Raw genomic sequence first — 60,948 nt, 5'->3', positions numbered from 1 at the left:
TTAGATTTTTTGTCCATTTTTCGTGATGGGATCCCTTGAAAATGGGATTTCCCCTTTAGGCTCAACGGTGATGGCTATATCTTCCCCAATTCTTATCCGATTCTCAAGCGGAGTACCTTAAACGATTTCTAGATCGATTCGCCACCGTTCTGCATCAAAATCCGGAGACAAAATATTTTTTAGATTTTTTGTCCATTTTTCGTGATGGGATCCCTTGAAAATGGGATTTCCCCTATAGGGTCCACGGTGATGGCTATATCTTCCCCAATTCTCATCCGATTCTCAAGCGGAGAACCTTAAACGATTTCTAGATCGATTCGCCACCGTTCTGCATCAAAATCCGAAGACAAAATATTTTTTAGATTTTTTGTCCATTGGATAGGATGCATATTACCCAAGCTATGACTAGTTTCCTGAAATTAATGGTTCCAAATAACCTCGTTGCCTATTAGGTGGCTGAAAGTAATCCTAAACAGAGATTCCCAATTCCAGCTTTCAGAAAGGACTAATCATAAGAATTTATACGTTAAAAAGTTTAATGAATTTGTGTATTTTACAGTATATCTACCACATGGAAGTTTCATAAGTATTTATGGTTCGAGGGAGTAATACTTTAAGTAGAACATTAACTTAAATGCAGCTGGCTGGATTAGGTACACTTTGCAGGGCTTACAGCCAGGAAATGAGAACTTTTTTTGTGTCCCAGTAGGGGAACCTACTCGGCTTTAGGCTTCTGAGTTTCCAGATGAGCCTGAAATAAAGAGGAATTGGTTTTTAACGAAAAATCTTCGAAAATCTAACAAGAAACATACCTTTTCTGCTACTTTGAGAAGTCCATCGAAGCTGCTCTGGCCCGTCTCCATCACCATGCCATGGAAGATCTTGGAATCAGTGGCGGTGAGGAGTTCATAGGGCGAACCAAACTCCACTAGATGTCCGGCATCCATAACCAGCACTCGATCGGAGTCCATGATGGTATTGAGTCGATGGGCAATCGTCAGCACCGTGCAGTCCCGGAATTTGCTCCTTATGGTCGCCTGGATGAGGGCGTCAGTTTGCGGATCTACATTGGCAGTGGCTTCGTCCATGACCAGGACACGGTTCTCCCGGAGGATGGCCCTGGCCAGGCAGACCAGTTGGCGCTGGCCAACACTGAAGTTGGTTCCGCCCTCGCTGATTTTGCTCTGCAGTCCACTGGGAAGCTCGGAGATCACGGGCTTCAGTTTAACCTCCTCCAGAGCCTCCCACAACTTGGCGTCCTGGTACTCCTCGAACGGATCGAGGTTGTAGCGCATGCTGCCCGAGAAGAGCACTGGCTCCTGAGGGATGATGGATATTTTGCTGCGCAGGTCGAAGAGTCCCATCTCGGCCGTGTCCCGATCATCGATGGTGATGGTGCCTTCGTTGTAGGAGAGACGGAAAAGGGCGTTGATCAGTGATGACTTGCCGGCCCCAGTTCGTCCCACAATGCCGATCTTTTCGCGGGGCCTTATCTGGAAGTTGAGGGCCTTGAGAACGTACTTGGACTGCGGGTCCGGGAAGTACCGTAGGCACAGGTCCTCGGCCACGATCTCGCCCTTCTCGGGCCAGCTCGGCGATGGCTTCTTGCCCGGCCTAGACTCGAACTCTCCCTCCGGCTCAATCTCGTCGTACTCCACCACCCGCTCCACGGCTGTCATCGTGTTCTCCAGCTCCGCCGACTGCCGCATTCCCCACTGCACCATGCCAGTCATGCCCATCGCCTGGGTAATGGCCAGGCCCACCTCTCCAGTACTCTGCGGTGGATTGATGAAGTAGTTGAGGATGATGACCACAATGTACAAGGTGCAGAAGCAGTCAAGGTAGTAGCCAAAGGCTCGGTTCGTGGCCAGAAAAGTGTAGTATCCAGAACTATGCAGATCCTGCAGATTGTCGAATTCCGCGATTAGTTCCTTCTGAGCTCCCAGGGCCCGGATGGTGGGCAGGCCACTAATGGTGGTGCTCAGGTGCGAGTATATCGGCGATCTGGCCACCGCCTCCAATCGCTTTACATCCCTGGAGGTCTTCAGGTAGAAATCTCTGATGTAGTAGAAAATTATAGCCAAGGCAAGGGTCAGGATGAAGTAGTACGGATTCGTTATGCAGATGACAGCGACGATGCCACTCAGGGTGAGGAATATCTGCACCACGTCCAGCATAACGGAGGGCAGTAGTTCGTCAATCTGGCCCAGATCCTTGGAAAAGCGATTCAGAATGCGGCCCGAGGGGTTCGTGTTAAAGAAGTACATGGCCGCCCGCGTGATGCCCCGATACATGGCGTTGTGCAGTTGCTTGGAGCTCCGCATCGCCATCTGGTAGAAGAGCATCGTGCGAACAATGGTGAACACCACCACGGCTATGTTGAGGGCAGTGAAGTAATACATGTCCTCCGGATCGGTTTTCATATCCGCCTTGTCCTTATTTTTGTCAACCCTGCAATGAGTAAGAAATCTCTAGTTTTTGGACTGAATCATGGATAAGTCTACTCACCAATAGGCCAAGAAGTAGTCCGCCGCTGAGCTCAGGATCTGAGTGGCCAGGCAGAGAAAAAGGATAAAGAAGAGCATGCACCAGCTGCTACCGGCTGTGAGGTATTCTTTGTATAGTCCTAGGCCAATCTTGCCCTCCACACGGGTCTCCTGCATCTGCAGGGCCGCCTCTTGGGCCATCGACTCTGCCATGGAACTGAGGGAAGTGAAGCTGTTGTTCCGAGTGCTCGGCTTACTGACCCTGCTGTCCCTCCTGCTCAGCGAGGGCACACTCAGACGGTCCACCCCGTCTCCAGGTGGAACCTCCAACTCGTCGAAGGACTCATCCGTTTCATTCGGCGCTGTCAGCAGCTGGGCAAAGTCCAAGCCACTGCGCTTCATCGAGGAGTAGGTGCCCATGGCGCTGATCCGTCCCTTGTCCATGATTACGATGAGATCCGCCTGCTCCAGGAACTGCAGCTGATGCGTGACCAGGATAACGAGCTCACTTCGCAGGTAGCCACGCATGCACTGGTCAAACAAGTGCCGACCCACGTGGGTGTCCACCGCGCTGAGGGGATCATCGAGAAGGTAGATGTCCGCTCGCCGGTACACTGCCCTCGCCAAACTAATCCTGGCCTTCTGCCCGCCGGATAGGGATGCTCCGCGTTCGCCGACAATCGTCTTGTCCCCGTAGGGCAGAAGTTCAAAGTCCCTTTCCAGGGCGCACTTCTTTACAACAGTGCGGTAGCGGTGCTTATCTAACTCCAAACCGAACAGTATATTGTCACGCACTGTGCCTGTAAAGAGCCACGGTTCCTGCGCCGCATACGAGTAGCTACCACAGACCTTTAGGTGCCCACTCTCCGCCGGTAGCTCGCCAAGAATCGCCTGAATCAGACTGGACTTTCCGGCGCCCACAGGCCCGATGACAGCAACTAGCTTCCGACGACCCAGTTGAAGATTAATGTCCTCCAAAGTGGGCTCTACCGAGTGGCTCTCCCATCGAGCCTGGAACTGGCTGAACTCTATCAGGTTGTCCGACAGGCCGTTGCTCTTGGGGCTGTCCCCATTCAAGGCAATATCAGATTTGGGAATAGGACTCGGCGTTATTGACTTATCCCTGACCTGAGTCTCGGGGCGATGCATAAACGTCTCCAAGCGCCGTATGGAGACCATGAGCTCGGCAAACTGAGAGATTCCCTGGGGGAAGAACATCGTAACAGATCGCCGCAAGATATTGTAATAGGCAGTGACAAAGAAGGCCTTCTCGGCATCGAGTATGTTGCCCAACAGGACGAAGGCGATCAGGCTCGAGGACACGAAGATGCGGGACAGGAACATGGCGAAACTTAGGAGTATTCCGCGGATGTAGTTGACTTGCTTGATGCACACCATCTCATTGAAGCGGGTCAGCTCCACCAACTTGCCGAATGGCTTTTCCCAGGCATACATTTTGATGACCTGGATTCCCGAAATGATTTCGTTCATCATGCGGACACGCTCGTCGGTCCTTAGGGCCGTCCTTAGCCGCAGGACACTGGTCCTCTTGCCCAGATAGGACTGGAAGGGAAGAAACAACAGCATAACAGCTATTCCAAACAAGGAAGATACTCCGATCTGAAAAATAATTATGAAAAAATCGTTTAAGTTCTTATCGTTGGTTTTATGGGAGAATAAATTAACATTTTAATATGGGAACCCCCATACTCGAAATAATTTTTAAGGCAATGTATTTATTTAATGGAGCTTTCGTGAGCAGTAATTATCTTTCATTAATGTCCATTGGAATGACATACAAAATTTATATAGTTTTAATCTCATTTCTTTGCAAAAGTTATCTAGTTAGTCACATTGATAGAGCTCACAAGAACCGGTTTCCACATTTGTTTGAAAAGTTTTCCAAACAACGTATCCACCCACTCACCTCAAGGTACATCAGGTATGTGACTAGAATCAGTTCAAGTGGAGCCAACCACAGGTAGTGCACGTTGATTAGGACGGTATCGAAACGTCCAACATCATTGGAGAGGAGATTGACGACCTGGCCCACGGTGGTATCTCCTAAGGCAGTTCTACTTAGTCTTAGAGCTTTCCGATAAATCAGGCTACTGAGAGCTGGAAGTAGATCAAGGTTAGTGGGTTGAAGATTTTCTTAAAGAAGAGTATTTATTTACCGACACGCATTTTCATGCCAAGATGCAGTAGCCCCAGCATATAAGGATGACCTAACATAACACTAAACACCGACCCAGCAATGAGACCAGCTGCATAGAGCTGGGCCTTGGTCAGATCCGGATCCTTGCCAGAAAAGTAGGCCAATAGTCCAAAAAGACATATTGGCTGGGTGATCCTGATAATTAAAAGAAATTAAATAGAGTTTAAATCAATAATTGAGAGTACCTTACTTGGTTAGGAACTCCTGGAGGAATAGAGACAATCCTGTAAATGCCAAGTGCCATCCAAAAACTTTCACCATAGTACGACGCAGGCTGGGGAGCTCATTTTTTCCCGATTGCTCATCCCAAGCTTTGCACAACCGATCACCCAAGGAATCTGAAAAATAGATCCATCATTTAAGCTTCTATCTAATTCTAAAAAAAGAAGTAAAAAAACCTACCCGATTTGTGTTCCCTGAGGGCCCTGTAGAGATCCTTCTGTTCCAGCGTCTTCTTGCGACCCTTGAAGAGTACGGGAAGGGCAAAACTTTAGGTTGTGCGGGCATCATCACGTAGTTTCAGGTAAATCCAGATTTTATAAGAGTTATAAAGAAAACATAACATAATTAGTTGATGGTACTGTGTTATCAGAAGCTGTTGTGACAGCCAAAAAATGAATAGACAACTGAAATGCCTATACTCTTATCAGTGAGAAAAACAGTTGCCAGTTGAATTATAGTATACAATGGGGAGAGTTTCTATAAATTTTACCAATTTCATCATCGTTAGCAATAAAAGTTTATGGTAATCTAAATCAAGAAACTTCCTAATTCCTATATTTAATGTATAGGTATATCTTATCTATAATCTAAAATTATTTGGCATAAGTACCTTCACTTAGGTAGTTCATTCTGATAGCAGGAATTCCCCGTGACCTTAAACAAAGTTCGTTTTTTTAAATGTTTGTCACTGGGTAATCTAATCTCATTGTTTTTAATATGTGTCAATAAATCTAAGAAAGATATTATTTAACAAACCTAAATGGTTACTCCACCTTTGATAGCATTCTGACTCAGTGCTATATCAGCAACTCGTGTATATTACACCTTGCTCGATAAAACTATCCAATATCAAAGTACTTTTGATACAGAACATATTTGATTCACTTAAATGTCTTTTCAGACAATGGAGGCATGACTGGGCCGCTTTTAATTGGTAACCAATTGTATGTATAAAGCTGAAGCTCCGTCCAGCCGGATGGAAAAAAAAGATTTTCACGCTCCGGCCATGTAAATTAAACGATCCATTGAATAAAATAATCAACTTGTCAGTGTTGTCACGCCGGCAACCCCTTTTTGCTTTCCATCACATTAGTGTTCCATTTGGAGAGCACTGAGTAAAAACAGCACCTTAATTGGCCTTCAATGCGGTAATTTGTATTATCAAAGTGCTCTTATCACATATTTTTATCCGGATTTAAATGCTATTTGAACGAATGACGTATTTTAAAAGTATTTCTAGCCTGAATATATAATTAAAATGCATGCTAAAATATTGTATTGTTTACTTCAAAGCAAATATACGGAAGAATATATATTTTTATATATACTCTTTTTTGTTTTGTTATCTGTATCCCATAGTACTCACCAGAAGAAGAGCGATGAGATGGGATTGGAACGCTCCCGTGGATTCTCCGGGAGCTCGTCCGCTTTCATGGACTGCATTCTGAATGGCAGTACGTTGAACTAATTGGAGCTAAATTGGACTATATCTATATAGATGATTGCATTACAGGAGACTTGTTTTATCGCCGGGATCGGCTATGGGCGATCGCGGTTGATTAGCGCCTTTTGACTCGAAGGGGGACACGCGCTCGCCTCTAATATAATTAGTTCGGCATTAGCGGAGAGAAACCAGATGGAAATGCCACTGATTTAGAGTTTTCGGATCAACTTCGATTTCTATTCGCGCCCAAAGGGAGTAAACTTTTCCACTGTCACTGAGCAGGTAATAGCACTTGACTTTTGCCTTGAATCCCCTGGTTCGGGGGATACAAATACGAGATGAAAGATCACTTCACTTCGAAACACTTTGTATTTCTATCTGTTACAACCGAATTTCGTCATCGGCCGCGTTGAGTTGCTTTCAGCTCTATATTCCCCGTCGCGCATCGAACTTATCAGAATCCCCGCATCCACATGGCCGTATAGTATATATAAACTCGATCCGTATGGATCCGTAAGATACAATGGTTGGCCCCGTTCTAATGGTTGGTCGACAGCAGTCGAACTCTCTCACCACCAGTCTAGAGTTACCCGGTTCCGATTCGGAGAGGACTAAATGGCTCGTTCCATCTCTCATTATACTCATAGATCTCTCTCAGTTTGTTGTGCCAGGTTAAGATCGGTCCACTCAGAAAGATGGGATCATTTTTCTTCTATTGAATTCCTGAAAATACCTGGAATTGTAAAGTAAATTATTTCAAATCAAATCAACATTTTAGAAAAATAGAGGTTTTATATATGTAGATCCATTCAAAACCAACATCTTAATTTAAAATTATAAATATATATAACATTTTGAGTGTATTTTATTATTACTCATTCCCGTGTTTTCTCTATTTTGAATGGATTTCGCTCTCTTTTAATCAACTCTCTCATTATATCTCTTTGGTGGTTTTTGGTATCTTGTATCTTGTGGGTTGTGCATTATATCTGGCCTGATAAGAAAGGCTATAGCAACTGTCTGCCCCATTTGCATGACACTTTGCTATTGTAATCAGTAATAAACAACTGGTAATAATGATACGCATTATTATATCATACAAACAAACTCGATATTACTTTGTTTCGTTGACTGGGTTCATAGATTTAAGAATATTAAGAACAATATTTAATTTCATAATAATCGAAGTAACACCTAGATAAAATAAAATATTTAATATTTCATTTAATACATTTTCTTTATTAACGGTCTTGCCTCCATTTTTAAAAACAAATCTGCAAAGCCTAAAAGTAGACAATAGCAAAGTATAGCTTTCGGCTTTGTGAAAGAAAAGAATATATGCCTTAAAGTATGCAACATTGAAACCATTTCTTAGGAAGCCGACTGTTATTCGTTACTTTTTAAAAACTAGCTTTTTTAGTAATATTAAATGTGTTTTTTTGATAATGATAATGATTACTTTATTTTAAACATGGTATAATATAAGAATAACTAATCCATAGTTTCCTTCATTCAAAAACTCCCATAAAGCTTACTTTATCATCATGTTGAAGACTGAGAATCCTAAGAGAGCAACAATTGGAATTGGAAAATAAAGGTATGCATGTGCTTTAACGAGGGGAATGTCAACTGGGGCAAGCATTTGTAGATCGTGGGTAATTTTAATATTGCATTGGATGGAAGGAAGTCCTCGATTAGATTAACATTCACAGCCGGAATTCAAAAGAAATTCATACAAATGTGCAACAAATGGTGATGAAAGCTATTTATAAACTCTGGCCTGGGATTTTGTTGAAATTCCGGTGACATTTTTATTAGCACGGTAGCACTGACCCACAGATGAAAGCTTCAATTTGGACAAGTTCTGCAAGACAGTGCGGACTCTCTAATGCGAACTTTAGGTAACAATCAAGAAAAGACTGTACAATTTCATTTCGAAAATAATTATTAAGATGGTTATTAAAAAAAAGTATTTTCCATCAATCAATTAACTTAGACTGTAGTATGCTGACTGTTTTTAGAAGAGCCATTGCAATTCAGTTGTCGGTACCTTTGAGTCAATTACGGCTGCAGTTAATTGATCACGCCAAGGTGAAAGAGGGGCTGGTGTTGTGGCTATCTGACTATCACGTCTGGCCCATTATACGGGGGTCATAATACGGCAAGGGGCCAATGTGCGGTGGTTATATGGCCGGCATACATAGGACCGTTAATATTCAAAGCAAACTTTTTGGAGAAAAGTTTTCAGAAGTTCGGCGTCAGCAATCCTACACCCTTGGGTACTGTACTTGAGTGGGTTTTGCATCTGGTAAGATGATCTTCAGATCGATGCCACATCATTAAATGTTTCCGCTTATTCTCAGACAAATATAAAAAATGTCAAATAAAAGAAATGTAAAGAGAAGAGAGATGAGAGCGAGTGAGAGATGTTATTTTTAAATGCACTGTAAAAAATAAAGAAGTCTTTATGCTATCAGCTTGCTAAAAATATAATACTATTTTATTGTTAATTTAGTAGATAAAAGTAGTTAGAGATAAAAGTTTTGCGCTAAATTTGTATACATATAATATTTTTCAGTGATGTTAAAACTCTTGCCTGGTAACGCCATGAGCTGTTCTATCGAGAGCAGCCGGCAAAGCTTTTTTTTAAGCTTTTTTTCAATTCGCCGCCTCGCTTTCGTGTAAGAAGAAGAGCCTATAAAAACTCTATAAAAGCGGGCCGGCTACTCATTCGTGAAGCTCGTCTGAACCCTCGTGTAGGCCGCAGATTTTTAATCTCATCTTCAAATAAAAAAATGTCTTTCATCGGCAAGAAGTACAAGCTGGAGAAGTCCGAGAACTTCGATGAGTACATGAAGGAATTGGGTAAGTGTCCTTAAGAATTGCATTTGCAAGTGTGCCTAAAGAAGTTATGAAGAAAGGTGGAAAAGAGAGCCAAAAAACACGCCACCAAATTTAGCCGGCCGGCATTTTATGCACCATTTTGGCACTGTGTGAGTGTGCAGTTCTGTGTGTGTGAGATGAAAATCAATAGAGGAGGCAAAACGGAGAAAAACGTGCTCCAATTCATCCATGGATGTACTTCCTTTTCCAATTTACCGTTACCAGTTAGTGGGGTAAATACATATAATACCGTAAAACCGTAAAAGCTTATCGCTTGGGGCACAATAAACTTAAAATCTAATTAATTGAAGTGTGTACTTTAGCCCCCACTTTTGAGTCACAAATTTTTTTATTACTTAACATAAGTATGTATGCAAGTTTGTTGCTAAAAAAAAAAAGAGGCGTTTGTGGTTGTTTGCTTTCCATGGGATCATCATGAGACAGCTTTTGCGACAGGTGTCTCTTACTTTTGATGTATTTTCGGGGAAAGTTTCCCCAAAATGAACTTTGCTCGCTTTGGGCCATTAACTTTGTTTTGGCGATCTTTGACCTGTACAGTCAGACTACCTTATACCATATAGTAGATATAGAATCTAATACTAGTATAATAATTATTGAGAACCATTTCTGTATTGATTTGTGAAAAATAAATGCCGTCTGGGATCTAGAACCGGAGATGTCGGCGCCGCTTAGAACGACGGATCTTCTTACTAGGCTCGGTTCCCCAGAATTATTCTCATACAAGTACTGTATACAATTGCGGTTTCGGTTTTAATGCTAGACTTGGTCCCTGCCACGTAGATCTCAATTTTCAAACCCAAACAATCAGTACCAGCCGCCCGCTTGTTGGCGGGGGCCTCGTCCGCAGTTATCAGCTATCGGCTGGTACACCGTCGTATATATAAATGCGATAAACTATTTGGTTTATGGCATTGGGAACGATAATTGGGCGGCGATTGCGGATTTTGCACTTTGGGCCCTATCATTGGCAAAAGTTGTTGGAAATTGCAGGCCATAGGCTGGCTAATCTATTCAAGGTTCCCGATTCCGGGACCCATTGAGTGCATATATGTATATAGAAATCGATCTGCGGTACAGTTGCCAGGTTCCCATGAGTGGGAAACTCACAAGTAGAGGCAACGTCAGTTGACACTTGACTCGAGGGTGCTTGACAAAGGCACAAAATTTCCGTGGGGGTCTCTGGCCCCCCATACATAATTGAACATAATTGATTGGCCCACTTGATGACTTGATGGATATACAATGTCCCCAATAAAATGTTCAAAGGGATGCTCATTTTTGGGGATTATTTTATATTATTTAAAATATATATGGAAATATATATTTTTTCCTTGGGAGGGTCCATGTTTATTATTGAGTGCAACACTGCGATAAGATGCTGTTGCCGTCCAGCTTGATTTTTATTCCAGAGGGCTGGACAATTGATAAGCCCCGGACCCGCATTGTTCGTTAACCTTGAGCTCGACTTTTGACGTTCCGGCCCATGTCTGCAGGGAACTTTATTAATTTTAATTAAATATGATACGATTTGCATTGTGGATGCGGCTGGGAGCCGAAGTTTAATGGGCTAATTGAATTATGTGCAGCATTTTCTGATTTATGACTATATGATTTTCATTTCCTTTCCCTTTACAGGCGTCGGCATGATCATGCGCAAGGCTGGCAACAGCGTCAGCCCCACCGTCGAGGTGACCCAGGATGGTGACACCTACACTCTGACCACCACCTCCACCTTCAAGACATCCACGATCAGCTTCAAGCTGGGCGAGGAGTTCGACGAGGAGACCCTGGACGGACGCAAGGTGAAGAGCATCATCACCCTGGAGGGCAACAAGCTGACGCAGGAGCAGAAGGGCGACAAGCCCTCGACCATTGTCCGCGAGTTCACCGACGGCGAGCTGATCACTGTAAGTTTGAAAATCTCTACTTTTGGTATCCTTCCCGATCCTTACACCTTTTCCTCACCTTGCAGACCCTCACCATTGGCAGCGTGAAGAGCGTGCGCACCTACAAGGCCGTCTAAGCGCCCCGGGAGCTGTCCTCGACTGATCTATAACTATAACCATACGACTACTTGCATTGCAACTAACTCAGCCACTATTGTTATTGACTAACAGTAAATTAAACTAAACCCAAAGGAGCAGCACACCTAACATTAATTTATAATCGCACGAGTACACACCCCGATGGTGTATTGTGGAGCGAAATTCCAAATGCATTTTTGAATAAACCAAATCACTGAAGTGCTTTAAAAACTGTGTATCCTTCTTATAAGTTTGACATGGAAGATGCAGTATATAGACATATAGAAAGATATTAATTTATTAGGCTATTCGTTTGTATCCAAAACTGTACAATGGTCCAGGGGGATCTGGGAATAATTGAATAGGAATTATTCTATATTCAGCCAAATTTTGAATCTAAATATATAGATGGCCTTCAAGTGTCAATCTGGAATATGTACCTCAAACTAAAATGCACTCTTTTCTTAGAATCAAATTATATTCGATATATAGAGGCCCATTGGAGAAAATATTTCTAATATTAAATTTCTTAAAATTCCACTGTACTCGAGCTACATTATTCGCCCACTCGTTTCCTGCACTGCAATTGAGAATGACGTGTGCGAGCATAAGCGTGGGGGTCAGTGGGTTGGACTAATCCTACAAGTGGGGGCGGCGGCATCTTTATATAGCGGGGGCTGGCGCAGCCGCACTTTCTAGCGCCACCGAGTTGGCAGCTCTGGCGTTCTTACCTTCCTGCCGGGCTTCAGTTATCATTCAACGTTTACCGGCTGCGTTAGTAATACACATATTATCCGAATATGGCCACAAACTACGTCAATTGGTAAAAAGCAAACCGTTAAGTTGGTCAATTAGGTTTATAAATTAGAAATTGATAGCGTATATATCGACTGGATTTTATAGAGCACTATATAACTGTACTGATAAGCTGGATATGATACCATGTTGTGTCAGAGGGTGTGTGTTAGAGTGTTGGTGTGCTCCAGTTGTGTAATCGCGGTGGAAAAGAGTGCCTACTTTGCGGCGTCCTCCAAATTTTGAAACAAAGTCAAACGTTTTGCTTTCCATGCCCCAGAGCTTTTCCAGCCGAAAGCTTGCGGGTGTGTTGTTGGTGGTCAAACGGGTTTCTGATTAGAGAGTAAGAGTGAAAGAGAAAAGGGATCCCAACTGCGGCGTCAGCAGAAACACGTATCACGCCATAGCCGTTACTTGGGGGCTTGCTCTCTCGGTGCTCTCTCTTGAGTAAGGGGGGATCCAGCTCAATACACTGTAAGAATATTTGGGCAATACTTAAAATAACAGTGGGATTCATAACTTTTCTTTAATTAAAAAAGGTTTATTTTAGTTTTCTTTATAAACTTTTGAAATATTCTTATCTAATCAATAGAGTTAAAATGTTTAGGATTTTTCCCCAGTGTAGTGGGGATGTTTACAAATCGCCGACCGTTGGAACTCTTAGCTTTCGCTCCCCGATTGGAAATTGGAATTTTTTTTAGTTCTCCGATCATTTGTGTTTTGAGGTTCAGCCGATCGCGGTTCCCAGTTCCCAGTCACTGTCTCTCCGCCACCGCTGCAGCTTCTGGCCATTCCACAAAATTAATTATTCCGTTTTGCATTTATATCTAAGTGAGTAGTAATAAAAACAGAGGCAATCTACGAGTCTGCATTCTCCATTAATGATAAAAATTAGATGCATCCCAGTGAGGGGGAGATTGTGTGGGTGGGTGGGTGAGCTAGATAGTTTTTTTTTTAGCCACCTTGCATGTGTGTATGTGCGTGTTTGAATGGAAGCCGTTAAAACTTTCCAGCGAAGACCTATCAGCAGTCATTGTTTATGTTTATCGTGATTTCCAGCCCGATACGGAAAATGTGGATTAAACAGAAGAAAGCACGAGTAATGCATAATTATGAACTAAAATTTATGGTCATGCAAAAGTTATATAACCGCCCTGAAACAATTCAAAATTGTCAAGTGCAAAGAGCGAATCCAACTCGACAGCTGATACTACTCGTATATGGGTGTACCTCTCCCACTTGCCTGCCTGCCTAACCAATCGGTAGACACAGACTATATACTATATCACCCGATCTTAAGTAATCATTGAATAGATTTTCTAACAAAATATGTGTGTAGTTGTTTGGCGGTTCTTCATTCCTCTGGGGTTTGTTATGAACCTTGTCCTCAAGGTGAAATTTTTGGCGATAAATGGGTGTGCGTGGTGGAATACTACTAGAGATAGCCATTGATTATACTAATCGACTGGAAATTACCCGCATTAGAGAGCAGGGCTTCTTGCAGAAACCGGTCTACAGAGATGTCATAAAGTAGAGTATCTTTCTATCTTTAAAACATTTTAAAAGAATCTAGCAGATACCTAAAGGGATATTATTATATTTAGTTTGTTTTGAAAACAAAACACTACAGATAGGCTATAATATTTTGTTTATTTTTCAAATCTAGGAGTCTATTTATACTTTTTCTACGTTACTGCCCATTGATCTTTTATATTTCAAGACACAAGACTACAAAAGATACTCAAGAAAAGACTTTTTTTTTAATATTCGAAGATGACTTTCCGCAAGAAAATTTCAAGAGTAGTCCGCCATGCAAGGCTCATGTATTGGTGGAGACGTCCCATCGTCAACAATGGTCTTTAAATAGCTCTCGACTGGATGTTGAGTGGACCAATTACCTAAAATGTGACTCTTTTATCCGCAGTTAACACACACACCCGCGCCTTGGCTAGCATGGATCCTCGGAGGCTGAGTCCTTTCCCCCAACGCCCCTGGATGAGGTCGGAGGGCGCGGCGGCCGGTGCCGGGACCGGAACCATGGGCCTGAAGGGCATTGTGGCGGGGGGCATTACCGGAGGTATCGAAATCTGCATCACATATCCCACCGAGTTCGTCAAGACACAATTGCAGCTGGACGAGAAGGGAGCAGCCAAGAAGTACAACGGTATCGGCGACTGTGTCAAGAAGACGGTCCAGCAGCGTGGCTTCTTCGGACTGTATCGTGGTCTCAGTGTGCTCCTCTACGGCAGTATTCCTAAATCGGCTGCGAGGTAAGATTCTTCTTCAGATTCTTCATAAGAATCGCTTTAAAGTAGACTCTGAATGACCTAGGAAACTATTTCTAATTTGCCCTAAATGGCAATTTTCTTATCAGCCCGTCTGGTAAAGCTTTATCAGTTCGGGCAAGTTTTTTATAAACTCGACAAGAAATATATACATACATGAGGAAAGCAGGAATTTCTAAAATATAATACTCACTTAATGTATCTTACAGATTCGGCGCATTCGAGACCTTCAAAACGAGGATCCAGGACTCCAATGGACAGCTAAGCAGTTCCGGCAAGTTGCTGTGCGGCTTGGGGGCTGGTGTGTGTGAAGCTGTTGTGGCCGTCACGCCCATGGAAACCATCAAAGTCAAGTTCATCAACGACCAGCGCAGCGCCAATCCAAAGTACAAGGGCTTCGCCCATGGAGTGGGACATATTATTAAAAGCGAAGGCATCGGCGGTATCTACAAGGGTCTGACAGCTACCATCCTGAAGCAGGGCTCTAACCAGGCCATTCGATTCTTTGTGCTGGAGTCCCTGAAGGATATATACAAGGGCGATGATCCCAAGAAGCCGGTCCCCAAGCTGGTGGTGGGTTTGTTCGGTGCCATTGCCGGCGCTGCTTCCGTGTTTGGTAATACGCCATTGGATGTCGTGAAGACCAGGATGCAGGGCCTGGAGGCAGCCAAGTACAAGAACACTGCCGACTGTGCGGTGAAGATCCTGAAGAACGAGGGTCCTGCCGCTTTCTACAAGGGCACAGTGCCCCGACTGGGTCGCGTTTGTCTGGATGTTGCAATTACGTTTATGATCTACGACTCGTTTATGGACTTGTTCAACAAGGTATGGGTCTAACCAGACCAGAATGGTACGGCTGCGGCTTAGTAGTTAGTTCGTATGGATCCAAATCGTGCATTTTTTCCTGACCCCCCTTTATATCCTAGTCGGTTGTTGCAATAGATTCTATTTTTTGACATATTCCAAGTACGCATTTTATCGATGTATCGACCCGATTATATCCAAATTAAATAATGAATGTTTCAAATCGATTAGTTGTTATTTGAGTAATAATAGCACTTTAAAAATTTAAATATATTTTATATATTTATTTTAAAGACATTCTCTATTTTTTGATAAGTTTAAGATTCAAAGAAATTAAGATTCTACAAATTCGGTGAAACTTGTTAATAAAATCTTTTAAATGATGTGGCTTATCATAGATTACGCTAAAGCAAACTAGTAAGTCTTAGATAATAACTAGCACCGGGAAATTTAGTCTGTCTGGGGTCGTTAAAGCGAGCTCTTTAATTGCCACCTGGGACAGATTCAAATAAATTAGTCCAAGTCTTTCGCTCAGAGCGTTTCCAATATCCGAAAAGGTATACACGATTGCATTACATCACTCTGGATCATATTTAATTGCAACTAATTGTGAATAGACTGCTTGCACCATAGATTAGGGCGTATTACTAAATGCTTAAGCTAAGACACTCAGCGCACTACGTTGAGGGGAATGGAGGCGTGCTTGCTGCTCACAATGCGGCCGAGGGTTTCGTCGAGCGGTGCTCCCAGCTCCTGCCAAATGCACTTTCCAATCAGGGAGATTTCTTCGAGAGGCGGCCGGAAGGCCACTAGCAGATTCAGGCAGATCCCGTCCGTGTTTCCCTGCTCGGTCGGCGAGTGCTCGACACTCAGCAATCCGTGGGGCCGGTGCTGCGGCAGTTCGGCGCCGAAAATTTCAATCATGAACTTGCGCAGCGTCGAGTGCAGGCTGCGATTCGGATGCAGTTCCACCGTGGGGAAGTGATGGGAGTTCTTCTCGCTCACCAGCACGTTCAGCGAGTTGTGGGACCTCTTCCGCGCCACGGCCAATACTCGTAAATAGTTCCTTGTGTGGGTACAGCGGGTGGGCAGGATCTTGTTGTGCCAGAGGGAGGAGCTGCTCGGAATCTTCTGGCCATTGTAGTAAGCCCTGCCTATTTCGATTATGTTGAGTATGTCACTGGATCGCAGAGGCATCTCCTTGGGAGTGCGCACCCAGCGTGCCTGAATGGACTCGGCATCGGCGTCGGCCGGCGTTTTCAGACGACCGCCAGTGATGCGGCCAGTGAGCACAAAGCGGAACCACGACCCGCCGGCCGCTTCCACAGCCAGCAAGGTGGTTAGCTCAGCGTTCAGGCCGGTTTCCTCAAACACCTCCCTGGCGGCTGCCTCCGTGATGGACTCTCCTCGCTCCATACGTCCGGCTGGTAAGTACCACTTGCCTGGTCAACAGAGTAGAGCATAAGAGGCTTGTCTTGTTGTGGTTAGGATGTGAAGGGGAACCTCACCTGCACAGCTCTGCTTGGCCTCCTCGATCATGAGCAGCTCGTCGTGCTCGTTGATCAGCACACAGGCGACAATATAGGTCACGGTCTTGCCAAGAATGGGCACAAAATCGGAAGCCGACGAGGGCTGTACACCCTGAGCCTCGGCGGTGGCATTCTGCTCCTTTAATGAGAAGTCGCACAGCTCCGTGGTGATTTCGCCCAGATCTTTGCCATCCAAAACGCGACGCACTTTCTCCACAATCGAAGTCATCCTGGAAACAGGTGTGCCTGTTGTCATTAAAGATTCATGGTGTGGCATTTTAGATACTCACTTTTAGCAGAGAATAACCAAGTGACTCAGTTCGATGAACATGCTCCGCCCAGTGCTCCGAATCAGTGCATATATCAGCGGTTTGCTATATGCAAATTACATACGAATTCCAAAATTCTTGAGCGCTCGTTCGGGCAAAAGAACGTGGCTAACTCGAGAGCGGGCCAGATGTGACTGGGGCTATAATGCCCAATAAAACCGCCGCGACGATGGCAATCAACTTTTTGTTGTTGTTGCCTCCTCAGAGCGGTCTCTATGTGGCCTCTATTTCTCTCTATTGCTCGCTATTGCTGTATTGATATCGGAATGGATGTCAAATAAGCCGCTCGACGGGTTTTCTTCGGGAGAAAGTGCATTGGAATGTGTGTTGTGTCGCCAATGTTATGTCGCCAGATGCTCGTTGTTCTAGCGATTGTCACTAAATACTTGGACTAACTTTGAGTGATTGGTTATTGCACATGTCTTTAATTGCTCCTTAGCAATTAATGGCCTAATGGTTTAACAAGAAGTGTACAACGATCGAACGGGTAACAGGTAATTTTGTTTGTTTACATTTGTTGGTGTGGCCGTAGACTGCTTTCACCAAAAATACTTCTTGTCGAATTTAAATCTGGTATTAAATGTGACAGCCTGGTCCCACTGAAACGGTTTAAAATTGGATTATAGCTCGTTACAAAAAATCCTCTTTTTAAAATAACCTACTTACTTTATTTATCTGTTATATGCCTATTTTAATAACAAGGTACAACATTAAATTTGTAAATTTGAAAAACAAACAGCAAAGAGGCGTTGCAGCGTAGATTAATATTAAAGCCACACCAAATCCCATCCGGCATATGTGTTGGGTGTTTTGTGGGCAGGAAGCATCGCTGATTGCTGGCAATAAAATTTGAATGCGGAAATTTCATTGTTTACCCAAATCGATCATCATTAAAAGCATTGCTGTTACCATTCCCGTTTTGCCATTGCAAAAGTGCCAATTGGCCCCGAATCCACGGCGTATACTTAACGTGGGCGGGTACTCTAGGGGATGGGTGTGTTTATATCGGAAGGCGGCATGGGCGTGGCAGGAGAGGACTGGTAATGGGCTTGCAAACTCAGATGCCTGGGTAGGTAATTCAATTTTGTGCAAATGCTTGATTTGCCATTTAGCTGCTAGACTAAATCCAAGGTTCTTGGCTAAGAGCAGTGAAAGAAAAATGCAAGGATATTTGGGTTTCGTGTTTTTTTTTTTGGTTTGGTTAATAAAATTGTATGTCCTGGCGTCGCATTACTTGGTAGCATTCATGGAGGATATTTTAAAGAAAAGATTTATTGTTGAAAAGCAAGAGAAACCTAGTTTATAAAGCTGTGTGTGGTTTTGGAAATATTCAATAAATAGCTCTTAAAGTTCAGTCATATCTACTATATTAAAGAAGAAAGTAGAACTTCCTTCATAAAAAGCATTAAAATTTAACAAATTTTTAAACATATTCTATTGTTATTCTTTACAGTGTAACAATACTTACTTATCTCCTTACTTTTAGGCATACTTCCCGCTTTCCAGCTAGCATCTTCCTGCCACCACTCAAGTCCTTCTTCTGCTCCGCTGCGACTCCTGAACCACATTGCGCATAAGACTTTTGTCATTATATTGTTAATTTGTTTTAGTTGTTTTTTAATTTCCTTGGAGAGTCGCAACCTTGTAGAAGCACACATGCGTGTGAGCACAGCTGCAATAGTGTGCGTAAGCAGTGCCCGAAGTGTGCGTGGGTGGGTGGATGGGCGTTGGTGTGGGTGCTGGGTCCTGCCGGTGTATGTGTGGGTGTGCTAATGTACTGCGAGTGGATCTCTGGTAATAACGGCTAAAGTAAAATGCTGATAAAGTGGCGAATGTTTCGGAATGCGTGTATTTGTGTGCGGATTCTGCTGCGTGGCTGCGATGACAGGCAAAAGCGAACACAAAACGTTCATTTCCCACATGCACCATTATTCGTTGAAGCCCGTAAATTTCACCGAAAACGAACAGCAACATCAACACAGCAGCAGCAGCAGAAGCAGCAGCAGCAGCAACATCGGCGGCAGCAGCAGGACCAAAAACAGCAGCAACACAGCAACAATAGCAACAAAAACAGTAACACCAATCCAAGAAGCTGCTTAACACGAGAATAATGTTTAAAATGTTTATTATGTGTGCAAGTGACGGGAGCCATTCTACCCCTCATGCCACAGCTTTCCTTCTCCCCGATATCGTTCCTCCTCCGAGATGACAGGCCCAAGCGTCAGGCCCAAACGCACACATAACTCGGCACTGACAGAAAATAATTTTAATCAAGAATATTTTAAAATTTGATAACCCTAATACTCTTACTTATCTAGATCTTATTAAACATGTCTATATAAGGCTTCATAGATATGATTTATTTCTGACTGAAAAGGATCTTAAACGAAAAACTTATCTATTTATTCTCCTCTATGTCTTTACTTTACTTTTAAAAATAAAAGAAACAAAAAGAAGTTTCAAACTGAAAATATATTAGATCTTTCTTAAAATATAATTTTTTATTGTTTATTGTAATATACTATAATGTTGTATCTTTAACTACCTTTTATTCCATCGTATAAAAGTTTAAAACCACAAATCTGATTCAAAATTGAATATTCTCAATAAGCTTCAGTAGGATCACCTGGATAATATCATTGTGTAAGTTTTTTAACATTTTTTAAATACCAATTATGGTAGCAATTAATAAAAACATTATAAAGATTAAGCCGATTTTAAATATTCCCGGAAAGTGTCATGATGAAACTAAGCCGCTTATGAGAATGATGAATACGATGGTATATCCTGGGCGTATTCAGCAATTATTTGGCTCACGAAATGTGGCTTCTGGTTATATTTTACATAATGGGCGTTATGCTTGAAACCGCTTTACAAATATGCGTTTTATTTAAAACGCTGAGCCTTAATCGTAGGGACACGAAATCAAATCCTGCCTGCGTGTAACCGCTCTGGGTTGTGCTCTGAAATGTCGTATTTTTGTTTCTCTGTGCACGCACACCATTGCAGCAGCCACCAGGACCTACACACACACACACACTCAGAGAGACACAAATACAGAAATGTCTGTGGCAGTGTTGATATTCGTTCGTTCTCTCCGGCTCGCCGGATGCGAAACAAGTAGTCCAAATAACCCGCAATAAGCTTTTGTCACGATTAACAAGGCTTACGCAAATGTGTGTCTCTGTGGTGTGGCACACTCACACTCCTCACACCCCTCACACCATATCCAGCTACCCCCCGCATCCAACATAATTACATGCACGCCATGGGAGTGTGTGTGCGTGGGTGGGTGCGTGTGCCTGTGCCATATTTTAGATTAATGATGGCGTCGACTCGTATTAGGCAAATGAAGAAATCGACATCGACATGCGGCCGGGTGAGCCGAGGTGAGCTCACCCCGCAAGATCTGGTATTAAGGAGCTTGCTCCTGGCTTCTGGCCTCATCCTCATGCGGTTTTCACAGCACTTCCGCAACAAATTTGCCACAACAATAAGTGCATATCATTATGCTGATTTAAGTGGGCGACCCACTCGTAGCGGGGCCCATCTATAGCGAATTATTGCCCATACACCTGACCGACCACCTCACCTTTTTGTTCCCGGGGCCAAGACGTATGCCCGCAAATGTATGCTACACAAGAATTGCGGGGCCAGGGCCCTCGGATCTCCAGGAACCGGGATCCAGGTGAGGGCTGCGGTCTGCGGATGGCGCTGTGCATGCAAGTGGGTACATAAATCTTTGTTTAAAGACACATGCACAATGTAAGTTAAATTGGCAATAACGTGCTTTCTTTTATACTCCAAGAACACACATTCGCACCCACAGGCGGGGTTAGAAAAATAGCATTCCTCTTAATCTTGATCTAGATTCAATCTAAAATTTATAAATCATTATTTGCATAAAGATCTTTTTGATAAAAATACAGAAATTTTAATTAAATTTATTGAAAGGCCGCTACAAGTTAGGCTCTTTAGGCTAGAAGGCTCTTTTAAGTTTTTAGAAATATTTCTTAAAGCTTTTTTCTAGGTCTATTAATATTTCCAAGAGAGGTACCTTAATTGCTTTTTGAAAAACTAAATTTATATAGTTTTTTATTTTAAAAGCTTATACCTAAGTATGTACTCAACAATACCTGAAACAATTCCTTGTAGCTTTTATATAATATTTCAAAAATTTCCGATCATAATCACCTCCCAGGCAAATAACAATAAAATTGTGGTGTTTATAGGATCATTAGCCATTCAGGATTTTTTACTCTTATGGGGACATATTTAATTATTTATGTTTATATTTTACTTCCCTAAAACCTTTAAGTGTGCGCACCAATGCATTGGTGGAGTAATAAAATTTTCATTTGCAATGCTATTATTTTTTCCGAAATTGTGTGCTCCCCAATGCCCCCTTCCCCTAGTCCTTACATGCCACCACTCACATACACCCATACATATGCAGATGTAGGTGTAGATGTGGCCGTATACATAACGGTAACGGAACCTTGTTTGCAAGGAAGTAACAACCTGTTCTCACCCCGTATGTCGTGGGTTTCGACGCTTTTATGGTCGAAGGAAGTATGGAATGGAAAGAGGGGCTCAGGAAGGGAGCATGGAAAAGGGGTGTGCCAGGGGGGTGGGTCTCTATGCCCCCGCCCCAGCGATGTTTTTGTTGCTGTTATGCTTTAATTATGCCCTTGTCAAAAGGTGGGTCTGGGTTGTCGGGTCCGGGCTTGGCCTGTCCGCCGCACTGGATACGGTTCAGGCTTTAGCTCCGGCTACGGCTCTGGCTCTGGCTCTGGCTCTTTCTTTGGCTTTGTTCAAGCGGATATGAAATTTACTATATCCACATATTATGTACATACATACATACATATAGGAAGGATCTGGCGAGCGTGTGCGAAGGTTGTCCCATAAAATTCGGTAAAACACATCATCGATTGCAAATACTCGGAAAATCTGCAGCATCATCAATGCAAAAAGTGGGTCCTGTCCTCAACCTTATACTCACGTATGGTACCTTCATGTGACAGAAGGCAAAAAAAAACGAAAACTGAATAAAAATAAAACTAAAAAAGCAAAAAACTTTTTGCCAACGCGAATGGTGCAGAGCTTTCATATTTTCCCTTCGAACTAAGCCAACAAAAAAGTTATCCTTGCTCGCCACTTGAGCTGCCATTAAATTCGCTTTCGGAAACACGATTTTCGGTCCCTGGCGAGGCGAGGACGAGTTGCCCCAAGGGGACCTGCAATCAACGGGTCGGTTGCTGATTTACTTGCAACAAGCAGACCGCAGTTTTGACTTTCCGATAGCCGGTAATCAGATTCGTCAATCACTACCAGGCGAGAATGAATCATTTTGAGTTTATCAACTTTTATAACTAAATTATCACAGGAATTACGAGAGAAAAGTTTGTTCACCAAAATCCTATTGTTGGTTTCCAGTTGAAACTAACGAAACTTTTCGTAACTTATGACCGGTAATTAGTGGGGCGTGTACCGCTAATTACATACGATTAAATGTTATTTAAAAATATGATAATGAGTGTTATAATGGAGATAAACATGCAAGCGGAAGAATTATGATACTAACGATTTCCGGAAAAGTTCAAGAACCTCATAGAAATGAAAACTATATTGTTTATAAATAGGATTATAAGTCGACTAATAAACTTGAAGTTTATAAGCTCAATATTTTCTTTAAATTTAAGTTAGTAAGTCTATAAACCCATAATGTAGATACTTTTGTGGCGAACCTCTGAGTAACCAAAAATTTAAAACAAAATTTAAACACCAAAATATGAAAATAATGAATAAGTGACGTATAAAGAGATTACTTTTCGGAAAAGTTCCTTAAAGTTGATGGGGAAAAGTCTCATATCGAGTGAAAATGAGACCACAACAAACTTGCCAAAAAATAAAGAAACTTGTAAGCTGTGGGAGAAAACAAAAGCAAGACACTTGTCAGATTACATTCTACTTACATTCTTACTTATAAAACGTAAGGTACCAGTGCGTGTGTTTCTTTATTTATAGGGATTTTTGACAGCTTATGGAACTCAAAATTAATGAATCAACCCACTCGCAGGCATCTATTTTTAAATGAGATATGGGACCTGGGAGCCGCGTTGACTTTATCCGGATTCCCGGCAATCTTATCGGGTGAAACGCGTGCTTATCTCATTAAATGCCAAGGAGCCCGTCATTGAATCATTTTACAAAAGGCTCAGTACATGCCGCATATGGACAGGGAACTACATATATTATATATATACTATATGATGTATAATAAAGCAGGGCCTAGGTCCTTGGTCTAGGCGGGCACTTGAGCCGCTCACACACACACACTCGCACACACACACAGGGATACACCGATACACGCATACAGCGCAATTGCTGACAAATGAGATAATTTACACGCTGAAATGAAGCCCATAAAGGCTCATTTAAAATTCAGCGGCGTCTGGGGCATAATTTTTTTTTCGCTGGCTGCCTGGCTGGCTTTGCTTTCTCCTACCGCCCTTACCGCTTTCTCCACTTTTCACTGGCGCTCGCCCCCCATCCAAAGCTTACTTTTTCCGTTGTGTTTTGTGTTTAATGGTTCCTTGCCATGACATACGTGGCTGGATATTAAAAGTGGAATGTCGGGTGGAGTGGTGCGGTTCCGAGCGGTAGCTCCGCAAATAGCTTTGGGCCCAAAACCAGAGCCAGAGACGACCGATGAGAGGGAGCATCTTTATTAGCATACGGCATAAAAATGTTTATTAAAGATGGACGAGCAAAGCAGATGCAGACAAAACGGGGAAACGCACAAAAAACGCAAAAAGCAAAAAAAAAAGGAAAATAATAATACGGAAAAACGGAAAATGAAAACTTTCCCCTCGAACGTAAGTATAACAATTTAGTTTTCCTCTTCCTGTTTTTCCATCATTCTGGGTCTTTTTTTTTTTGGTAAGAAGCCACAGTAAGGCTTATTGTAAATCGAATTGAAGTTTTTGATTAAGGCCTGAAATAACCGAAGGGCGTGTTGGCCTCTCCCAGGCACGCCTCCTTTTTTTTTGCCGGCCCTAGGCAAGTTTTGTCATTTGTTTGAGGCGGTTGTTGTTGTTGTTTTTTTTTATGATGTTCAACTTAATTTTATACAAATGACCCTAGGTCATATCACCATTTATATCCGTCAATCCCTTTTCGGTATAAGTTTTATATTTGGCTGTTTTCGTTTTATTCCCTCAGAGTTTCCACATCCTGCTCCTGCTCGGCCAGTTCTCCGCCGGCTCTGTTGCTTTTAAGGGCATTTTTATGTTCGCTGGAAGCGGCAACTAACAGCCCAACGAGTCCTGAGCTGTCCTAAAAGCCTTTAGCCAAATATCTTCAAGAGACACAGGAGGCAGTCACAACATCAACTGGGTATGGGAGCGGAGTGGAACGGAAGGATTCTATAACCCGGCAACGGTGACAAGGATACCCTTAATTCCCTTTACTTTAATTAAATTCTACGCATCCAACGCCTACTGTTTGAGGGAAAAAGTATATAGATAGAGAAAAAAAAGACCTTGTTATTTTATTACATAAAAAATATACCATAATAGCTCTGCTTGTCTTTAAAGCAAAAAAACGTTAATAAAAACCATCAGAATTCTTTAGAATAAATTTTAAATTTTAACTAAACTCTGCCTTTTGAAAAATTTTGGCAAACCCCACAAAGAAATGCAAATATTCGGGGATAGAGTATAAAAACAACTGACTGAGCAGAAACAGCCATGTGCATATTTTTATATGTTCCTATACATATATATTTGTATGTAAAGTGAACACATGTATGTAGACATTTGTTTGCTTTTGGCCATATATGTATGTCTGGGCTTATGTAAATAGAAAAATGACGAGTTTTTGTTTGTATAGAAAGCCAAAGCGGAGTTTGGGATTCAAACCCCATATCCTAGCCCCCATTCCGAGCCCAACACCCGAATCTGGATGCCAATATAAAAAGCACAAGCTGAGCCACTTGTGAAAATGAAAGGAAAATGTCGACAGGAGACGGAGGAGACTTAGACAGAGATGGACATCAGCCAGCAGACATGAGGACATGCCAGGACAACGGGCAGTCAGTGGAGGAGGATGGGGAGAGAGACAGGAATCCGGAAGAGCTGCGAGGGTTTCGAGAAGTCCTCATACAAAGAATCCAAAGTTTTCCCTGAGCTCGAGTCTCAAATATTTCCTGGTTATTCTTCGGGCCAGCAATTGAGTTAGATTTGATGCATATCAGATGCTTATGCTCTGCTGAATGCTGAATGTCGTCCAGTTCCCCCATGTGGCCCCCCTCCCTGACCACCCTCTGTTGGCCATCTATTATGACCATTGGAAAACTCCCAGCTCAGCCATCTATGTAAATGCCCTCCGGGGTGTTGAATTCGAGAGCCAACAAAGGGGACGCAGGGGCTAAGCAGGGGATTATCGAGTGCACCCGCAGTGGCCACTATATTTGCATATACAGTGCGTGTCAAAACTATAAATCATGGCGATGAAAGCCAACACAACAGCATTATGCTCTCATCTCTCAGCTCAAAAATGAGTATTTCAAATGCATTTTTAAGTTGGAATTCTAAATATAAGCACTTAATAAAAGGTTAAAAAATGTATAAATTTATAAAAACAAATCAAGTGTGACAACTAATGCACAAAACGTGTAGCGATTATTTTTAAAAGCTGTACTTAAAATGTAATTAACATTATGATATATCATTGACTTCAAATAGGAAAAATATTCAGTCATACGCGAAAAGATGTCCAAATCATATGTATTTATTATATTTGGGTTAGCCGGTATAAGTTTTATTCAGGTAAGACAAATCAAACCAAAAGAAAATTAAATACATAGTTCTATGATTATTTCCAAGGGTTCCTATAAATTTGGAGCCCTCAAATGCAAAAATTTTGTACCAGATGTGGGGCAACTAACTGTTTGCGAGATCAAGGAGATCGATGAGCATCGTAACATGATCAATATTGAAGGATATTTAAACAAAACCGTATCACAGGTAACTCAAATTGGATAAAAAATAAAAATCTATATTAAGAAAAGATTTTTAGCTTGAAATAAGTTTTAAAATGCGAAAACGTAATGCTGGTTTGTTGCAACCAAATGCCTTCGATATAACCGTTGACGTTTGCCAGTTTTTCAAGAACCGTGCTCTGTATGTGATTCCCAACCTTGTATATACTTTTATAAAGCCCTATACAAATATCAATCATACCTGTCCTTATCTGGTAAGTGGAACTAGAGTGCCTTTTATTATTCTAAAATTTGTATCATTTATAAGGCCGGTTCGCAAATACGTTTGTGGGAATATACTTTGGATGATGGTGGAATTATGTCAAAGTTTCCAATGGAACATGGCGAATATTCGGGGTCTGTAACTTGGCTCATTAACAAAGTCCCTTCAATGACACTTAATGGATCAATAACATTTTTTTAAAACCGTTTATTATCTATATAATATATAAAAATTATGTAACATTGCTTGCTTTTGTGAAACGTACTGTTCGCCTAGTTAGTTTCGTTATTTGCACAAAACGGATGAAGAAATGTAATTAATTATTGTGTCGAGTATAAATAAATATTGTTGTAGTCTATCGCATGCAGTTTTCTTTGTTTTTGCTCTCAGTCTATCTCGTTCCTTCATCTATCCGTGGTGGTGTACTGTGTGATGGTGTTCTGGCCATAAATCAATAGATACCCACACCCATACACTGACACGACCGGAAGAGGCAATGCACAAGTTCAACTGACCATGTGACACATAAATATGTATATCCTGCTACCAGTGTCTGTGTGCTGGAGGCTCTGGGGGATGTCCTCGGGGGCGAATGAAGTGGTATCGCAGGGAACGGGTCGAGACACATCCTAAGAAAACACTTCGGGGAGCGCCACTAACTTTCAGATCGTGTGGAAGTCGCCACTGAAATATGGCTGAAAATATTAATATTTTTTCATAAAAAGCTATAAGGCTGAATAGGTTTTTCGTTCTTTTTATTAGGCTCTTTATTTAAAATAAAGTAAGCAAAAGGATTTTATAGTAATTGCTTGTTACACGAGACTACCATGCGTATACTTAATATTAAAATAACAAGTTGTGATTCATTTTTATTTAGAGAGATAGTCGAATTGCTCTCTTTTAGGTCGGAAAAATTGACTTACTAGTCGTATACGTAATACAAATCCATAAATATTCAGAAAAAAGAAGTATTTTTTTCTAATGGTTTCATTTTAATTATTTTAATTGAACTTTTGAAGCAAATATGATAAAATAAAAGTATTTTTGTGCTATTCTGATACAGCACTACTAGGCGTATACGCAATATTGCAGCATCACATTTTTTATAAATTTAATTTCCATTTTGTAGCCATGGTATGCTGTCACTGTTTTTTTGTTTAATTATAAAAACCTTTTGAATACATTCTCGTGTAGTTTTCAACTAAGTTTTTTATTAATGAAAAGTTTTAAAAGTTGACTGATGTTGGGAAAAGTCGAACATGGTATGTCTTGCAGTTGCTTGTTGATGAAAAGTTATTAGAATACTTTTAATTTTAAAAATGCTTGTAAAAAATAAACTATTTTAATGTCACCTTGATAAAATTTATAAAGAATTAAATTATTTTCTATGATATAGAATGGCATAGTTTGTTATCTACATAGTTTAAATAATTTTGTTTTTATTAAATGTTGTGTCCTTTTTCCCAGTCTTAAATTAATTATTATACTTTGACAAGACATCAATCAATATCATTTAGCCATGATGCATCGCCAAGTCAAAAACTGTGGTACCATCTGAAATTTTCAGCAAATGGAAACTGGGTGAAATCCGAGGATTCAGCTAGTTGGGCCACTGAAAAGGGAGCGAGTCAATCAATATTAGTTCCCTTGGTTCCTGCTCCTGCGATTACCCATCACCTGCCAGATGCGATGTCATCGGTTGCAGTGTCGCCTCAAAGGGAATGCCATTGCCTATTAATGCTACTAGGTGGCCAGAGGAAGCTCCCTAACCTATTCTCTCTCAGTACACCAGTCCCCATCGGATGCGACTTGGCTACCATCGCCGGGAAGGACTCCCGTCGACAGTTCTCCACTCTCGTGCCCGTCACAATTGGGATCTTAATCAGACTGGCATCTAAATGCTACTCAAATTGAATAATGAATGCAAAGTGGTCGGCATTAGGAGGGAGGGCTGTTGCTAATGGGCGTGGACAGCTAGCCGTCCGCCTCCCCCACATGAATTTCGCTGCTCAATGAAATGCATTAAATCAAGGCATCGTTGAAAGGGCCCAGCAGGTGAGCGATGCCCCCGAAAGTAGTCATCGGAATGGAAATTGTGGGAAGGTGGATTGGTGGATGTGGGGTGGACTGGGATTGGGGTTTCGCCTGCTTACCCGTAAACATCAATTACGCCGCCCAAACTATTCACGCGATTAGCCGCGTTCTCTAGTTATTGGATAATAGCGGCAGTCCGGGTGTTTTCGGATCCAAGTGGGACTTATACTGAATTGAATTAACGGCCACGGGCCACGTTGTCTGGGCCGGACTGTGGTGCTGTAAATTTCCAGCAGGGCATCTGATAAGCCCGACGTCGAGGCCTTAACGAATTGGTAGCACGGGGGCAGGGCCTGAAGGTGGGGAGAGTCCGGAGCAGGACACCTACACATGCCCAGGAGTTGCGCCATTTACAGGCTCAGACGTAGAGTTATTTCGACGAAACAAGAAATGTAAAACAGACAGAAGCCGACGGAAGGACTCGGCTATCCACAGAGGGAAAACTCTGAACCGAAAGTGAGTACGTTCATTTAATACATGTATTTTTTGGTAATTTAATGTTTCCCCAAAGATGTGGGATCCTTTATGGGGAAAAGACATACAGAAATTTAATATGGCCTCTCGTTGGAAGGCTTTTCGAAGGACATTGGCTATTAAAGAATAATTTAAATATTTATTTGATAATAAAGCTTTAAGCTTATTAATAATAGAGTAGATTAAAAGTCTTTATTCCCATTAAGCATATTTAATAAAATTATAAATTAAACTATTAATTGGTTTACAGAGCTTAATCCTAGTTTATAATTAATAGTGGTTAATATTAAATTAGCATAAAGCGTTTGATAGAAAATTAAAGCTATTATCTTTCATAGTTGCGTGACGAAAATGTTATTACGTTTCTAAAATTCCTTTTTTATTGCCTTGAATAAATTAAAGTTTCTTATCCTGTCCAGTGTCGTGTTGGAAATTTTAATTTGCTAATTTATCTGGCTTTTATCAGATCAAGGTTTTTCTCACATTTTCCAATTTTCTTTTAGATATCTTTTGGCCGTCGCTTGGCCTAGTTTCCTAGTTTTCCTCCAGTTTAAAAATCATTTTTTTATTTATTTAAAAGTCTGTCTTGTCGGCATCCACCCATCAATCCCATCATTGAATCGGGAAAAATTCAATTTTAAAATGTCTAGCTCCTGGGTAGGAAGTACTTTATTTTTTGGGCTGTGTGATAGGGGAGTTTATTGCTGTGTTCGCCGTTTTCCAGTGCCGCCTTGGTCTGGTCTTAAAAGCGAAAAGCCATTTGTATTCATTTGAAATTAATTTAGCATTCATTCAAGGCAACGGAAGCCGACTCTGTCGGACCTCCCATCTCTCCCATCGGCTCCCCCCACCCGGCAAGGCACCCCATTAGCTTCGCCCCCCCTGGGGGGAAAGGCTCATTCGCAGGATCGGGCAATAAATGGCGTCGGCGAGCTAAGCAATGGATAAATACGTGTACGTGGCATACATTTCGGAGGCGACGACGTCTGGGGGTCGTGCCCACTTTCGTTTATCGATAAGCAGTTGAAGACATATCCCCTTCAGACACCCGCGCCTCTGGAGTTGGCAATTGAAACTACCACAATGCCGAGGCACAAGAATGGCTTCGGTTGGGCCTTCTCCACTAATTTTAACAAATTAATTGGCAACAATAAATTCGCTTGCGAAAAGGTGAGCCGATAGCATCTCAGCGGGTATTGGCCATGGTACGTGGAGTTTCTGAGTGTGGGGAGTGTGGGATTGTGGGAGTTGGGTGGATAGATTGCTCTACTAATTTGATTTCTTGAATGGGCCGGCAAGCGTTAAGTATCTTCAAGGAGTCGATATATTCCTGCTACCCAGTGTACCTCAGGGAATGTCTACTACACTTTGTATTTAATATTTTAATTAAAAATACAACTATATTAGATATCTTATTTATAATTAAAATGTCAAAAATCAATCAGACCCATTTTCAATCAAATGGAGAACAAATTGGTTATTAGATTTACAAAATTATTCTCTTCCATTGAGAGCTATAATCCATTTAGTATCGATTTTTACTAATTACAATGACCAGAACTAACAATCCATTTTGGAAAAGTTGAATAATGCATCCCATATTAATAGCTGGCATGTCCATGGAAAATAATCTGTTTGGCCAGAAGTACATAAACTGATAACTTAATTATGAAATTTTGCAAACTGCTTAGGTGGGTGGAATGTGGTCTCCCCCCATCTATCCACATCGATGCACCAATTTCGATGTATTCCCATTTCAATTGTTCGGTAATGGAATTCTATAATCAAATGTCAACTCACCTGCACACATCCTGCACATGGAACGGCAATTGCACCTGAACGCAAAACAAGTTTAATCATTGGTAATGGTCGCCAGGCGGCGTGCCAATTACAGGGCCATTGTCTGTCAATTCAAAGTTCCAGCCCGCTGCCTGTGGCCATCTCTTTCGGTCTGGCTGTCGCTGTCTCTTTCTTTGAGCCTCATGCTCATTTGCATTGCGATGAGAAGGTCTACAGGGCATTCTCCAGTCAAGCACACTCGACTTTATCGGCCTCGGACCGGGGCTGGCATTTTATTTATGAGCTCGTACGGCGTGCGTTGAAAGGGGGGCGTGCCAGAGGGGGCTCTGAAGGGTGTCCGTTTGAGGGGGCTGTGTGGGTGGAAGGATACGCTTTCGACAGCCACATTTGCGGGCCATAACACGCAACATTTGACATGGTCGCAACGGCCACACCAACAACAGTAACAACAAAAAGCATTCAGTGAGGCAGTCTGCGAGGCACAGGTGTGCTGGTTGCAAGTCCCCTCGCCACCATGCCCCTCTCCCAGCCCTTTGGCAAGCTCACAAATCTCTCTCGAGTGCGACGCATGTACATAAACTGAAATTGGCCTATAACTGTCTGTTCAATTGTTTCGGCAGGGGGGCTGCCCCCCGAAAGGGGGTGGGTGCTACCCAAAAAAGGGGACTCCTATAGTACCTATATATTGCGGTAAAAATCACATTTCCATGGCCCGGTGTAAATCATTCATAGGGGAGAAAGGGGGCGGTGGGCTGGCTGGCCATACAAGAATGTGCGATTGTGAATGTGAGCCGTGAGCCTGCCCCGAAATGTAGACTATATTAATATGCCAAAACGAAGGCGTCTCTACTACGAATATTCATTTGTACGTGACTATGGAGCATATTAGGTTCGTCTCGCCACGATTTCCATTCGTTTTTGTATTCGGGTTTTGATTCAGTTTCAGTTTCGTGTGCGAATTCCGATTCCGATTCGGTTTCTGATTCCGATTCAGATTCCTCGGAATCGGCTGTCTCCGCGTTGAGGCAGGTTGTGCTAATAACCCAGATAGTGGAGCGAGAGAGACGGCAAGCCGGAGGGTGAGAGAGAAGGCGAGAGTGTGGGAGAGAGCGTAAGACGATCCGACTTGCGGTTAGCTGAGAGACTAAAGTCAAAACCCTTGCTTTAAAAATAAAATTGGTCATTAGGAATGCAAAGAAAGAGGCAACAAATGGAAGCCAAATTAATATTTGATATGCTCTGGCTTTCACGAAAGCTACTCTACCGCTCTCCCGCTCCTGCCGCTCGCTTTCTCTGTTACTACCATATATCTCTCATGAGAGAGAACTTTCACGAGCCTGCGCCTAAGGACATTTTCGGAGTCCTCCGATTCGGAGTCGAAGCTGTAGTCCCTTAGTTTCGGCAAGATAGACACGGAATCAGTTCCAGCCAGCGAGTCCTGCCGCAAGGATGCCCGTTTACGCTGCCCCGCCGCCGGATACAACAGACACTAGAGCAGGGAAAGTGCCACTACACGTCGTGCCATACGCGTCTCGCATTGTGCCACATTTAAAAATGAAAACAGACGAACAGTGAAGTGGTAGTGGAGAAGTGGAAGTGGCAGTGCGGCGAAGTGAAGACGCGCCACAAGCCGTTTAATAACTAAATCCCACGGAGCCATCGTTGGTCACGTTCCGCATCCGAGACAGGATACACAAAATGAGACTGACTGCGCGTGTATTTTCAATTGTGTGTGTGTCCCAGTGAACTGTGTGTGTGTGTGTGTGTGTGTGTGCATACCTATAGGGCTGCCTCTGGCTGCCACCTAATGTGGCAACAGCCCGACACACACATCGGCGAATATAATAACACAAAGCCCTCGTTCTCGTCGTCTGTGGCCCTGCTGTCATCGTGTGCGTGACGTGTCCGTGTGTCCGCATCCCATACTGTGTCCGTGTCCGTGTCCGCCGAGCGGAAATATTTTCGAAATCCGCGTTATTAACCCGCGTGAACAGAGAAGCATACAAAAGCCAAACCGAAACCAAAATAAACCTAGGAACGGCTTGCACAAAGGAAGCCAAGCCCGAGACATTGTCAACTGGATTGATTGGTGGATTGCGGAATTGTGTGCGGCCTTCAGCCATTGTCGAATGTGTCCTGGCGGACTGACTGCCTGACTGCCTGACTCACTGAAAGGCTGACTGAATTCCATTGAACTGTTGAATGAGCAAGCAATGCGAGCCCAACCGCCTAATTACGGCGCATTGCGCAATCGAATGTCAAAGTCAGACCGTGTAGCCTAAAAAGGCAACCTCAAGGATTTATTCTCGCTAACAAGCCCAGGAGCAAGTAAGCGCAGCGGGTGCTGAGAGCAAGGATATCTGAGCAGTGGGCGAGCAGGAGGACGATGGCAGGAGGCTTGTTTTGTCATTTGGAAGTCATAGCCGAGACCCGTAAGTGAAGGAATTTAATTTAATGCGCCACCAGGGCTAGAGCGTAGAAAAACAAACAATAAATGGGCAAAGGACAGACTGCGGTTCCGACACCATCCCGACCCAGCCACCCACTGACCTCCCCCCAACCTTTGCCTTTGCCATTGTCCCTCCTTTCCGTTTGACAGGTCTGAAAAGTTAGAAAAAGAACAACAGAATAATGTTGTTCGCTAGCCGGATAAAAAAAAACTTTTGTTTGATTTCCATGGAGAGCGCGAAAAAGGGAACGCGGAAAGGACTCTGACCGGAATAGAGGACATGGCCGGGCGATAATTCCGCTGTAATAGCCGCGAAAAAAATGAAGCCCGCCGCCAACCTTGCCTGGCAAGGCAGAGCCTGGCAACCAAGTAGCCGGACGGACGAAAAGGCCAAAAGTGACCAAAACAAATGGGGGTCGGAGGGGTGTTATCGGGGAGTTTTGACCCTTGGAGTCACGCAGCTAATTGGACTGACAACAAATGTATATTTTTGAGTAATGACCGGGATTATGAAAGACCGTTCTAGTCCCTCCAGGACCACCTCCTCGCTCCTTGTTTCTAGCTATCCACGAGCTGACTGATTACTGAGTTGGAGCCATAAATAATGAGAGGGACACCGAAAACAGTGGCTCAACTCTGCCAGCAGACTGACAAATTTTGGCCAAAGGAGTGGCCAAGGACTCGGAGGGCGTCGAGGAGCCGAGAATAGGGAACAAGAAATACAGCAATATCGAGTTTATCCAGATAAAACTATATAGTTGACAAGGTCGTTTAGCCAGGAGCACAGTTTTGCGAAACTTTTTAATTTCATCCTTCACGAAGTTTCTCGACTTTTGCCGAGTTTTTTCCCATCCCTCTCCCAGCTCTCGGTTCTCGGTTCTCGGTTCTTTGTAGTCAACCGTAATTGCCTTGGCCACATTGCTGCGGAATATGCTGGAGAGATCCTGTCAGGACCACCAGCCCTCCCACCGCCCTTTTCCTTTTTTTGTTTCTCCTGCAAATGCACTTTCTGCGGCAAATCCGCAATGCTATTACCGACTCATTCTGTTCGGGGTTGCCTGGCAACCCGAAGTCGAAACTGAAAGTTGGGGCCATATCCGGTATTAACCTCATTAAGTCCTCATTCAGACAATTCCCCGAAAGGTCCTTGTTCAGTTAATTGGAATTGCAGAGCAATGAGACTCATAAATATGCCCGCACAAGTCACAATAAATCAATAAATTACGTTTAATGACGAGAATCTGGATGAGTTCCCAAATGATATTATACATTCCTATATATAAAATATAATTTACTCTTGGCAACTAGAGAATACACTTGGCTAAAATCCACGGGCATATGTTGTTTGGCTGACCCACTTATAAAAACTAATAACATTTTATAATATTGCCAGCCCGCGCACACACATACCATATTAATTCAATTAGAAAGGCGACAAATTCTCTAATTTTCCCGATAAACAGCCTAATTTGCTGCTCATTTCAATTGGCAATTTTATTGAATTATCCAAGTGCCTAATTTGGGGAAAACAATTTCTTTGATGCTGGCACAAGTGCCATGCAAATTATCAAAACTAAACCCATTCTGAAGCATTCGCATTCCGAATCCGATATCTTAACTTAATTTATTGAGGCATTAAATTAATTGCCCTAGAATCTAGGATCTAGAGGACTTTATGTATATATAGGTATTTATGTTCAAGGCCCACGTATCTGGAGATCCATAAATATGATTTAATGCGCTTTATTTTCGAGTTTTAAATGTTTATTGCTTTTATTGAATTCTTTTAACCGTCTTAGAGCAATGAAGCGAATAATATTAAACAATTGCTGTTATGGCCAGGCAATTTCCAAGCTCGGGAGTGAGCCACATCGGCTTGACCCACCCTCCATGAATCCTTGAATTATCCTCTTACTCATATCCCGGATCTGTGGCTTCCATCATTTGCCGGGCAAATTACTTCCCTTCTCCTACATCCATACCCCGAGCTCATTTCCAGGCGCGTCCTTCGCCTCTGGCCCCATAAAAAAGCGCTCGTAATAATATTTCCTCCTTTGCAGATTATTAAACCTTAAACCGTGAACGGAGCAAACACAACGAGGCGACCCGGAGCGGCGTGGAGCCACAGCCACAGGATACGAACCCATCAGCAGTTGCTCCGAGTCCGAGTTCCGAGACCATAAAACATGTGGACAGCGGCCTGCCCGAGAGCTCTGAAAGCGATTTGCCTGGTGCCGCTTGGGCTGCTCCTGCTCCTTGGTGAGTATCCTTGTGCTAGCTCTGGCGACACTTGAAAAAAATCACAATGAAAATCTTTATCAAACTCATTTATTATAATTAATTACAAATTGGTTTATAAATATCCATGTGATTTAAGGATATAGGCTTCCTATCTGCATCTTTAATATACATATTTTTTTTCTCAGTGTTGATTGGTGGGCATTAAAGCAATTGCATTCTCTGTTTGTTCACAGATTGTGGCCTGGTCAGCGGCGAGGTGCCGCCGCATTACTGGGAGACCCCCTACTCGCAGCCGTACTTCGACAACTCCTCCCGTCGCGAGGTCACAGCCACCGTGGGCCAGGCGGCCCTGCTGCACTGCCGTGTCCGGAATCTGGGCGATCGAGCGGTAAGTGGGGTCCTAACCTCGAAGAGCCTCGACCCAGAGGGGTTCGCTGCCCGAGGGGAAAGGGCCGAGCAATTAATATGCCAGGGGGCAACATTATATTCGCATAAGGCATAAGGCATAAAAAAACAAACGACCTGCGGCGGTCGTGTGGCAGATTTGTAGATTACTTTTAAAAGATTACGCCATAAAGTTGGTGGTTGGACTGCGTCCCTCCATCTCCTTTCTGCCAACTCCCCCGCTGTTGTCCTTTGTGCCTGGGCTTGCTCTGGTTTGCACATTTGTAACACGGCTTCGCTTCCGCTCCGGGCGATTTGTTAGCAATGCAACAACACACACAGGACACAGGACTCCCCTCCCGTTTTCATTCCCGATCCTGGTCCCATTCCCCTGCACAAGCCCTTGTCCCAGCCCCCAGCCCCCAGCTCCATTGGCATTCCAACCCGACCCTTTGTCCCGCCAGAAAACGCTCTGTGGCTGTGCAATTATGCGGTGTAATAAATTTTACGTTGTCCGTGTCCTGCCCCTGGCTCCCAATCCCCGTCTCTGTCTTCCTCCCCTCCATTTCCCTTCTTGGCCGGAATAGCCGAAAGGCCAGGAAGGCTCGTTCGGGCGACAGGACTTTCAGCAAGCCAACTGAATTGAGTAATTAACGCTCGACGAGAAGGAGCTAAGCTGGGCTGAACTGTGGCCCTAATCCACCATTCCAGGCATTGTCTCCCGTTATATGCAGCTAATTGACGGTGTCTCCCAGCACGTTGCACGCTGTCAGGCAACAGGACTCTACGCTGCACGTTCATGGATTCCCCAATTCGGGATTTATTTTAGTTTTCCAGTCACTCGCCCACTCCGCCCCTTCGTGTGCTAATTGATTGTCGCAATATATGCACGACATGAAAATTTGCTTCTAAATGGAATTTTTTGCATTTTGTGGCTGCCACAAAGAAGCAGGCGAGGCGGCCAAAAGAAAACTTAATCGCCTTTCATGACGAAAACGCCAACGCCAACAAGACCGAGAACGGGTTCAAGTGAAGTGAACTAGTTCAGTGGTGGTGCGGCTGGTGGTGGTGGCTTGTGTGGCTTTGAGTGGTTGGCTTAATGGGAAGCTTGGCTCCCAAAAGGATTTAAGTGCTTCCCTCTAAAATTGCAATAATATTCCTTTATTATATGAATGCATAATTCCATCATTTTGTGCGGGTAGCCCAAATTTTTATGCAAAATACCAAATAATAATAGAGCCACTTTAAAGTTTGATGGTTTCTAAATGCCTTACTTGAAAAGTTCAATTTATAAAAAAATTTTAAGTATTATAAATTGCCATTTAAAGGATTAATGAAAATGTAATCATTTTCTCTTTTTTTAGTTTCAAGGAATCATTAATAAAACTAATAATTTTATCAATAAATCAATCAAAATTGTTTTTCGTGTTTCTAAATATTTTCCTATTCAAATTTATAGCTTCTGTAAAATGGCTTTATTTGCTAATAATTATTTTTAATTAATAAAAGTGCATCAAATACGTTTGTAGACTTATAAAAACCACAACAAAAAACCTTTAAAAAAGTGTGAATGAAGATTACGTTTAAAAAACAACCGTGAATTGATGTAATTACACATTAATTCCAATAAAAATGAATCTATGGGACTTTATTTGTTTTTGTTTCTGTCAATCATTGCATACAAGTAACTTTATAAGCAGTATATAAAAAAATATCATTAATTCAGATGAAAATGTGCTAATTTGTAGAATCCGTTTTTTGTGTTTACACTGGATGGAGCAATCAAATAATGTTTTTCCTTGAACCAATTCCAATTGGAGAAATGCAATTAATTTTAATTGAATACTGAAAATTAGTGAGCGGCTGGTTAATGAGTGAATATTCATTTAAATATAAATCAAGGGGTTTCTTTCTCACCAGCGAGCACGGCTGGTCGGCACTAATCCATAATTAATTGAACCCAAACAAACGGCCAAATTAAGCCGGCCGAGCACAAAGCACGAGTGCTTCATTTCATCCTGGTGGGGATGCCTCCTCCTACGGCGGCAACTATTTTTCCTGCCATCCTGTCGAACACATAGAACTACCCCGGCCTGAGCCTGAGTAGCACTAAGTAACCCAATTGCAGCCATAAATTAGAGTCCAGACAAAGCCGAAACAGGCAATTAATGAATTTCTACATAGTTTCCCCACTGCCCCGCCCACAAATGAGAAAACTTTGGCCAAAAACCATTTAAAGTTGCTCAATTTGCTCGAAACGGCAACGAAGCATCCTTCAGGTGGAAGCACAAAGCGCTGGAAGAGCAGGAAGCAAAAATCCTTTTAAGCCCGGCCAAGAACACGCCTTTGTTTCTCGACAAAAATCCGGCTAATTATAGGAACATAACATAACGAAGAATTTTTGTTATTATTTTGGGGATTAGCAATAGAGTTCGCTCCACTGAATACGAACTACGAAAAACTGAATACAAAGTGAAAAGTTTTTATTTGCCCACTTAAACTTAAACTTCTGGATAAATACGTTATGCGTATATCCCTGAAGAGATTTAAAAAATCCATAAAATGGAAGAATACAATTGCAAAACTTGACACGTGCCAAAGTTTGCCACATTTCCTGACGGAATATGGAAAACTATTGTTTTTTGTGATATCCAAAGTCCCCGAGCTCTTTACGGAATTAGACTTTGTTTCTTTATTGTCAGAAAAGGGCTGGGGGAGAAGTGCAAAATTTATTTTCAGTTCTTAAGTGAAATACACTCAATTATAGTGTCGTGCCAGGTTTGACCTGCATCATATGCAAATTAATGTTTGCATATATTTCCCAGAAGCTGTTTGAGTGAATGGCACGAACACGAAAATGCACAAAGTTCAACTGCTTCAACTCCCCTTTAAAGCACGGAATAATCTTTCATTTTGACAGCTGCATGTTAAAATAGAAGGACCTTAATATAATTACAAGGGTGCAAACTGAAATGCCTTTAAACAATTTCCCGGGAAGGTCCTTTAATATTCAATTCAACAGAAGACGAATAAAAAAGCTTTTAGCTTGTGTTTTTGAGTGCTGTTTTCATATCATTTAATGCCTTTCAACCTACCTCACCTGCAGGTGTCCTGGATCCGGAAGAGGGACCTGCACATCCTCACAGTGGGCATTCTCACCTACACGAACGACCAGCGCTTCCAGTCCCTGCACTCCGAGGGGTCCGACGAGTGGACCCTCCGCATCTCGTCCCCCCAGCCGAGGGACTCGGGCACCTACGAGTGCCAGGTGTCCACCGAGCCAAAGATCAGCCAGGGCTTTCGCCTCAACGTGGTGGGTGAGTATCCTGCTTCTAAGCTTCAGCATTAAGACGGAGTGCTAATTAATTGCCCGTCCGTGTGGCTTCCTAATCCTTTCGACGGCAGTGTCCCGGGCCAAGATCCTGGGCAACGCGGAGCTCTTCATCAAGAGCGGCAGCGACATCAATCTCACCTGCCTGGCGGTGCAGTCGCCGGTGCCGCCGTCGTTCATCTACTGGTACAAGGGCAAGCGGGTAATGAATTACTCGCAGCGCGGTGGCATCAACGTCATCACGGAGCGCTCCACTCGCACCAGCAAGCTGCTCATCGCCAAGGCGACGCCTGCCGACTCGGGCAACTACACATGTTCCCCCAGCAGCTCAGGTAAGCTTCGCCCACAATCGACCATTAATTCCAAAACTCCCTAATTCTACGGCTCACCGGATACGAAGTACAAAGTTTTATTGGATCCGATGCCAAAAATAGATAGACATCTCAAAGTCTAAAGATACTTTACAAACAATCTTCAGGAGGAGAAAATTGAGAACATGTGTAATTATTCATAGGACAAAGTTTTCATTGGAGACATAGCAGTTTATTGATACATTCTATAAATAACTGGGAGAACCGGAAATTATGTTGCAACAACGAAAGGGATTTTCTTTGTTTAATGAGTCCTGAGGACATAAGAGCTCATTAAAAATTATTGATTTTTATTGCCTTTTTTTGGATATTAGTATTTATTATTTTAATATGACTTTTATGAACAAAAACTAGGAATACTTACCATATACTTAATTAGTTTAATTTTAAATGAACATGCTATTCAAAAGTTTCCTCTTGCTATTTAATTATAATCTGATTATTAAATAGGCTTTGCAATTTAATTTCATCTGAAACTTTTTATGAATGTGTTTATCTTTATAAACTAAAATTCTAAACCTAAAACTTTAAAAATATAAGTTTGTATTTAAGTTTAATGTTGGTACTTTATATTTTCGTGTTCTCATTTTTTTCTCAGTGTGCCCTGAGGCAATTAATGTGCTTTTGCTGTTTGCGACCTGCGGCATTTGCAGCGCCATACTCATTTCCTTTTTTTTTGCCCCTTCCGCTCCCTCGTTGCAGACTCCGCCTCGGTGGTGGTGCACGTCATCAACGGTGAGCATCCGGCCGCCATGCAGCACGGCAACAGCAGCGCCAGCTGCCCCCGATGCCTCCCGCCTGCCACGACCGTGCCTTTCGCCAGTGCCACCGCGTTGCAGATTGCCCTGACGGTGGCGGCTGTTGCCTGGAATTTTAATTGGAACGGGGACCGCCTAGACTGGAGCTGCGACTGGAACTGGAGCTGGAGTCGGAGATGGAGCAACGTGCGGCAATGCCTGGATCGAAACTGGAACACGGCCGGGGGCCTGCTGCACGTCTGGAGCTGGAGCTGATGCAACAGTGGGTGCCACCAACGCTGAACGCTGAAGATAAACGCTGAAACGAGACAGTTCCGGCCTAGTTGGGGCTGTCCCGCTCCTCCCCCGCCACCAGGATGCATTTAATGCCAAAGGGGTGTCGCGAGGGGAGGTGAGAAGGAAAGCGGCCACTGAAACGGAGAGCGTCTTACGAACTAGTGTACATATACGGTGTGTCCTTTAAAGAGTATTATCTATAAGAGGCAGTATTAAAAGCAAACTTTTAGCCACGATCCGCAAAACAAAAAACCGCAAAAATGAAAATGAAAATCAGTCAACAGAAAGAGTCCAGGCCAGCACTTTTCATTCGCAGGAGCTGCAGGGATCGTCCTGACCCTGCCAGCAGCTGCCTTTCCCACTTAGTTTTGTTGTCATTGTATTCGAATTGATTTGGGATGGAATTCATTTCATTTGCCACCCAATGGGGATATAATCACCATTTTCGGGCCAAAAGCCACAGTATGGTTTACTGACTCATTTCGGGTTAACAGAAGCAGAAATGTCCGATTGTATATAAATCTAAACACATATATTAGGCCTTCAACTGTTTATTTATTTAGTTTGTATCGTCATAAACCCTAGCACGACAGGATGAGCCGAAAGGGGAGCTAAATATATTTAAAGATATATATGGATGGTTATTCAGTGTATATGGATAAGTTTTTATCTGGTTGTCAGCCGCGAAATTGTTCTACGTAGTCCATCATCTAGTTACTGTGTAAAATATTCATACTTGATAATTGTAAATTTAGAGCTCGGTTTTAAGTGGTCTTGATAAGACTTTTAAGCAGTAAGAACTGGATCGATGAAGGTCATGGTTCAACCGTAAAAAAACGAAAAAAAAAATAGCAAATGAAATTACAGAAATTATTAAACTAAAACCCAAAAAAAAAGATACAGCTAACCTAAGCAGAGTCAAAATATGTTCTGTTTTATTCTGTTTAAGCAAAACTAAACGAACAATGTTTCTCCATAATAAATGAAAATATGGTTATGGTTAAAAAATAAAGCGATGCCTTTAAATGTCTCTTATTTTCATGGTTGGGTGGAATCTGCTGGCATAACTGGAATCAGCGGGGGGCGGGGCAGACTGTGGCAGCTTAACGAGCCACAAAAAAGGGGGGTGGCTGTGGGGCGAAAGTTTTTATCCTATTATGGCAACATTTAATTAACGTCCGATTTGGGTTCCCGTTCGCGTTGTAGATTCGATTCGATCATCTTTATTATGCATACGCCATGTTGGCCCGCAAATCCGACAGCTTCTGGCCACATTCGGTGGCAGGCACACACACTCCTGCACACCCATGACCCATACACTAGCGATACCAAAGTGCCCCCGAAAATGAAAGACTAATTAAGCGGCTTATTTGCGCGTATTAATAGACCGACTTGTGGTCGGCTCAGCATGGGTCCTGTGTATCCTATGAGTCCTGGTTGTCCCGTGTGCGTTTTTGTGCCACTACATGTGTGCATAAGTGTGCGTGTGTGTCTGGGGTCAACAAAAACTAGAGCGGAGCGAGCCGCAGACCATCAACTGGCAACTACCAGAGTGGCTAAACCAACACGTATTTATATTTCGATTTAAAAATAGCAAAAAACGTATAAAAAAAAAGGAGCCACCAACCCACGCAAATAAAGAAGCAGCTATACATACATCCGGATACGCATGGAGAGCTGCAGATATAGATACAAGCTGAATGGACTTATAAATATGTACGACAGCTTACGTGCCGGGGCCAGGGGGATCTAGAACGGTGAACGTTGAACGTCGGACGCTGAAAAAAGGGTGAAAAAGTCAAAGAAAATAAATGGGTTTTTCAGCTTTTATTTACTTGAGAGACTGTTCGGTCCGAAGAAGGTCAGCAGGGGAATGCAGCCAAGGATGATGCGGCACTGGAATCAATGTAAAGGTCACAATTTATTCAATTGCCTTTTGCTAAGATATTTTTATGGCGTGTTCATGTGCTTGCTCCACTGGTCCAGTCCAATCCTAAGTCCTGTGTCCTGCGTCCTGCGTCCCGATTCCCGTCCAAATACCTAATCCCAAATCACAACGGAATTACAAACTGGTAATGGTTATGTGGCGGAAGAAGGACCAGCATCAGGAGCCAGGAGCAAGGGACTGGAGCAGAGACCTTCGGCCCCAGAACCCCCGGCACATAATGGCCAATTGATAGCCAAAAGGCATTAACACGCCAAAGAAATTCCCCAGGCTAAAACAGAGATGTTGCCAAAAAAGCCAGCAAATTTCCAGCTAACACACACTCATGCCTTGCCGCCCTAAAGAGCGAGAGGAAAAATATTAAGTTCAAATGTAGCAGAAATCCAAAATACGTGCCATGACATAGAAAACAGCACGGCCAAAAACTGGCTGACTGGCGGGACTGGGATTGGGAGGGCAGGAGGTGACAGGACGTGCGGGGGCTAGGAGACAACCGAAACCAATCCTCCAACCCGACACGCCCTCCGGCCGGAACGCCTCTTTTTTTTTTTGAGCCACCCCACGAAATGAAACTAACTCCCCTGTTTAGGTGCGGCATGCGTGCGTGAAACGAAAATCACGTCCAATTTCGATGCGTTGCGAGGAGAATTTATTGGGGAAAGGTCACAATATTCATACATCGATATATTTTTAGATCCCACCTGCAACGGCATGCCTTCAAAGTGCACCTGAAACAAAATGTGTGGCTTGTGAAGTGACCTGCTGCATAATTATAAGCTACGTGCGTATAAGATATAATGAGGGTTTGAAGTATAATTTATGGAACCCATTTAATATTTTATTATCTTTCAAATTACATATATTTTATAAATTTGGATTATATGATTGGTACGTAAGGCATACATACCATATTATGAATTTAGAGCATTTTCCCTTAGCTCTCATATCTTTTTTAAAAAGGTATACATTTTTTTTGCAGTGGACATGAGTGAAAAATTTAATATGAAATACTGGCAGCCCGATGGGAAGACTTAGACAAATGGTTGCCCAGCTGTTAAGCGGATGAAAATGACTTACGCACAAAGGGAGCCAGCGGAACTTATTGTAGGTAGATGGTAGAAGGTACTACGTAATGGCACTAACCATACAGCATATAGACAACCCATTTCATACAACGAAAATGGACGCAAAAATTTCTTGCGACAGGCCCCAGCAGGCCCCAGAGCGGATTTCTTACGCTCTCATACGCTCATGGTTCGTTCATCTTACGCTCATTCTCTCATTAAATGTTTTCTGTTTCTCAGTCTCTAAACGGAGCGCGATGAAGAAGGTTGGCCTGCGCTTGGTTGATCTTCGTATGTATGCGTGTCACACATTCACATACATGGGTGTATGTGTGCGTGCGATTTCGTTTCGAAGCCAGCGCACAAAATTTTGATTTTTCTTACTTTTCAGGCTTGCTACCCTAACAAAATTCGGGTATTCGTTATTTGATGAAATGACGAAAGAAATTATATTATTTTTTATATTCTATTTTTTATTATTTCAGCATACATTTTTAATTTATTTAGGAATAAGATTGAGTGTTAGTAGTAAAATGTTTTCTGTATATATATTTTTACGAATCATTAAAAATCAATATACTGAGAATATGTCAGAGTATATTTCGGTCGGAGTCACTTAAACAAATTCGAGCGGCGACTTTTTAAAGTTCCAAAATATATAAGGAAATTATTAAATTAACGACAATAATTTAATTAAATCTCACAATAACCCAAAATAATAACAAGTGCCTGAAAAATTGTAAACAAAAAAGGTAAACAAGTCCATGAGCTGTTTTCGGTTCTTCACCCTCCCCTAAAAATCATTCCATCGTTAGAGTAGGCATGCACAAGCCTCTTGCAAAACAACAAAAACTTAAAAGCAATCGGCGTTTTAAGTGACTCCGACTGAAATATACTCTGACACTTTCTCAGTATATTGATTTTAATGATTCGTAAAAATATATATACAGAAAATATTTTACTACTAACACTTAATCTTATTCGTAAATAAATTAAAAATGTATGCTGAAATAATAAAAAATAGAATATAAAAAATAATATAATTTCTTTCGTCATTTCATCAAATAACGAATACCCGAATTTTGTTAGGGTAGCAAGCCTGAAAAGTAAGAAAAATCAAAATTTTGTGCGCTGGCTTCGAAACGAAATCGCACGAACACATACACCCATGTATGTGAATGTGTGACACGCATACATACGAAGATCAACCAAGCGCAGGCCAACCTTCTTCATCGCGCTCCGTTTAGAGACTGAGAAACAGAAAACATTTAATGAGAGAATGAGCGTAAGATGAACGAACCATGAGCGTATGAGAGCGTAAGAAATCCGCTCTGGGGCCTGCTGGGGCCTGTCGCAAGAAATTTTTGCGTCCATTTTCGTTGTATGAAATGGGTTGTCTATATGCTGTATGGTTAGTGGTAATGGCTAGTCGTACAAATCGTACAATTCATCCTTCAGTGCAGGACTTTTAAAAGCGTTAAATATTTTACGATATGTGCAACTTGACTAGCTAGTCAGGTTTTCCCAGCTAGTGCCGAAGTTAATGGCTTAGAAACGTACCAAACGAATGAAGTGCAACAACAGCAAGAAAAGCTAGGGAAAGGGAAAGAGAAACATAAACAGGAAACTGGCAGAAAATGGGAAAATAAATTTATAAAATTTTCATCAACATTTTTGACAGCGGCAATAGCAACAACAAAGAATAACATTTGGAAATGGGAAGAACATCTAGGAGGGAAATTGTTTAAGTGCATGGAAAGTGCTCAAGTGCGATAGGAAGCTGGGTATAGGAGGAGAAAGAAAAGCTGAGAAAAATCTCAGAGAATAAGGAGTCGGGGGTCTGGGGGAAGTGGGAAAAATCAAAGGGAGAAAAGTGCCAACAACAACACGAACTAGGAAAAGCGGCTAATGAAATCTCTCAAGTGCATGGAAATTGCTAATCGGATGCGTGTGTGTTATTGTGTAAGTGTGTCTGTGTGTGTGTTGGTGTGTTCAAGAGAGAGAGTGTCGGAAATGGTGTTGAGGATGGGAAGGACTTGGAATGGGGTGGGGAAAAGTATGCGAAAAGCCAGGCAAGTGAAATTACTCTGGCCAATTGCATGGAAACTACGCACCGGATGCACCCGAAAGTTGCCAGAGTAGTTAGCAAGGGATTAAGCGAATCAGGCGCAATCAGATAATCCCAATCCAATCCTTCGCCCAACGAACCAACCAACCACAGGACCACAACACAGAAATTACAAATGAATTAAGCCAAACTTTTGGCAGGATTATTACTCACTAACCCAGCTACAAGGACACCCATTCTGCCTTCTGCTCTGTGCCATTTTCATGATTTATGATTCATTTCCGCATTTGCATAAATATACATACACATACATACATATATCTTTCCGATCCCGATACCTGTACCTATTCGTATTTATCGAGATTTCCCAAAAGTAAACAAAGGAAGATGGCGGATGCTTCAAGGAAATGCGAGTGTTTGCTTAACTTTGAGGGAAAAAAATGGAGGACAAAGGGGCACAAAATGGCGAACAAAGGGGGGACAAAGGTGTAACTGTGTAACGGCATGGCTAATGGTACCTGAGTAATCCCGCTCAATCTCCATATTGTTTTTGACAGCCCACCAATCGAGTGGAAAATGTCTTGGGCTGGCTGCGGGGCAATGGCAATTGGTTTATCGGATATCTCGATTAAATTTAGCCGATAATTGGGCCACAAAACAGACAGAGAGCCCCTCCTTGGCCGTCGCCTGTCACCCCCCTGCGTGGATAACTTTGTAATGTGCTTAAGCGCACAAGGTGAGATTGCATTAGGAGCTGTCAATGAATTGGCCAACTTGCCTCGCAAGACAAAGGCAACCACAAAATTGCTGAGAGTTTTCAAAGCAAAACAAAGGCCCCAAAGTAGGAGCATCTCTTTGGGGAGCGACATAAGCGGGTTGCAGGGGCAAGCTTAACCAGCATAGCAGTCGAAAGAGCAGGCAAGAGTTAGCAGAGGGGGCTATATGGGCGGCTCTTTTGAGGGGCTCCTTTGAGGGGGCAATGCAGGTGGAATGGCAAGCATTGTCAGTTTGTCCCTACAATTGGCCCAAAGCGTTGCTATTGTGTAGCTGCTACCCCACTTTGCTCCTTTTGCACTGCTGATCCTTTATGTGCTTTGCTCTAGTCCTGCCATCCTCCTGTATCGTGCCTTCTTTTTTACACAGAGAATAATGGGGTCTAACAGGAGTCTTTCAACTATTTATTGTGATTTTTTCTCTTTTGCACTATTCTTAGGGAGTATTTATTTAATCATATATTATTATTATTTTGTAAATAATAAGAAGGCTTTTTCAGCTTTATTGTAAAGGTTCAAAACTTTAATTGGCCCCCAGTGAAGGCTTTATCTTTAGCAATAATCATCCGATTCATGAGCGGAATACCTTAATCGATTTGTAGATCCATTCTCCATAAAACTGCATCAAAATCTAGGTACATAATTTTATTTAGATTTTTTGTCAAATTTTCTGGAGGGTCCCCTTCAAAAATCTACAAAAATGCGTGGGGCGTATATATGGCCCCCAGCGAAGGCCATATCTTTGGCAATAATCATCCGATTCTTAAGCGGAATACCTTAATCGATTTGTAGATCGATTCTCCATAAAACTGCATCAAAATCTGGGAACATAATTTTTTTTAGATTTTTTGTCAAATTTTCTGGAGGGTCCCCTTCAAAAATCTACAAAAATGCGTGGGGCGTATATATGGCCCCCAGCGAAGGCTTTATCTTTGGCAATAATCATCCGATTCCTGAGCGAAATACCTTAATCGATTTGTAGATCGATTCTCCATAAATCTGCATCAAAATCTGGGAACATAATTTTTTTTAGATTTTTTTGTTAAATTTTCTGGAGGGTCCCCTTCAAAAATCTACAAAAATGCATGGGGCGTATATATGGCCCCCAGCGAAGGCTATATCTTTGGCAATAATCATCCGATTTCTGAGCGGAATACCTTAATCGATTTGTAGATCGATTCTCCATAAATCTGCATCAAAATCTGGGAACATAATTTTTTTTAGATTTTTTGTCAAATTTTCTGGAGGGTCCCCTTCAAAAATCTACAAAAATGCATGGGGCGTTTATATGGCCCCCAGCGAAGGCTATATCTTTGGCAATAATCATCCGATTCCTGAGCGGAATACCTTAATCGATTTGTAGATCGATTCTCCATAAAACTGCATCAAAATCTAGGTACATAATTTTTTTTAGATTTTTTGTCAAATTTTCTGGAGGGTCCCCTTCAAAAATCTACAAAAATGCCTGGGGCGTATATATGGCCCCCAGCGAAGGCTATATCTTTGGCAATAATCATCCGATTCTTGAGCGGAATACCTTAATCGATTTGTAGATCGATTCTCCATAAAACTGCATCAAAATCTAGGAACATAATTTTTTTTAGATTTTTTGTCAAATTTTCTGGAGGGTCCCCTTCAAAAATCTACAAAAATGCATGGGGCGTATATATGGCCCCCAGCGAAGGCTATATCTTTGGCAATAAACATCCGATTCTTGAGCGGAATACCTTAATCGATTTGGAGATCGATTCTCCATAAAACTGCATCAAAATCTAGGAACATAATTTTTTTTTAATTTTTTGTCAAATTTTCTGGAGGGTCCCCCTCAAAAATCTACAAAAATGGGTGGGGCCTCTATATAACCCGGCGCGAAGGCCATATCTTTGGCAATAGCCATCAGAGTCTTGAGCAGAGTACCTTAATCGGTCTGTATATCTATTACCTACAAAACTCCATCAAAATCTTACAAAATATTCATTTGTTTTTTAATTTTAAAAATTGAAATTCTTTTTATTTTTCTTAGTGTAGGAACAAGGAATGCAAGAGACTTTTCAACTCGAAACGATAAACAGGCTGACAATACCAGCTAGAGAAGCCCCTGCTACTTACGACTGCCACTGTGGCATCCCATGGAAGATACTCGATTCTGGGCACTGGAAAATCGTTTTCGTCGCTTATGCCCTGGCCGCCCCACTCCATCCACAGAACCCCCCAACCCTGAGAACCCCTTTGGTCACAGGATTTATCTCTGCTCCGCTCTCACTCTCGCCTCGGAAGGTGGCACGTTTTTATGACTTAATGCTAACAAACGCATCCACGTGCCAAAATAATCGTCCGACTCTTTCTGTTGACTCGGCTCATTGTGCTTCGGCTCTTGCCCAATTTTGTTGCCAATACGTTTTAGCCATGTTTGTACAAAACGCAAACGGATTTGCCAATGTTTATGCCATGGATTATTGCGGCATGCGTAAGCCCGTCTATGTGTATTGGCCAACCCGCTGGCCCAAACCGCCTCCTTCCGTCCTCCCGATTTTCCGGTCTGTCTATGTGAGTGTGCGGGATATCCGTGTGGCCAGAAAAGTGGCCAAGAACATAAAGCCACAGCTATGACTATGGCCAGGTGGCTGGGCCGATAATAATAATAATAATAGGCCAGCCACCGGCAATGGCAACGGCCCCGGCAACGGCAAATGGCTAAAAAGCCATCAAGAAATTTATGGTCCAAAACTGTGCTGCGTCAAAGGGGTCTTTAAACTTAAGCCATTTCGTCAGATACCAGATTTGATGCTTCTTTGAAGGGTTCCTTGCCAGCTTCCTGGAGCTGCCAATTAGCGAGCTATGCTAGCTGGGGAACTGGGACATCGTAGTCGTAGTAATAATACGGCATTACAATAAAAAGTGCGCTTGTAAGCTGACATGCAACATTGCAGCAATTTTTAGCAATCAGGGAACTGCTGCAACTGCGACAGCGACAGCGAAAGACGATGACGATTCCGATGACGAATGGAGGAAAGGACGAAAAAAAAAAAATGAGTGTATTTCTGAGACCTAAGCAGTGGCAGCTGGAGCGGAATTGGTAGTGGAACTGGGAGCCAAAGGGGGAGTGGCAGTGGCATGGAGAAAAGAGGGTTAAGAGCTGCGTGGAGAACTCAACAAGAGATTGAGTGGAATGCTGGAAATAACGAAGGTTGCCGCTTAAAGCTTTGACAGCTGCTGCTTCGGCAATTGAATTTCTCGATGGTTGAGATTCCGGTGGTCTTAGTCCCCGTAATACCGACACCAATGGGATTAGATGCCAACCATGCTAGTTGATGGCCCATTCGAAAACAATCAAAAATCGGTTAATTATTCAATAGATGCAGTCTGCAAACGAGGGACACACATTTCGATTCTAGTCTTCGATTCTAGTCATTCTGAAATACGAAAATTTGCCGTTGAATATGCAAGTGCACGAGACGCAATCAAGGCAAGAAAACGCCAGGACCTCTTTTTCCATTTCTTCTAGCCCGGTTTCGATTAATTCAGGTAGTTTTCGCACACACTCATATACGTTGTCATGCCTTCGGGCGAAGCTTTATTTGCCCATTTTCTACTCTTTTCAGCTCCATCTCCTCTGAAAATCATAACCCACTTTATGGAGAATTCTGGCACGTGCACATCGCTGTAAATGAGTTGAAACGGCAAACCGTTGAAAAATAAAAGGGGTTCTGCCCCCGGCCTGGAAAAATGTGAAACCATTTAATTAACCCAGAGCCCTTAGCCACTATCTGGTTGCTAAAAGCATAAGCTGAAAATGGAATTGGAATTGGAGAGCTCAGAATCAACATATAATGGAGCTGGAATCCAAACGGATATATATTGAATAGTTTGGAGAATAATTGCATTGTTTCTTTTTTTTAGGAATATTAAATTTTTTATTAAATGTCAGTGTGCGGTCACGGCGGTCTTAAAAGGTCAAATTAAAGCGTTTTCCATCATTTATTCAGGTCAACGAGAGATCAAATTTTGAGTTATAAATTAAAAATAAGACCTGTTTTTACGATACATACGTATTGTGTGCCTACGTTGTAGGTATTTGTTGACCAAGCACAAAATGTTGTCATCTCGGGCCATCATCTCGGTTTTGATGGTGTTTTAACGACGTCATCCGACAGTTACCGGAGTCTCCATGGACCACCATTTCGTGGTTCCGTTTCAATAAACGTGGAAATCAAAAAGCACTATATCCGAGTCAGATTTCGAGCCGAGTCGAGACAGTAGTTGCCGACTTTACTGACTTCAGTTCAGCTTCAGTTCATTTTGCGCCCCATAGTTCATTTCCTGATGAGTGTGTAAAAAGCCAAATATTACCTGCGGGCATTTCTGTGTGTGCGTGTTCTGGATGGGTGTTGGGGTGTGGGCTGTGTGTGTGTGTCTGTGCGTAACAGGGGCATTATCACAGTTATTCCATTAGAGGACATTTCTGGGGTGATGAGGGCCTCGAAGGGGCGTCTAGCTAAGTCTAACTAAGCCGAGAAGGTGGAGAGGGGGTGTCGACGTTAATGGGTTAACTGGCGCCCGAATCACTTCATTTCATTCGACACATACGGCCGGAGCTTTTCCCAGTGCATCACATGTATGTATGTCTATATGGCTATGTGGTGGTAACACACCAAGGATAATGGGTGGGTGTGGAAGGGAGTGGCTGTCTTTTGGTAAATGGCCTGCCGTATGCTCATTTGTATTGGCTAGAAATACAATTTGATAGTCCTGCTCCTCCTGCACCTCCGACTCCTCATGCTACTGCTGATGTTTCAGTTCTTGCTGCTGCTCCTGTCTGCCTTCAGGCCACTGGGCGAAGGATATTCAGGCACACAGAAAAAATTCCAAGCATTTTCCATCCGCACTTGGAGTCCTTAAAGTCAAAAAGCATTGAAATCATTGTGGGTCAAGTAGGTCAACGCAATTCCTGAGCATATTCAAGTGTCTCTTAAAAGAAATAATCTTTTCATAAATTTCCGTTTGACGCCTTGCTTCCCAAATAAAATATTGATACCGGATTAAGAAGTTAACTATTGCAACTATTTTGTGTGATAATAAAAAGCAACAGGCAATAAATAAATGAATTTAGTTTCTCCCAAAAGAAACTTTCTGCTGAATTTATTTGAATTTAATGGTGAAATTCGGATTTAAAGCTTGGTGATTTAAATACTCTACTGAGCTTGCATTGAATTTCAATGGCTAAAACAAACAAAATGCTAAATTAGGCTAATTTATTTTTAAATAATGGTGTTTAGAGTCTTGAAATAGACTTCAAGCGGTCAACCACTAGAAAATAAAATTTTATCATCACACTTTGTTGGTTTATTGGGGATGGCTTTGTTTTGTATTTGAGTATATTTCTGACCCCAAGTCTATAAATCACTCTGAATAGATTTATAAAGCCATATTTTATTTCTATTTTGTTATTTTTCAATATATACTACTATACTTTATTATACTATTTTCGTTGATACTGCTTCTCAAAGTGAACGTGTAATGCGCTCGGAAAGGAGACTCTTAACATTGTCGAAATTGTCGCTTGTTTACCGTAAGCTCTATTTTTATGTCCTTTTGACAAATAGACAACCATAAAAAGTTGCCATTTTACAGTGCGATTTCTTTCGAATTCAATTTGATATCCCTATATATTTTTTCGCTGTGCCCCCGATACAAACACATTCAGGATCTTGTACGTGTTCATGCTTGCAGGCTGAAAACAGTTAACCAAAGTTGTATATGAGGAGAGTGGGGCAGGTGCTGGGACGAAGGACCTGGCCGGTCCACACAAATTGCGCACCAACGACGAATCCGCTTTCCTCAGTTCAGTTCAGTTCAGTTGAGTTGAGGTGGGTACACCGTTCGCTGGTACACCTAGGTGAATGCGTTATAATAATATGTATACGTATGCACATAACGATGGCCAGAAACAGAAACAGAAACAGACCCAGAACCAGGCTCAGAAGCAGCTGGAAAGGAAGGCACATCTGAAGGCAAGAAGAGCTAAACGAGAAGGAGACGGGAAATGAGAATGTGAAGAAGACGGGTTGGCGGGGAAAGATAAAAAGTTGAAAATAAATTTTTATTGTTATGGGGCACACATACACTAATGCACACCTACACATACAGACAACTCACATGTCCTTCTCGTCCTTGTGTCTGTTTGCGTGTTTGCGACACTCATTTTCTGCAGATGTCTTTTATGTGCGGCTCGTCGTCGGTGTGCGTGCCATTCTCATGCTCCTTTTTTCCCATCCAGTTCTTTTTCTCGCCCCGCCATGCCCCTCTGCCCCCCTCCCCCCCTGGAAAATCCAATGAGAACATGTGTACTTAACATAAATCGCTCACTCATTGAAAACAGTTGCATAAATTCCAAGCCAAATGGAATGGCGAAGGGGTTTCGTGGTGGATATCCCCGAGAAGCCACCAGAAGCCCCCCAGAAAAAGAATCTAGATACGAGATACCAGAAACCAGAAACAGAAACCCAAACCGAATCGGCAACCGAATCTGCTGAAGTTGCAACCTGCAATGCAAAACATTTATCGATTGCCACGCTGCGAAACTATCTATCTATGCACAGTATTTCCACCACCACCAGTACCACTAACCCTACCCACCTGGTTTTTCATACCATTTCCCATTGGGCTAAAGTCTGGGGGCTTGGAGGCAGGAACTCGCACTCGTTCGGCCGCCCCACGTGTGCAGAAAAGTTTTGCCAACAGTTTTAATTTCCCATAATTACACAATTACAAAGCGCAAAGTTTTCAGCACACGCCACGCCCTACGCCTGCCGCCTACCGCCTACCGCCTCCCCGGATACGCCCCATACAATGCCAGTTGCGCGTCAGGGAAATGAGCAGTCACAAAAAAAAAAAGGGAAGAAAAACCGGAAAACTAAAAAACATCAGAAAACGGAAAACGATTTTCATTCAAATGCAAAATCGAAGCTTTAATGCCCTCGAAGGACAATCAGGATAAGTCGTTTCTTTGGCAATTAGTTGGGCCTCCAAGATTGGGGCACCCGTAGCTCTGAAACATAAATCAATCCGAAATATGGGGGTCCCATAAATCGAATCATGTTATTTACTCAGATTTAAGGACCTTCTAGCTACTTTAAAGGCCTAAGGTTATTTAATTAAAAATCCAATTGTAATTTTTACTCCAATTGTAAATTTAATACAATTACTCATTTAATAACAAATATTGAAATCTAATTAAATCTGATTTTTAATTTAATCCTTTGCTTTCATGCCTTTAAGGTATTTAAATACTGTCAGCATTGACAGGATAATACTCCGAGAGAAATCATTGTCAATATGTCCTTAATCAAAAATGAACGGTTGACATGCCGCAATCAAATTTACATTTTGTATCAGGATATATCATCCAAAGCTACTCGTCTATACGATATGGAGAAAGTTGCACTTCGGAGGTAATTAAGGATGATCACAAGGATAAAATTCCGATTGTTGCGTTGAATATTTATGGGATAAATTGCCATGATTTATGGGCAGAGGAGGCGGAGCTGAGGAGAAATTAAATTGCAAAAGTATTTATACCAATTTGGCAATAAATAGTTGGCCATGCTTTCCTAGAACTCTGGCAGGGTATAAGCGGGCCAGGACAACAAAAGGCAAAGTGAGCAAGAGAAACTTTTGTGCATTTCTCGCACACATGGCTAGTCAGGATAGGGAGGAGACACCGGCGGAACAGCGGACGGACACGTAGGCAAAAGTATTTATTGAAAACTGTTACCGTTAGCTGCCAACCTGAGCCACTGCACCACCCTATAACACTATCCACCCTATAACACTACCACCTCTCTGTCAAACACCACCCTCACACCACTTGCCACCCACTGCCGCCATTCACACTTAGTGTTCGAATCGGTGTGAGTGTGTTTGTTTGGTCGGTTGCTTATCGCTCACACACTTGCACTCAAGTGCACATGTGTGGGTGCATGTGAATGGCGATGGGCGTGGCACGGGGCGGTGGTCCGAGGGGTCAGAGCCGAAGGGACCTGATGGAGATACGCTGCCAAATGACAATGCGACAACGCTGCCCGCCAGCGAACCGACACTGGAAAATTATATCAAGGACCCGCAGTCCGCCATTAAAATCCAAAACATCAAATTTAATGGATTTGGCGCGGAATTTGGCTTTAACCTATAATTTATTTAACATTTATAGAATAGAACAGGTCATCTGAATTGAATTTAGATAAAAGGAGTTGCAACAAAACCCATTAAAACAGATGCTATTATTTAAGCCTGAATTGTAAATAGTAGTCCATTAAAGTAAAAAATTACAAAATCTACAAATCTTTTAAATAATATATATCTTGTTTATAAGTTAAACAAATAAAAAGTAGACCTTATCATATAAAAATAGAACTTGTATGTAAACTCAATTTATTTATATGCTTAATGAATTGAAAGTCCTTTCGCTCGAATTCTCTTTCAAAACAAAGCCACTATAATAATTTATTACAAATATTTACGCATAGTCCCAGACTGAAAGAAAATCAATATAAATAAATACTCCAGATATATTTATATATATTTTGAAGATATATATATATTTTTTTTTGAGAGTTTAAACTTATTTTTTGCAGTTCATCTGCGGCGGCGACTGTTGACAGTGGCTTTTGTTGGGATTTTAAAATCAATTGTAAATGCAAGTTATACGCGCATATCCTTTAAATCAGGCAGCTGTCCTGTCGCTGTCGCTTTTTCATTCCATTCCACACCACTCCGCCCTCCGGAGGACTACTCTGCACCAGCCACTGGCACTGTGCTGCTGTCAGTGTCCTCTGCCGTTGGATGCATAATCCCGGGCACTATTTAATTTCCAATTGAAAGGCCACAAATTTATGGCTCTTCTTGGAAACTTGTCCTGCTCCTTCGCCGGCCGAGGAGACAATCAAAAATTGTGCCAACGGATTACAAGTTTCTCTGTTGTCATAATTTATGCCATGCCAATAAAATAGACGCCTCGGCATTGCCCATCAATTTCTCAACTCTGCTCCGGCTCTAGACCCAAAATTTTCAATTCGATGTGCGTAGATCCTGGCCAGCTTGGAGGAGGAGTTGCCAGAGCTGGAGGACTGGAGGCATGGGCGCTGCCACCCGGAGGCAGGAACACCAGTGGCGGCAGTAAGAGATGTGGCAGGCCAACCAGGGCCACGCCACGTTAATTATGCATGGGGTTAGCTGCCAGAGCTCGGGCCAAAGTAGGCCACATGGTTACGAGGAGCTCTGAATGCTGCGCCGAACAGGGAGCTGAGGCAAGGGGCTTCAGGGGAGGATTGTCAGGGGGTGGTGGCAGAGACTGGGCATGGGTTATGTATGTGCGGCATGCAGCGAACTTTTAATCCGCTTTAACTAAAAACATTTAAATTTGCCTGGGCAGCGGTGGGAGCCAACTAGCCACCCACTACCCCACCCATTCATCCACTCAGCCATTCACCCACCGAAAAAATGGAAAATAAATAGAAGAAATATATAAAGCTTATACTCTGCTACGGGGAAAAGTTGTTGAAGCTGGATAACGATTGAAGTTGCTTCGGGGATTAATGTAGAGTGGATTAATGTAATGAAGATGTTCACATAATCCTAACCAAGCTGACAATATTTAAATTTCTCTTTAATGGAATATTTCAGATACACTTTGTGTTTAAAAGCTACAAAATTATGATCGGATTAAGGAAGGTAGCTTATGGAAGAAGGATTAAATTTTTACAGGAAAGATACAACAAGTATGATGAATATTCACTTTAAACTTCGAGTCTTGTATAAACTTAATCTATTTTAAAAGTATTCCCAACTCAACCACAACTAAGCTTCATTATATGGAATAAAATAATAAGCATTTACCTTGGCAAGAAGTCATTACAAATTAAATTTGATCTTCTTTGTCGCAAGGATTTACCTTTTCAACCACGAATCTTCAAATTGAAATTAAATCTTGAAATCGATTTTGTGGCTGCGGATGGCTGACGCATATTTGATTTGTAAACTTTTGCCAAACTATTTGACGGCTCAGTCGGACGGAAAACGAACTCAATTAAAGGATTGAATGCCAAAAGCTGAATATCTGCGTGAAATATTTAATATGGAAATACTTTTAATCCTTCGGCAAACAGGCAGCCGACGGGCGTAAGACAAATGTTTTTCTGCTGTCAATGGCAAGCACTCCAAATATTTTATTGATTTGTTAATATATATTTTGTGATTTTATTTGTTCTTTGTCTTGGATTGGGGATGTCTTGGTATGAACCCACACCACCCACATAGAAAACAGAAAACTCATCCTGTGTGCGAGTATGGAAAATTCTTGTTCGATACGGAATTTCAGCGATTTGTATTGCCTGCTGTCTCTCCTGATGTTTTTGTTTTTTTGTGGAAAATCCCAGCCCTCCCCCATTTTCAGTGCATGGGTTGTTCGGTTTCCCGCACATCCATTCCATTTTCTTAGCCTTTTCCGTGACGGCAGTGAGTGATTTTTTTCTAGATTTACCAAAAGCGTATATATTGGGGGGAGGTGTCGGTTTTTTCCCCTAATGAAGGACGCGCTTGAAAAGCCACTGGCTGTGGATGTGGATGTGGCGGTGGCTGTGGCCGGGGAAAGGGGTGAGACTTTTGTGTGCTAATCACAAGTTGCAGCTAAGCTGCTTATACAACTTGTTTCGCAGTGTAATTTGCTTTGCTTTTCCTTTTTTTTTGTGGCACACTTCCTAGAACAGCTCCCAGCCTGGAATGGTCAAAGTTGGTAGCTGGAACAGCTGCAGAGTATTTAAGAAAATTTCTTTTTCCGCCACTTTAACTTTGCCACTCCTAGTTCGACCAGGATCAGCCCCACTCCTTGTTTAGTTTGGTGGTGTCAAGCATTCTTGGACAACAGATTACAATAAACAATTTTTCATGGCATGAACAAGAGAAGTAGCAGCAACATCGACAGCAACAGCAGCATTGGCGCCGGCCAACAGCAAAAACAAAAACCAGAAGTCAGCCACAGGACAACCACAGGATCGCAGTAGCAGAGTCGGGGCAGAGCTGTTACAGCGCAGCGACCGAGGGCAAAGTAGAGACCATAACTTAAAATTTGACAAATGTATGTGACACTTACAATTAGTATAAATTGACTGGCGTGTTGAGTGGTCACACACACAGAGACAATCGACTGCGAAATAACAATGATACCATGCCACACGCACACACCTCTCTGCAGAGGTGGATCCTCCACTCACCACCACCCCCGAATGATCTGAAAAGCGCCGCCCACCACCCACCGCCCACCAATGTCATACTATGAGTTTTCGTGCTGGAAAACCGCACAATAGGACGAGTGGAGAGCGACAACAATGTCACGGCATCTGCTATTGTCAGAGCACAATACGCCGATTTGCATTACTAGTGGCGAGGGAGGTTCAATAAGTTATGAGTCAATAGAGAGATTACTTTATAAGCCATTTTAAATATATTCAGAACTTAACAATTTCCAAAAAAGACTAAAATTATTTAAAAAACAAAACAGATCCATCGATTTTAAGAACAGGAACTTTTTTAATAAACCAAGTGGTATGCAGAGCATACTGACCGTGATCCACGGGAAAAACGGCAAGGACACCATTTTCATTCGGAGTCCAGTTCCACAATTGTAGCACTGATCCGGCCTAGAAATGGAACAAATATAATATTTAAATTTATATTCTCTCATCCTCCAAACTCACCGGATACGGGCAGGTATGGTTGAAATTGGTAAATGGCTTCAAAAATGAATAAATCAGGTTGGGTATGAAAAAAGATCTGCGATTCTTAAAAAACTTGCAAACATCCATTGTTATGTCATACATGAAGGGATGCCAGCCGCCGCTTTCGCGTTTCAACATTTTAAAATTTATTTCAATCTAAAATTTTTAGATTTAAATCTAATATTTTTAAGGCTAAAATGGTTATTGGTCTTTTAGATTACCTCCGTTATGGTCTGGTTTAGAATGCCTTCAATATTCATCATGTTGTGTTTCCGATCGATGGCTTTGATTTCGCACAAGTTCATTTTGCCCCATTCGGGCGAATAAAAGAAACATTTAAGAGAGTTGAATTTGTAAGAGCCCTTGTCAATTATAAAATGTAATATTAATTTCAATCAAGTAAGATTTCAATATAAAAGGACTAACCCTGATAAAAGCCACACTGTTTAGCCACAAAAGATAGATATAAACTTTGTGTGGCCTGGCCATCTTTTGGAGCGTTACTGACTTTTAGTGTAATTTGTGAATCTGCTACATTTCCGAATCATTAGTCCAGTGACCTCATCCCTATTATTTTTTTAAAAACTCATCAGTATCATTCAGAGCGATGTCGGATCCACACATACTTTTCATTTGTCTAATTTGTTCAATCTTTTTTGGTTTTAGTCAAGTAATTGGAATATGTCTGAAAAATCAAAAAAATGACTAACATTTCAGGCTTCCTACAAATTTAACTCACTGCACTGTTCGGTGGCATCCCCTGAGGTGGGAATAATTAATCTTTGTGAAATCAAGGCTATAGATCGATATCATAACAAGATGAATATGGAACTTATTTTAAAGAAGAACTTGACAAGAGTAATACCAAATATTATATTTTATTAATCGGAAAATTAATCTGTATACTCTTTAGTTTGAAATGCGTTTCCGAATGGTGAAACGTGAAAGCGGAGGGTGGCATCCCTTCTTATACAACATGAAAGTCGACGTGTGCAAGTTTTTTCAGAACCCCAATGCCTTTTTCATTCCGAACCTAATCTATTCATTCATGAAGCCGTTCACCAATCTTAATCACACATGCCCATATTTGGTAAGCTACTTTTTTGGAACATAGCTATAATTGGTTAAGAAAAATAAAATTAATATTATTTAGGCAGGCTCTGTTCTTGGAATGTGGGACTTTACCCCGAATGAAAAAGGAGTTTACGGAGTATTCCCAGTGGATCATGGACAATACGGCCTTCACACGGATTGGTATGGTAATAATGCTCCTATGATGCAAATCAATGGATCTGTGTTGTTCTATAAGTAAATACATTTACAATGTTCACAAAGGTTAATCATAGCTGTCTATATTCGGTACCTTGGGTATATAGTTTTGGGTTAATTGACCTTGATGGCTGGAATTTTAGGCGGAATGTGCTTCGATTGTCAAACTTCACTCTGAACGAAAATTGATCGAAAATTCCCATTGCACTACGGGCCATATGGTCTTCACACTAACATTTATAGCAAGAAAGTACTTCGGATGCATATCAATTCATTTGTATTGTTTTTTAAGTAAAAATTAGGTAGATTTATCTATAATAAATCTGATTTGATGTCTGCTCAAAAGTCCATTAAAAATATGAGTAAGTTAAAAGTTAATGTACATATAATTAGGCAGAAGGTTATCAAGATCAATGGCAAAGCCACGTGTATAGGCTTATTCGTTATAAATTTTGGAACCCGATGTTGCTAATTTTGAATTTTAAATCTATGTTTAAATACTAATACTACCATCTTATTTATATTTCATTTAAAAAAACCAACAAATAAATAGTGCAAACCCATTAAAAATCTGAAAGACTCCGACGGAAAGGGGGATAATTTACTTAAAAAACAGTACAGATCCATTAATTTGTATCATTGGGAGCTTGTTTGCATACCATTTTGTATGAACGCCATACTGGCCGTGATCTACTGGGAATACCCTTATAACCCCAGTTTCATCCGGAGTCCAGTTCCACAAGCGAAGAACAGATCCAGCCTAAAGTTTAAGAAAGATTCAAAATGTAACTCTTTACTTATTGATTTGGTCCCTTACCAAATATGGACAGGTGTGATTAACGTTTGTGAAGGATTTCAAAAAAGAATATATCAAGTTGGGTATGAAAAGAGACCTGGGATTCTTGAAAAACTTGCACACATCCACCTTCATGTCGTATAGAAAGGGATGCCATCCACCACTTTCACGTTTCAGCAATTTAAAATGAATCTGAAACTAAAATATACATTAATTGTAAAATATAAAACAAGAATTATGTTAAAAATTACCTGGTTTATGGTCGTGTTCAAAAGTCCTTCAAGGTTTATCATGTTGTGATATCGATCGATGGCCTTTATTTCGCATAAGGTCATAATACCCACATCGGGAGATGCCACAGAGCATTGAAGGGCATTGAATTTGTAGGAGGCCTAGAAGTGGAGTAATGGAGTAATGCTACTTTGTTTAATTTTAGAAGCTAGAATACATGACTAAAATCACAGAACTTTAACCAAAATAGACAAACAAAAAGTGTATGTGACCCGTACATCTCCCAGCTCCAACTGAATTCTATTCCCATTGTTTATGAAAGTAAAAGTATAATTATATTTTAAATGGCTTGTCTTTTAGACATGCTACATTTATTTTGTGTCTATTTTTGTAGTTTTGTATTTATATTTTTACCATGTTGAGGCTAAAGTACAATGGAGAGGAATGTAATCTGGTTCATCTGAAATTTTTGCTAAAAATGAAAAATGCAAGGTAATCTTGAAACACCCCACTCACCTGGGCAGGTAATAATAAATTTATTTGC

General features: G+C 42.0%; 7 protein-coding genes and 1 long non-coding RNA gene across 9 annotated transcripts; 4 read left to right on the top strand and 4 right to left on the bottom strand.

The window, feature by feature from the left end:
- Nucleotides 1-518: 518 nt before the first annotated feature.
- Nucleotides 519-6,917, bottom strand: Mrp4 (Multidrug resistance protein 4). Its single transcript, XM_070281659.1, has 8 exons — nucleotides 6,293-6,917; nucleotides 5,107-5,192; nucleotides 4,895-5,042; nucleotides 4,664-4,839; nucleotides 4,414-4,604; nucleotides 2,509-4,106; nucleotides 813-2,451; nucleotides 519-751 (listed from the first exon to the last, which is right to left on the bottom strand). The coding sequence occupies exons 1-8, from the start codon at nucleotides 6,367-6,369 to the stop codon at nucleotides 716-718; spliced, it is 3,951 nt and encodes a 1,316-aa protein (XP_070137760.1). The 5' UTR covers nucleotides 6,370-6,917; the 3' UTR covers nucleotides 519-715.
- A 2,161-nt stretch (nucleotides 6,918-9,078) lies between these two features.
- Nucleotides 9,079-11,529, top strand: fabp (fatty acid binding protein). Its single transcript, XM_017245185.3, has 3 exons — nucleotides 9,079-9,235; nucleotides 10,910-11,181; nucleotides 11,247-11,529. The coding sequence occupies exons 1-3, from the start codon at nucleotides 9,166-9,168 to the stop codon at nucleotides 11,295-11,297; spliced, it is 393 nt and encodes a 130-aa protein (XP_017100674.1). The 5' UTR covers nucleotides 9,079-9,165; the 3' UTR covers nucleotides 11,298-11,529.
- Nucleotides 11,530-12,790: 1,261 nt separating this feature from the next.
- Nucleotides 12,791-15,584, top strand: sea (mitochondrial citrate transporter scheggia). 2 transcript variants are annotated; one of them, XM_017245182.3, is made up of 3 exons: nucleotides 12,791-12,924; nucleotides 14,018-14,363; nucleotides 14,588-15,584. In XM_017245182.3, the coding sequence occupies exons 2-3, from the start codon at nucleotides 14,047-14,049 to the stop codon at nucleotides 15,213-15,215; spliced, it is 945 nt and encodes a 314-aa protein (XP_017100671.2). In that variant the 5' UTR covers nucleotides 12,791-12,924; nucleotides 14,018-14,046; the 3' UTR covers nucleotides 15,216-15,584. The 2 variants fall into 2 exon arrangements, with proteins under 2 accessions (XP_017100671.2, XP_017100670.2); XM_017245181.3 differs by lacking the exon at nucleotides 12,791-12,924 and adding an exon at nucleotides 13,788-13,948.
- On the bottom strand, nucleotides 15,565-17,590 carry LOC108127877 (8-oxo-dGDP phosphatase NUDT18). The gene is made up of 3 exons (XM_017245184.3): nucleotides 17,002-17,590; nucleotides 16,691-16,941; nucleotides 15,565-16,624 (listed from the first exon to the last, which is right to left on the bottom strand). The coding sequence occupies exons 2-3, from the start codon at nucleotides 16,938-16,940 to the stop codon at nucleotides 15,852-15,854; spliced, it is 1,023 nt and encodes a 340-aa protein (XP_017100673.2). The 5' UTR covers nucleotide 16,941; nucleotides 17,002-17,590; the 3' UTR covers nucleotides 15,565-15,851.
- Nucleotides 17,591-32,108: 14,518 nt separating this feature from the next.
- On the top strand, nucleotides 32,109-41,499 carry dpr4 (defective proboscis extension response 4). The gene is made up of 6 exons (XM_017245228.3): nucleotides 32,109-33,109; nucleotides 35,187-35,385; nucleotides 35,601-35,755; nucleotides 38,858-39,068; nucleotides 39,157-39,414; nucleotides 40,156-41,499. The coding sequence occupies exons 2-6, from the start codon at nucleotides 35,313-35,315 to the stop codon at nucleotides 40,464-40,466; spliced, it is 1,008 nt and encodes a 335-aa protein (XP_017100717.2). The 5' UTR covers nucleotides 32,109-33,109; nucleotides 35,187-35,312; the 3' UTR covers nucleotides 40,467-41,499.
- Nucleotides 41,500-57,871: 16,372 nt separating this feature from the next.
- On the bottom strand, nucleotides 57,872-58,758 carry LOC108127855 (uncharacterized). Its single transcript, XM_017245153.3, has 4 exons — nucleotides 58,535-58,758; nucleotides 58,330-58,470; nucleotides 58,088-58,264; nucleotides 57,872-58,030 (listed from the first exon to the last, which is right to left on the bottom strand). The coding sequence occupies exons 1-4, from the start codon at nucleotides 58,595-58,597 to the stop codon at nucleotides 57,872-57,874; spliced, it is 540 nt and encodes a 179-aa protein (XP_017100642.3). The 5' UTR covers nucleotides 58,598-58,758.
- LOC138926716 (uncharacterized) lies at nucleotides 58,719-59,448 on the top strand. Its single transcript, XR_011443333.1, has 3 exons — nucleotides 58,719-58,966; nucleotides 59,022-59,198; nucleotides 59,262-59,448. It is a non-coding gene; the product is annotated as an uncharacterized lncRNA (long non-coding RNA).
- Nucleotides 59,449-59,978: 530 nt separating this feature from the next.
- LOC122321657 (uncharacterized) lies at nucleotides 59,979-60,560 on the bottom strand. Its single transcript, XM_043212492.2, has 3 exons — nucleotides 60,425-60,560; nucleotides 60,195-60,371; nucleotides 59,979-60,137 (listed from the first exon to the last, which is right to left on the bottom strand). The coding sequence occupies exons 1-3, from the start codon at nucleotides 60,506-60,508 to the stop codon at nucleotides 59,979-59,981; spliced, it is 420 nt and encodes a 139-aa protein (XP_043068427.1). The 5' UTR covers nucleotides 60,509-60,560.
- Between the last annotated feature and the right edge of the window lie 388 nt (nucleotides 60,561-60,948).

Source organism: Drosophila bipectinata, chromosome 3R, assembly GCF_030179905.1.
Source record: "Drosophila bipectinata strain 14024-0381.07 chromosome 3R, DbipHiC1v2, whole genome shotgun sequence".
NCBI lineage: Eukaryota > Metazoa > Arthropoda > Insecta > Diptera > Drosophilidae > Drosophila > Drosophila bipectinata.
This window is presented reverse-complemented; position numbering and strand designations above follow the sequence as displayed.

Bases quoted from the DNA above. Each gene is read 5' to 3' on its own strand.
- Mrp4 (XM_070281659.1), bottom strand. From the start codon at position 6,369: ATGCAGTCCATGAAAGCGGACGAGCTCCCGGAGAATCCACGGGAGCGT. The intron at 4,605-4,663 runs GTAAATAAATAC...ATCTACTTCCAG, and splicing joins TGGCATGAAAATGCGTGTCG to CTCTCAGTAGCCTGATTTAT. The intron at 2,452-2,508 runs GTGAGTAGACTT...TACTCATTGCAG, and splicing joins GACTACTTCTTGGCCTATTG to GGTTGACAAAAATAAGGACA.
- fabp (XM_017245185.3), top strand. From the start codon at position 9,166: ATGTCTTTCATCGGCAAGAAGTACAAGCTGGAGAAGTCCGAGAACTTC. The intron at 9,236-10,909 runs GTAAGTGTCCTT...TTCCCTTTACAG, and splicing joins TGAGTACATGAAGGAATTGG to GCGTCGGCATGATCATGCGC. The intron at 11,182-11,246 runs GTAAGTTTGAAA...CTCACCTTGCAG, and splicing joins CCGACGGCGAGCTGATCACT to ACCCTCACCATTGGCAGCGT.
- sea (XM_017245181.3), top strand. From the start codon at position 13,867: ATGACTTTCCGCAAGAAAATTTCAAGAGTAGTCCGCCATGCAAGGCTC. The intron at 13,949-14,017 runs GTCTTTAAATAG...TTTTATCCGCAG, and splicing joins ACGTCCCATCGTCAACAATG to TTAACACACACACCCGCGCC. The intron at 14,364-14,587 runs GTAAGATTCTTC...TGTATCTTACAG, and splicing joins ATTCCTAAATCGGCTGCGAG to ATTCGGCGCATTCGAGACCT.
- LOC108127877 (XM_017245184.3), bottom strand. From the start codon at position 16,940: ATGACTTCGATTGTGGAGAAAGTGCGTCGCGTTTTGGATGGCAAAGAT. The intron at 16,625-16,690 runs GTGAGGTTCCCC...TCTGTTGACCAG, and splicing joins GGCCAAGCAGAGCTGTGCAG to GCAAGTGGTACTTACCAGCC.
- dpr4 (XM_017245228.3), top strand. From the start codon at position 35,313: ATGTGGACAGCGGCCTGCCCGAGAGCTCTGAAAGCGATTTGCCTGGTG. The intron at 35,386-35,600 runs GTGAGTATCCTT...GTTTGTTCACAG, and splicing joins TGGGCTGCTCCTGCTCCTTG to ATTGTGGCCTGGTCAGCGGC. The intron at 39,415-40,155 runs GTAAGCTTCGCC...CCCTCGTTGCAG, and splicing joins ATGTTCCCCCAGCAGCTCAG to ACTCCGCCTCGGTGGTGGTG.
- LOC108127855 (XM_017245153.3), bottom strand. From the start codon at position 58,597: ATGGCCAGGCCACACAAAGTTTATATCTATCTTTTGTGGCTAAACAGT. The intron at 58,265-58,329 runs GTAATCTAAAAG...TAAAAATTTTAG, and splicing joins TAAACCAGACCATAACGGAG to ATTGAAATAAATTTTAAAAT. The intron at 58,031-58,087 runs GTGAGTTTGGAG...TTCCATTTCTAG, and splicing joins ACCATACCTGCCCGTATCCG to GCCGGATCAGTGCTACAATT.
- LOC122321657 (XM_043212492.2), bottom strand. From the start codon at position 60,508: ATGACCTTATGCGAAATAAAGGCCATCGATCGATATCACAACATGATA. The intron at 60,372-60,424 runs GTAATTTTTAAC...TGTATATTTTAG, and splicing joins TGAACACGACCATAAACCAG to TTTCAGATTCATTTTAAATT. The intron at 60,138-60,194 runs GTAAGGGACCAA...CTTAAACTTTAG, and splicing joins ATCACACCTGTCCATATTTG to GCTGGATCTGTTCTTCGCTT.